Source organism: Polypterus senegalus, chromosome 4, assembly GCF_016835505.1.
Source record: "Polypterus senegalus isolate Bchr_013 chromosome 4, ASM1683550v1, whole genome shotgun sequence".
Taxonomy (NCBI): domain Eukaryota; kingdom Metazoa; phylum Chordata; class Cladistia; order Polypteriformes; family Polypteridae; genus Polypterus; species Polypterus senegalus.
Genome location: NC_053157.1, coordinates 40,019,009 through 40,091,097, shown reverse-complemented (window position 1 = coordinate 40,091,097; position 72,089 = coordinate 40,019,009). Strand labels below are relative to the sequence as shown.

At 37.3% G+C, this 72,089-nt stretch overlaps 2 protein-coding genes across 2 annotated transcripts in view; one reads left to right on the top strand and one right to left on the bottom strand.

The window, feature by feature from the left end:
• mrps30 (mitochondrial ribosomal protein S30) overlaps window positions 1-10,044 on the top strand; it is an 11,086-nt gene extending 1,042 nt beyond the window's left edge. Inside the window, exons 2-5 of the mRNA XM_039750501.1 lie at window positions 1,881-2,026; window positions 5,264-5,369; window positions 6,617-6,793; window positions 9,546-10,044. Coding sequence (XP_039606435.1) covers window positions 1,881-2,026; window positions 5,264-5,369; window positions 6,617-6,793; window positions 9,546-9,814 — 698 coding nt within the window. The 3' untranslated portion in view covers window positions 9,815-10,044. The remainder of the gene's footprint in view (window positions 1-1,880; window positions 2,027-5,263; window positions 5,370-6,616; window positions 6,794-9,545) is intronic.
• Window positions 10,045-23,086: 13,042 nt separating this feature from the next.
• On the bottom strand, window positions 23,087-64,737 carry LOC120528530 (meckelin-like). Its single transcript, XM_039752706.1, has 14 exons — window positions 64,732-64,737; window positions 64,515-64,613; window positions 64,251-64,349; window positions 59,627-59,713; window positions 59,437-59,536; window positions 58,832-58,971; window positions 57,832-57,963; window positions 43,552-43,632; window positions 41,997-42,113; window positions 32,627-32,743; window positions 32,445-32,549; window positions 31,970-32,072; window positions 26,195-26,337; window positions 23,087-23,167 (listed from the first exon to the last, which is right to left on the bottom strand). The coding sequence occupies exons 1-14, from the start codon at window positions 64,735-64,737 to the stop codon at window positions 23,087-23,089; spliced, it is 1,410 nt and encodes a 469-aa protein (XP_039608640.1).
• Window positions 64,738-72,089: the final 7,352 nt, after the last annotated feature.

Here is a 72,089-nt window from a genome sequence, read left to right as displayed (position 1 = left end):
TGTTATTTATCAGAGACATCTGCCTTTCTGTTAACGCTGAGTGACAGGTTTGCACAAGATATAGATGGTTGGAAGTGAATAAGGGGTTGTGAATAAGTTGCCAACTTAAGCTTTGTGTCAAATCGTTTATGTCTTAGTGCTGTCATTCTGCTTGGTTGGACATTTTTACTACTGTAGATTTTGCTTTTCTTGAAGAATCTTTGGAAGTGTTTTGAGCACCAAATGCAGTGGTTCATCTTTGTTTTACCATTTTATTCCTTTCCAAATTTTGAAGCTAGCGGTTTCTGACAAGCACAAACAAATTAAGTAGGGACCTGTGTATTCATTTTAACAGAATCACAGAGGAAACTATGGAATTTGTACATGAAAGCGGTATTTCCACATAAAAGTGGAATTGCAAGTTTTCTCCTATTTTACTGTATTAAATAATCAAACTATTTACCGCACATAAAAAAAGACATCTGGTTTATTGATATGGCCAATCACAAGTATACAATAGCTTGTCATTTCAGATGCAAATTTGTGGAAGATTTTATTACAGTCTGCACTGAATTCAAAATTAAGCTTGACAATATTAATTAAAAAATAATGGAGTTTAAATATTGCAGTATGCTGGTGCATTTTCAGAAAAAAAAAATCTTGCAGAAAATAGAGATTTCCTCAACAAAGTACTTCACTATCATGTATTTCAACGGATGAAAGGCAAAATAAGCAGCTTTATGTTCATGTTGTTTCCCTTCAGTTATACTTGTTTGGTCTTGCAAGTACACTTTAAATAATTTTTAATTTACAAAAAAGTTTATTCCATTTAATACTTCAGCTGTATCTAAAATATTTAGGATACTTAAGATTGAAGGTTTCAGCACGTTTTTGCACTAGTACTGCATTTTTCTAAGTGAAGCAGTTTAAAAAAATAAACTAAAAAGATAATAATGCAGTTTTTCTTTCTTTGAACATTTTATTATGCTGCAAATCTTGTGCAACACACAATAATGTAAAAATGTGAATCACAGAAAAATGAAAACCAAAAATCTGAAAGTGGAAAAAATGACAGTGGTATTTGTGGGGAAAAGAAAGATGGAATCCATAGGGCCCTAAATTAGCTGTTGCTTTGCTTGTTTAATGCATGTCACTACGTAAGTGAAGCTAGGAGGAGTATTAGGAAACTTTAGCATTAGTTGTTTATGGGTTAAAACCATACAGTTTATAAAACTTAATTTGAAATATAACTAAACCAAAACACTTGCTTCAGTTTATACCCACTATTCTCTGTTTGTTTGTTTCTGTTATATTTGGTGGGTGCCAAAACCACTCCTGGCAGCTGTGTGCACAAGTCGAGGACCATTCCCAGAATAGGTGACAATTTGGAAACACACCTACTGTCACCAAAATTGAGTCATTACTTACAGTATATTACATTGATTTATGTTTTTGAAGTCTCACATAAACTGCCTTGAACATGGGAGAAACATGTAAATTTCAGACAAGAAAGCACCTCAAGGCTGTTTCCATCAAATCTTTAATATTGTGTTGGCATGCTAAATATAAAGCAATATGAACACATTGGCAGTTTCAGGACTTGAAAGCAAAAGCACCACAGTGTTCTCGGCACTGCTTTGATATAGATGTTTTAAAAATGTGATTCTGGCACTTTGGGGTTTTAAATTGGATTAAAAGAGTAAGAAAGATGATTCTGAGGATGAATGGAAAAGTGTAGTTTCCAACTTGAGTGTTACTTTAGTTTTGTATAAAGACACATAACATTAAGGAGTGTTTGTTGCCTCGTGCTAACTCCCTGTGATACTGTATAGGGGTAGAGAAAAATTAATAGTTTTCTTTTTCACAAGCATTTTTATGTATTTGTGAATTTTTTTTAATAGATTTTGATCCACAAGTTAACTTCTATTGGATGCGTGGTGAGACAACTGTTCCACGTGGACACCGCAGAGGTCGCGTTGATCCAATTAGATTTCAAATAGATGATCAACCTCACAGTCAAATAAGGATTCCACAGCAGCTGGAGGAGGTAGTTGTCTATTCTTGAATTCTCCTGCTCAATTGTATTATCACAATTTTAATGTTTTTTGGCACATGCATGAATTACTAACACAATGTGTTTGCATAACATAAAATGCAGATCTTTTTCTAAAAGTGCCAATTTTGAACTTAAGAGTTTGGTTTGCCATGCCATATATGGGTATCATTTGAATGTAGTACTTTACAGTCAGTATTAAGGAATAGTTCACCCAAAATTGATATTTTTTGAACATGTTACTTAACCCATGTAGTTTGTAGTGATGGCTGATATTAAAATTTAATCCCATGTTTTCATGCAGAATGGTGATAAAAAATGCATTATATAATACAAGACAATGGTGACCAATACTGTACAGGGGCAACCGATGTAAAAAAAAATGTCCCTTTAAGAAAGGGAAAAAATTGTTACTCATGTCACATAATCCACATGTCAGTCATTCAGTCATATTCCCAAAAAGTGCAAAGCCCAGGCATTTTTTTTACTTAAGTATTGTTAAATAAAGACTGGAAAAATCTGTGTATATCATAAACAGGAAATAAAAATCACATGGTACAGAGCTTTTAAACTGAAGATAAGATTGTATACCAGTGAATGAGGAGGAGAGACAGAACTTCAGTTGAAAAAGTTAATCCCATGTGATTTGGCTCACCATATAATCAGAAGAAAGTTAGCTTATGGGTAAATACAAAGTGAGTCATGTGCAAAATTTTGTGAAATTGAAGATTCATTAAGTTTATTTAAACAGGTAAATTACACACCAATACCAAAATAATTGAATTTCAGGTCCACTAACCAAAGATCTGGTGTCCAGGACAAAGTCTGATAGAGCACCCTGGGTTGCAAAAATTGTTTAGATGAAAAATGCAAGGATTTGTAATACTGCACATACAGTGGGTACGGAAAGTATTCAGACCCCCTTCAATTTTTCACTCTTTGTTATATTGCAGCCATTTGCTAAAATCATTTGAATTATTTTTTTTCCTCATTAATGTACACACAGCACCCATATTGACAGACAAAAAAAAAGAATTTTTGAAATTGTTGCAGATTTATTAAAAAAGAAAAACTGAAATATCACATGGTCCTAAGTATTCAGACCCTTTGCTGTGACACTCAGGTGCTTTCCATTTCTTCTGATCATCCTTGAGATCACCTTCATTTGAGTCCAGCTGTGTTCATTTGAGTCCAGCTGTGTTTGATTATACTGATTGGACTTGATTAGGAAAGCCACACACCTGTCTATATAAGACTTTACAGCTCACAATGCATGTCGGAGCAAATGAGAATCATGAGGTCAAAGGAACTGCCTGAAGAGCTCAGAGACAGAATTTTTGGCAAGGCACAGATCTGGCCAAAGTTACAAAAAAATTTCGGCTGCACTTAAGGTTCCCAAGAGCACAGTGGTCTCCATAATCCTTAAATGGAAGACGTTTGGGACCACCAGAACCCTTCCTGGAGCTGGCCGTCTGGCCAAGCTGAGTTACCGGGGGTGAAGAGCCTTGGTGAGAGAGGTAAAGAAGAACCCAAAGATCACTTTGGCTGAGCTCCAGAGATGCAGTCAGGAGATGGGAGAAAGTTGTAGAAAGTCAACTATCACTGCAGCCCTCCACCAGTCAGGGCTTTATGGCAGAGTGGCCTGTCGGAAGCCTCTCCTCAGTGCAAGACACATGACAGCCCGCATGGAGTTTGACACCTGAAGGACTCCGAGATGGTGAGAAATAAGATTCTCTGGTCTGATGAGACCAAGATAGAACTTTTTGGCCTTAATTCTAAGCGGTATGTGTGGAGACAACCAGGCACTTCTCATCACTTGTCCAATACAGTCCCCACAGTGAAGCATGGCGGTGGCAGCATCATGCTGTGGGGGTGTTTTTCAGCTGCAGGGACAGGACGACTGGTTGCAATCGAGGGAAAGATGAATGCGGCCAAGTACAGGGATATCCTGGACAAAAACCTTCTCCAGAGCTCTAAGGACCTCAGACTGGGCTGAAGGTTTACGTTCCAACAAGACAATGACCCTAAGCACACAGCTAAAATAATGAAGGAGTGGCTTCACAACAACTCTGTGACTGTTCTTGAATGGCCCAGCCAGAGCCCTGACTTAAACCCAATTGAGCATCTCTGGAGAGACCTAAAAATGGCTGTCCACCAACGTTTACCATCCAACCTGACAGACCTGGAGAGGATCTGCAAGGAGGAATGGCAGAGGATCCCCAAATCCAGGTGTGAAAAACTTGTTGCATCTTTCCCAAGAAGACTCATGGCTGTATTAGCTCGAAAGGGTGCTTCTACTAAATACTGAGCAAAGGGTCTGAATACTTAGGACCATGTGATATTTCAGTTTTTCATTTTTAATAAATCTGCAACAATTTCAAAAATTCTTTTTTTTTGTCTGTCAATATGGGGTGCTGTGTGTACATTAATGAGGGAAAAAATAATTTAAATGATTTTAGCAAATGGCTGCAATATAACAAAGAGTGAGAAATTGAAGGGGGTCTGAATACTTTCCGTACCCACTGTATATTACTCAACAGATGTTTTATCTGTGAATTTCACATGCAGAAATGCCAGAGCTCTTTTCTGCTTTAATTTTTTTACTTGACTTCATATTTCTTTAATTGAAGATATTTGGAACAATGATCACTCTTTGTAGAACCTGCCACTTTTTCACAAATGTGAAGGGATTTGAATACTTTCTGAACCCACTGTACATACATTCCTTATGGTTTAATTATTACAAATAAGTAAAAACCTTGTTTAGATATCTGAAGGAGTGTTAGCCAGCTTGTGCCAAAAGGCTTGAAAGATTGCAACAGTTGTCCTAATCATGTTTGTTTCTCTCAAAAGTTAATAGTGCATAATACCTAACTGAATATTTTTTATATGGGTGCTTTCATGTTAGTGGGGAAGAGTTAGGTTATTGAATACTGTTTTTATGTAGTCCTTAGGCATTCTGGCCTTACTGGTTTTGCAAAAACCTTACCTCTTTATGTCTGTTAATAATGTTTTTTTACTAAGTAAGTGTTCACATATCCATTTAATTAATATTCAGTTGTGCTGATGTGGTAAAGTGTTGAAAGTGTATCTTCTTAGAAGTGAGAGCTGTTAAAAGCAAAACAGTCTAGATTAAAAGAGGTTTTATACGCAGCAAGTAAAAGGTTATACAAGTTGAAATGTTTAATGAAACTTAAAGATAAATGTTTAACTCTGTTGATTTCTTTTAAGTTTTGTCCCCTAGAGAGTCATGCTTCTGATGAAGTTCCAGTCATCACTCTTGGACCTGACAGGCTTCCTCTTTTTACGAGACAATATGATAACAGAATTTTTACAGGTAATATTTATTTGTAAAAGCTAATGTATTCAATGAATACATGTTTTTGATTTAATTCAATTCTTGCTCATACTTTCTAAGCCTCAGATCTTGTGGGAAAACTATTCTAAGTCTGGCATTTTTTGGATGAAACTGCTCTGTGTCAGTTTTTGTCAGGAAAGAATCAACATATTGAAAGAAAACATAATCAGTAAAGCCACATTATGTTTTTTTATGACAGTTACATGTTCTTTTTTGTAGTTTTGGTTTGCTAACAAATACATTCATGAAAAAGACAGTTCTGCTAAAGAATTGTAAAAGGAAGATGAAATGCTGGATGTTATACTACAACCAAATTTGGAGAGAAACATTAGAAATTACACAAGAATGTATTGAAGCTGGTTTCAGCAGGAAACCTTTGTGTTAAATTTAAATAATGGAATTAAATATCTTTTAGAAATGTGCCAACATTACTGGTGAGGATAGGTTACAAATTCAAATTAATAGTTTGTGGATGTTCTCCTTCCTGAGTATCATAAGCAGTTTTGGCCAAGAATATTGGAACTGCTGCAGTTTTTTCAGATAATACACCAGTCATCCTACAAAATGTGTGACATTACAAAATGATTGGTATTAACATATGTATTTAATTAATTTTCATTTGAAGAACAAAAAAATAAAACGGGAAAAAGCCAAATCTAATCTTATTTCGCACAAAACCCCCATTACCTTCAACTGAGACAAAGCTTTACGGAACTGGGTCAAACATTGCACTATAAAATTCCTTGGTAATCTTCAGATTTCATGATACTGTGCACCCAGTGCCAGTGGGAGCAAACTCAGTGAAATATTTATCCATAGAGATAATGTGGATATTGTCATTTTGGGCACATAGAAGCTAGATTATGAATTGGTGGAAATACAATATTCAGAAGTTTAACAATTCATGTGTTCTAGTTAAAAGGCATTTTTTTCCCCAAAATTGTTGGATGGGAAAGGTGCTCTATAAATAAATGCATTATTATTATTATTATTATTATTATTATTATTATTATTATTATTGCAATACTTTATTTTGGTTAAATCTTGAAAAAGACTGCTCTAATCTCTTACAGGTTTCTAAAGTGATTTGTTAATTTTAATATGTGAACTGTTTATTTAGAGAAAATTACAAATTATTTAAAATTAAAAAAAAAAACAGTGCTTTAGAATTTCATTTAATTGTTCAAGTACAAAACAAGATATAACCAGATTATATGTTTTGACAGGCTCAAAGGTGATGGATCCTTGCTGTTATGGTCATACACAGTTTCACATAACTGGTGGCAGGTTTAAAAGATCTGAGTTTAAACAGGCTAACGCTGAGGACCAGATAGAAGTCCACTTGAGAGCAAATGCTATTTCAAGTCTTTTTGCCTGGACAGGGGCACAAGCAATGTTCCAGGGTAGGTATTCTCCTTTTTATTCTCTCAATTTCTGTACTTTTTTTGTAGAAGATTGATTAGAGAAATTTATCTAGAATGTTCCTAGCTAAATTAAATCAAGTAAAGTTATCTACAAGTGGCACCACTAAACATAGCTGTACAAATAAAAAGAGAAGTTTACAGTTATTTATATTTTTAAAAAGCAATTCAAAAACATGTGTACTTGCCTTCAAGTTACAACTATTGATAAATTCAATTTTTAACAGGAGGTGCTATTTACTGTACGCAGATATGTTTAGAATGAATGTATTAAAACCTATATCAATTATAGTGATAGTTGACTTTCTAGGTACAATAATAGAAAGATTAAAGCTATTTTTTTTTTAGAAGTATAGTGCTAAGTGTGTGGAAAAAATATGTGACTTAAAGATATGAAGTGCTGCAGTGCTGTGTTTAATATGGTGGAATAAGAAACTTGTTCGGTTTTAGGTATTTTGTTCATTGGGAATTCAGCATACAACTTTGCTGTTTTAATGTAATGCAAGTACTGAGTAAAAATTTACTCTGTGTGTATTGGCTTACATGCTACAGGGTACTTCATTCATATCTAGATAACTTTGTGTTTTCCTTGCTTACATTTTTATACTTATCCTGTTAGGGAGATTGTTTGTCTTACATGTTACAAATTAAAGCTTCAGAAGGAGTGAGATGCTAATGTAGTGATCTACTTCCACTTGTGCTTAAGTAGTTGTGAAGATGTCATAAAGCAGAACCAATCTCCTTATCAGATGTTTCTGTATGCAGCCAGCTTGACTTGCCGATAGTGGATTGACTGCCTGCAAGCAGCTCATAATAGCGACTTCCTAAACTTGCATGTAGCCAGCTGCTGTTTCATTAACTGCTGGATTATGTGAATTTCCCCTTGGGATTAATAAAGTATCTATCTATCTATCTATCTATCTATCTATCTATCTATCTATCTATCTATCTATCTATCTATCTATCTATCTATCTATCTATCTATCTATCTAAGTTGTATTGGGGATCTGTTTGCCATCAGTAGTGGCCATGGGAGGTTAAAAAGAGGAAAATATTCAAATGCACAGGTTAGTGTAACCACTGTTGGGGTAAAATTGAAACAGCAATCTAATTTGAAGTTAAGGTTGAACATAATGTCGTTCTGTTTTAAGATAGACGAGTTTGCAGGTTCACCTATGCTTTTTAATGAGAAATTTTGAAATTTCAAAACTTTGTACAGTGTGACATGTTTGAGATATCTTAATGAACTAGGCTCACCCACCTTTTAAGGCGACCGATTTTTAAGTTGACCACTTCTTAAGGCAATTCAATATGTAGATCAATTTGATATTTTATACAAACTCATTAATTTGGTTATATTGCATTTGAGCGGTATTACTTTAATACTCGTAGTTTCTGTTATTTTTGTGATGAAATTTTAACTTTTTTTCTATATTGAGGTTGTCCTTTTGAACCCCCCTGATATTTACTATGTGGTGAGGAATTTGTACTCCATCAACATTAATTAGTTCCAGAGACATAATTTTGTCTATTTTTCCAGTGCATCGCGCACAAAAGCAAGGGAATGATGGGAGCACCAGAACTCTGCTCACATCATGTCGCTTCGTACTGCAAGCTGCAAATATTAAGTCTGTGATAAGTGGAATACCGCTACGCTTTCCACTCACGGGACGGAAGGACAATCCAGACCGCTTTTATATAGTAAGAAAGAAGAAGAAGATATCGCACAGTCTGGAGTAGAAAATCATCTTTTACCTGGAAAAACGAAACTACAAATCCCATCGTGCATTGCAAAATGGACGGGGCATGTGTGAAACTCCATGCTACTCGCACAGTCTGGAGTAGAAAATCATCTTTTACCTGGAAAAATGAAACTACAAATCCCATCATGCATTGCAAAATGGACGGGGCGTGTGTGAAACTCCTAGCCTGCGTAGCACTCACGGGACGGAAGGACACCCGACCGCTTTTATATAGAAGGAAACCACAGGATTGTTTGGTTGTTTCATGTTGAATGACAAACTGCAATCACAGTAGGTGCTTCTCGCATTATATGTGAACACACCTAAAAAGGGAAACAAATTAGGTATACTTACTTTTTCACATGACTGTATATGTGTTTAGTTAGGCAGGTTTTTGGAGCCAGCGTTTGGCTACCTGAAAGTCATTGTGTGGGCTGTAAGTTTTTTGAACTTACACCATTGAGGTGGACCTTCTGTAAAGGCTAGCTTGGACGCAGAAAAATATTAAGTTACTATTGGACCAAATGTTTTTCCGTGTTGTGTTGTAAAGAAACAATGTAACTAAAGTGAATTTTCATTTTCTCTTAAAATCATTTGGTTAGGGATAAGGGTAGCCTGTCTGTTCATACATTGTCTGTGAAAGTACATCCCAGTGCCCCATGCAGGTGCTGGTTTTAAATTCAATATGTTTCTTGCGTAGTGTTGTTTCTCGATAAAGTGTTAGGTTTAACTGGTGTACATTTAATAGTCGCAAAGATAGAGCTAACCTACAAAAGACACAGATGAATTAGTAGAATATGCAAAAAAGTTGATTCACTTTGCAAGTTTACATATTTTTGTGGAGTTTGTGTAAGTAGTAAAGTACACACCTCACGAGATTCTAATATAATCTCCCCACCATATCTCCAGTGGGGAAAAAAAAGAAAAAAATAATTTAGTTTCTCAAAAGTTATAATATTTTAATTTTTTTTTGTTTGTGTTTTTGTTTTAAGGGTTCTGGAGCAAAGAAGATGTGACACGGCCATTTGTATCTCAAGCTGTCATAACAGATGGACAACATTTTTCTTTTTTTTGTTACCAGTTAAACACTCTTGCATTAACTGTTGAAACAGACAAGAATAATCCTAGAAAAAACATTTGTTGGGGGACAGAAAGCATGTGCTTATATGAAGAGCTGAGAGATGGAGAACTTGTTGGTTTAAATGAAAATGTTTTAGCATTGCTAACTAATTTCCTTTTGAACAGATCAAATACACAGTAGTGTTATACGCTGTCCATCTCCTGTTATTCAAGGTTTTGTAAACATTAAGGTACCCTAAAGTAGTAAGTTGTGAAAAGATTAATATTATTGTGAATGTTTAATATTCTGGATTTGAAACATATCTGTAATTACTTAGTGGCCATTTCTCAAAATAGGATCTCTTAAAATATATTGCTCCTTGTATGAATTCAAATTTATTTAAATAAATAGCTTTTTTTATTTGTGCTTGACTTTGTTTCAATTTTAGGAGAGATTTGTTGTTTCCTTCAGGTAACTTTTAGGACTGTACCTGTTTACAGTGCTGTAAAAAATATTTGTTCTGTCTGGTTATTTGCATCTTGTAAATGTTTAGCATCAGAATGTATTAAATTGTCAACCAAAACGTATTTTTTTAGATAAAATGGACCTTAAGTGAAAAAATAACACCAATAGATAAAATTGAGCATGGTACTAGACTTAAAGTGAGGTAAGCAACAGTAATTTACCATGTGGAAAAATAAATTACTCACTTAAATTCAATATCCGTTTAGTCCAACATTTCCAGCAATAACTGTACCAGACGTTTTCTATAGTAATTGGTTGTTCTTTCACAGCCCTGTAGAGAAACGTTGGCTCCTCATTGGAAAACTGCTTCAGCTAAGTGACACCTGAAGTTTTGTGTATGAATTACTTCCTTTCGAGTACTGAAAATACATCTCAAAGGCATTTGGGATTGAAGTTTTGCTAGACCCTTTCAATACTAAATTCCCCATTTCTGCAACTATTCATATGTAAACATCTTTTTATACTTGAAACCACTGTTTTACCTTTTGAACAAGTTGCACATCTGCACAGTATCAGGTCATCCATCTTTCAGCAGAAGAATCCTGTTGAATGTTCAAAGGTCTCATCTCCATGATTGAACACTTTGGATGCATACTCAGGAATACAGTGTTAACTGCTGTCTGAATGTTACAGGATACACATTAACCAGCAAGTTGAAATTAAAATCAATCTGGCCATAGAATATTGTTTGAAAGTCTTGAATGATCTAGATACAAAATAGATGGCATTCTTCTGGGAGTCTTTCTTGTGGAATTATGAGCACCGACTGAACCAAGGTGGAAGATGCTAGATGTTTTTTGTCACTTAATGGAAATTTCATGACTTGCTAACTTCAGCCCTTTTGTAATATATGGTGTGCTTGTAGTTTGGTTGTAACCCAGATCCAAATAAATGGCATCTAAACCTCTGGTGAGTCACAGATGCCAACAGAATAGGTTTTCAGGAATTTAATGTAATCATGGTATCTTGATCCCCTGGAGCCTTTGGGCTAAAACTCAGTCTTATGGTGAATTTAGTGGTGAAGAGAGTGTAAGGAGGCACTCAAGTATTCCTTTAATTGGAGGTTTTTTTTTTTACTTTTTTACATGCCAAACCTTACACCTAACAAATATTTCTAAACTTTGTTTTTCTCTTAAACTCACTAAAATACATTATGAATTTGACATTGAAAATATCAGACATTTCCGGAAATAAGGAAAAGACAGATACATTTTCACCGTACTGATGACAATAACCTAATAATTGTCATCCCACTTAGTTCTTAAACTCTAGTGTTAGGTTGTACAAACTGTGCTTTAAACACGTACAATAATGACAGACTAGAACATAAACAGCATTAGGTTTTAATGGTTTATTCAATCTAGAGTTTTAATAAGGAAACATCTGTATTATTGGTGAATAATACAGATAATATTTATACAGATTTGATAGTAATGAATGCGAGACTTGTGCCAAAGATTTCTTGGATTAAATAGAAACGTTTCCGCTTGATACTCTGTACAGAGAGGAGATGGATGAACCAATGAGACTAACTTAAGCTCCAGATGCTGCAAATTCCTTACTTAGTGGGATTCAGATAATTACTAAGTGACATTTTATGATAATTTATTAAATTAACCCCATTAGTGTTTAAGGAAGCATATTACTAAAAACACAATGAAAGAAGTACATGTTTAAAGAAGAATAAGTACATTTTAGAAAGTACATCCTGCAGACCAATGAACAGCAATATAAATATCCTGGTGAAAGTGTTAGCCAAAATAAAAGTGTTTCCATCTATATACTATCACAAAGCCAAGCTGGATTTGTTAAAGAAAGACATTTATCACCAAACACCCAATAACTGCTCAATGTAACATATATCTCTACGGTTTCTGAGCTTGAAGCTGAGAGGTCTTGCCATCTGTGGATGAAAAAAGAGCTGGATGGACACATCTGTTCATTTTGCTATGCAAAGCTGAATTTGGACACAACATAATGTATGTGCATGGATTAAGTCTTTACACTTCAGCCCAGACGCTTAGGAGCTGTTTGGTGAAGTTGAAAGAATATGCAAAAAATGTTAATTTATTTTGATGTTCAAGAAATTATCAACTGAATCATAACAAATGTTGTAGAGATCAGTCGCTTAGCCAGTGTTGTGTTCTTCTAGCATCAGCACTTTCAAGTAGTAGGAGAATCTGTTGAAGACAATAACTTAACTGGTCATTAAGTAAAGATACAGACTGAAGAGAACATCCTGATGGTACAACCAGTTGTGTGTGAAAGCTGCTCGCAAACCCTTGATAACACTAAGCAATTGAATATTTCTCATGGAAAGTGTCATTCAGTTGTCATGCCATATATATTAGATTAGTGTTTTGAACTACCATGAAAATGGCTTTCAATTACAGCAGCACAACTACAGCTTCCTGAATGGCCTAAAAACATTCAAGTTTAAAACATTTCCATTAAGAGTGGAAATGAGGAAGGAATAAAATACACAGCATTGCACTTTATCTACCGTAAAAGTGAATTAGTCTGCTTAGAGAGAACATTGTTCAACTCCAGAATGTCCCCATAGATTCTGAGTTTTTCTAAGAGTGTTATGTAAACATAAAACTGCTTTGAAAAGCTAAACGAAACTGGGCCATTCCAAGAATGTGTTGTCTTCTTGCATTTTTCTATTTTGGCACAAACATTCTTATTTAGAGGTGACAGCTGCTTTTTTCTGTTCCAACTGACCTGATTCCTTCAAGTTGAAAAGTAAAACATTTTCATGACATAGCAGATAGCAGGATGAATACAGCAGCAGCAAACCCCCTAACCCATTCCACCCTTAACCGCTCTCCTAGAGGGGACTGTTAAGAATTTAAAGTTAAAGATGCCAGTGCAGATTGAGGAGAGAGAGAGAGAGATGACAGACACTTCAAACTCTAAAGATGTGAGATTAGAGAAAAAACAGGTGAATTAAAGACTAAGATTAGAAACACAACATGGACAACCAATCAACCAGACTTTCAGCTTGACACTTCTCTAACATAGAGCCAAATGATCCACACTGCTGACAAGATCAAAGACAGATTTACAGAGAGAATCAAGAGATATCCAAGAAAGAAGTTAAGATTAGTTTTGTTGTGACTCTTATTTCAGAAATAGCATTGATCAGCGAAAATCAATAAAGCATTTTTCCTCGCAAATATTCTGTGCTTGGTGGTGACCTTGCAGTTTCCTGGAAATTCGCTGTGCAGCCAGTTTAGATGAACATTTTTTTTTTCACCAGCACTTTACCAGCATAATGCTTTGTGAGGCCAGTGTGATATCACTGATTTGTAACAACCATGCACAGATATTTCACACACTCATACTCTATAAGTGTACTCCACCTCACATTATATGTCGCTGCCCAATCCGTTTTGCACATAGGTGATGTCACTACTCCAGCCAGGAAATTTTTGGGTGGGGTGGGCAATCAGGGAGGAGGAATATTGTTACAGTTTGTGTTATGCCATTTAATGATAATGCAAAATGTCCTAAAACATCTTTAGCTTTTCCTTAAACCTGCCTCCCTGAGTTGACTACTGGTACTGTGTATTAAAAAATGCAGCTAGGATATTATTATATTACTGAACCAGGAAATGTGCTTTCTTTCAGTTAAAACACAAAAACGTTCTTCCTTGAGAACATGGGACAAAATTGAAAACCAAAAGTAAATTATTTTGAGGACAATCTGTTTTCCTAAACCTTAATTGTTGCCCGGAAAGTATTGAAAGGAACTGTTGAAAATTCTACAACAAATACAGCCAAAATGCTGAGCTGAAGACTAAAAACGAACAAATAAAGGTCAACACCAGAATCCGTATATCCGTATATCAGAACTGAAAGCAAAATGCTGCCTGACAAAAACTCGAAAATGCACTGCAATTATGAGGCGAGCTGTCTCCATAAAGACAGCACTTGAAAGAACTCTGATGTCTATGTGCTCAACCATCACAAAAAACTAAAATTCTCTGTGACTAGAAAAAGAGCTTTCACCACTCGAAAAACCACTGAGGCTAGAGGATGAGATTTTGTCCAAAAAAAAATAAAAAAATGGACATTTTCTGTAACTGGAAGGGGAGTTTTCTCAAAGCAGTGTGACTGGAAGGAGAGCTGTTGCCACTAAATCCAAACTTTAAAATGCACTTTACTATGAAGGCCCGCCTCCTCAAAACTGAAGACCCAAACATTTTTTTCTCTCAAACAATTTTGTCACAAATTATCAAGAATCAAAAATATTTTTTTATCTAAAGGCATTCGCCCTCAAAGCACATGAATCTAAAATCTCCAACAAAAGGGTTTCTGCTGCTGTACTGGCATTTATTACTGAGCCTTGTTGGCATAAGTCATTGCAATTGGCACGTACAGCCTAGCAACTCGTGAACGGAATACTCACAATTAAAAATGAAATTATGATGTACTTAAAAATGAAACAAAAAATATTGAAATCTTTGATCAAAAGCAAAAATGAAGCACAAGTTCAACAATTGTGAGGAAACTGGAATACCCGGAGGAAACTGACGCAGACACAGGGAGAACCCGGGTCTCCTAACTGCGAGGTAGCAGCACTACCCACTGCGCCACCATGCCACATCTGATTAACTAAGATTTTCTAAATCAGAAAAAAATGTAAAACCTCACCAAAATCACAATGCTTTGTTGTTATCATTGTTTCCTTTTATTTTATTGAAAACATGTTGCTTTTTTAGTTGGTAATTATTACTATTAAAATTCCAATAAACTAATGAATAGCTGCAAGTAAGGTTTATAATTAAGTCTGACATTTTTGTTTTATTCATTATATCGGGAATATCCAGCTTTTCACTCCATACTGTACTTTTGTTTTGATTGAAGGTATCTATATTAATAAAAGGCAAAGCCCTCACTGACTGACTCACTCACTGACTGACTCACTCACTCATCACTAATTCTCCAAGTTCCCGTGTAGGTAGAAGGCTGAAATTTGGCAGGCTCATTCCTTACAGCTTACTTACAAAAGTTGGGCAGGTTTCGTTTCGAAATTCTACGCGTAATGGTCATAACTGGAACCTATTTTTCTCCATATACTGTAATGGAGTTGAGCTCGATGGCCATGGGGGGGGAGTTTCGTATGACATCCTCACGCCTCCCACGTAATCACGTGAACTGACTGTCAACGCAGTACGTAGAAAACAAGGAAGAGCTCCAAAAAGCGCTGAAGAAAACATGCATTACACAATTGAGAAGGCAGCGAAACAATAAGAAGCGAGCGAGTGACATATACAACCACATTTATGAGTGCAGCTACTGCGGAAACAAAGCACGGTGTAAACCTAACGCTTAAATTAAGTTCATAGACAGGCTGCCGTTGGCGTTTGTCATGCCCACGGCTAATGCGGGATACAAGTTTAATGAGAGGACGCAGGATATAAACGAGAGTTTTGATCACTTTGTAACTAAGTTAAAATTGCTTGTGAAGGGCTGTGCTTATGCAAATTCCGAGAGACTGTGTTTGTGGGGGATTGACAGTTAAGGCGGGTGGGGACTCACGTCATCATCTCCCCTCCCATTCACCTCATTTCGCTCTGAACTGAGCTCCGCAGCTAACGCAGTCTTGCGGAAGAAACTTTGTGACGCTGCCACCAAATACTCACAGAAAAATCCAAAAGTTAATAAACACGCTGTCTCTAGAGTTTCTCCACACTCTGAATCCTCCAGGCACTACTTACAAAAGGTTACATTGACAATCGTGTTATCCATCCATCCATCCATTTTCAAACCCGCTGAATCCGAATACAGGGTCACGGGGGTCTGCTGGAGCCAATCCCAGCCAACACAGGGCACAAGGCAGGAACCAATCCTGGGCAGGGTGCCAACCCACCGCAGACAATCGTGTTATGTTATTTTTAAAATGTTTCCTTTTCTTAGCACAAGCACAGCTGAGAAGCTTCGATGCATGTGCTCCATAACGCGTTAAAAAATCACGTATTTAATCACACTTTGCATTCCAAGCAAAGGGGAACTTCTGTCAATGCATGATTTCCTGGTACACCAATTACATTGATGCACACATCAGAGCTACAAAAATATTAGAGTTGGAAGAAAGCGCGTTGCTATGGCTGATTGGAGGAAAATTTCGTTTCAAAAGACTACCCGACGGAAGCCTTGATAAAAGCGTGGTTTTGTGCAAACTGTGCAAAAAGGAATTTGATACCACCCAAGCACTTCAACCTTACGGTACCATCTAAATGCAAAACATGTTACAGCGAACACAGAAACTGTGTATGCTGTTAGCACTAGCAGTAGCAGTTCGAGTACCAACAAAATGTGTCGGCAGCCCAAACCTGATGAAATGACTGGCTTCAGGACCAAAATTAGTAAGTCAACATCGGTCAAACACATACAAGCATATTCATGAGTGCAGGTACTTTGAAAACAAAGCACGGTGTAAACCTAAAGTTTAAATTAAGTTCATAGACAGGCTGCTGCTGCCGTTTGTCATACCCACGGCTAATGCGGGATACAAGTTTAATGAGAGGACGCAGGGTATAAACGAGAGCTTTGATCACTTTGTAACTAAGTTAAAATTACCACGACGCTCATATCGTCAGCGAAGACCTCTCTCTACACTATATTAAAGAAAATGACAAGTTTCCTTTCTTTACACCTTTGTTCCTTTTATCCCCAACCAAACCCTTTCTCAACACTGCAGAGGACACAAAAATGATTTTCTTTTAATTGCTGGTAATGCCGGTAAGGCACATTACCACAGGCAGAAATTTGGACGTTCACATAGAAAATGTAATTTCTATATCACAGCCGTCGTGTAGCGCCTTTCAAAAAGGATCAACTACCATGAGATGATCCATATACATTTTAGCTGCTGTTAGTACTACGTATCTGTTATGTTATACCGGCTTTAAAATGTAGCTTACCCGAAACCACTCCACTGGTGCTCAGTGTATCTTTACTTCTTAAAACGTTAATGTTTTACTGTTTAATAACTTATAGACTACATTTTATTATTTTTCCCTTGCACTCAGTGACCAAAGCTATACACACACATATAGACACATACATATATATATTCACATATATATAATTTGTGTGTGTGTATGTATGTGTGTGTATATATGATGTAGATAGGTATGTATATATATACTGTATATATATGTGTATATATAGATATGTATATATGTATATATATGAAGATATGTATGTGTATATATATGTATATATGTATGTATATATTGTGGAGGATGGCCGGCCGTTTATCCCGGCCAATACCCCCAAGCCGCCAGGTGGAGCCCTCCTTGCAGCATGGTGGTCCCCAGAAGACCAGCAGGGCATCATGGACAATGTGGTTTTTATGCACAGCCCTGCTGGATGCCATGGGGGCCACAAGAGGGAGCTGCAGGGAGGACCGAGGACTTCTTTGTGCCCTATGACCCGGAAGTTCGTCATAGGAAGAGCGACGGGCTTCCGGGTTGAAGAGAAGAGCTTTTACCTGACCCGGAAGTGATTGAGAATCACATGGACTGGGAATTGGGAACACTTCCGGGTCAGGAGATATAAAAGGACTGTGGGAGCTCCCAGACGGCGAGCTGAGCTGGGTGGAAGGGTGGCAACGTGTCTGGGAGCTGGAGGATTGGTTTATTGTGTATTTGTGTTTATTATATGAGTATTGTGGAGGAGAGTGTGCTTTGTACACTGTGGAGATTAAATAAAATCAAAGATTGGACTTTTACCTGGTGTCTGGAGTCATGGACAGGGGTTCAAGGTAACGAGAGCTCCCCCTATCTACCACTATATATATATATATATATATATATATATATATATATATATATATATATATACATATACATATATGTAGACTCAAACCGATTATAACAGCAGCAATCCAAGCTGTGAGAAAACACTAAAAAGGAGGCGTGTCAGATGTGGTACATTTTCTGATGCAGCTAGACAAAAACAACTTCATGACACTGCGGCCAAATACACAAAACAATTACTTTGACAATCATGTTACGTTATTTTCAAAATGTTTCCTTTTCTTTTTCTTTACTTCTTTAACACACTACTTCTCCGCTGCGAAGTGCGGGTATTTTGCTAGTTATGTATATAAATATATTTGATTTTGCTTTTCCTTTTCTGATTTTGCACAATGGATTTTAATCTCCTTCTTGTAATAGATACAGCTCACAATTTTTCATCAGGAAAAAAAATTAGCAGACCATGTTTTTAGCGGGATGATTTAGCTGATAGTCAGTGGGGATTTACTTATGCTTATTACAGTATGTTCAAAATGTAACTAATGGATAACGGCTTTATTTCACTATCCTTCATTCCCTTATCAGCGGGATAAGTTAATGACCAATTTACGAGGCCAAAACAGTTTTTACTAAGGGGAATAACATTCACAGTCTATTTCAGAGGTGTAATCAGAATGAATAAATAGAATAAAAACACAGGATTTTAACCGATTTTTATACTGTTAACAGGTTCTCTTGCTGAGTTTATAACCTAATCAATGTCTGATATTATTTTTCATATTAGATAAGCCCTGGAAGTCCATATGCTGCAAGCAGAGCCCATCCAGAACAATAAACAAGTACTCCAGTGTCCAGTGACCCAACTGGAGACCACACACACAAAGTCATCAGATGGCAAACTGTGAATATACATTTTTTTTTACAGTTTTCCTTGAGTTTTTTTAACTTGCTTTATGGATCCATTTTAATTTTAGTTATAAAGCTGTATTGATATATTTTTTGTATAAAACCACATACTTAAAAAAAGCTCAAGCTGCTTTCACTCCCAATTGAAACTCCTTTCTTGTTAAAGCCAATCTTAACATACCGTGTCTCATAAATCCTCCTTGAACAGGGGTGTCCAACTCCAGTCCGGGTGGGCTGCAGTGTGCTGCAGGTTTTCATTTTTACGATCTTCTTAATTAGCGAGCTGTTTTTGCTGCTGATTAACTTCCATTCATCCATCCATTATCCAACCCGCTATATCCTAACTACAGGGTCACGGAGGTCTGCTGGAGTTAATCCCAGCCAACACAGGGCGCAAGGCAGGAGACAAACTCTGGGCAGGGCGCCAGCCCACCTCAGGCTGATTAACTTGTTTTACCTTAGTTTTAATTGACGTGACTCAGACCCCTTAGTTGTTTCTTTTTCTTTAATGAGCAGCTATACAATAATGAGACACAAAACAAGCCGCCACATGACCAGTTAACCTGAAAATAAAGAATGGTGAAGGTCTCAGTCATGTTGGTCTGCTCAGGCCACCAAAACATCTTGACGGTGGTCCTAGAAATAATAGAAAATCAACAGTCTGCTGTGGCAAAATGAGAGCAGCAACAAGTCATGATATTCAGTAATGGCTTTAATTAACAGCAAGAACTGGCTTCTCATTAAGAAATTGGTTGAAGTGAAATAGGCTGGAGTCTGATGTTCCAGTTTAGCTGGTCATCTGTTGACTCGTTTCACATCTCATTTCTGTTTGGCTGCCATTTAATGAAGAAATGAATCATTTCAGAGGACTGAATTCTTAAAAACAGGGCTATTAAAAGGAAGGGATAAAGAGTTACTTAGCAGAGAAAACTGCTCGCTGAATAGGAAAAGGGTTAAAATGAAAACCTGCAGCTCTGCGGCCCACCCCTGTCCTTGAACCCTTCACATGACTACAGACGTTCTTGTAAATCAAGTGTCTGCATTATTTTAGTACAAAATGAAGCCATTTTTGTGTTGCTTAAATTCTGAAATATAGGAAGTAAAGGTATATTAATGTGGCATCTATCAAAGTGGATGTGGCATTTGAAAGTAACAGGCCTCTCTGGTTGACTTCTCTGTTTTACATTCATGCATTGAAGACAAGTGGTACATTATGTGGCTTTTTGTTTCCATCTGTGAATAAGTAGGAGATCACCTAAAGATGATTTGATTGAAATGTTGTGAAAGAAGTTAATTTTTTTTGAAAATGTTTTATGATGGCTACATTCAATGGACTGTCAGCAGTCCAATACATCAATGGGATTTTCAAATAATTTTAAGTCACTTTAAAAAAAAAGGAAAGAAAAATGTAAATTACTGAAAGTTGTATTGACATAAGCCTCATCTATTCTTCAGTTAAGGTTCCACAAGACAGAGTCTGGCCCAGAAGCTTTCAGCACAACCCTGGTGAGATCTCCAACCCATTTCATGCCACTCTCACATATTCACCCACTCTTATTCAAACTTACTCTAAGTAGCTGTAGCAGTAGCAGAAGTAGTAGTAGTAGTATGAGGTAAAGGGAAATTCTGACTTGCTTGTCCAACTGTGCAAGACATCACTGCTCTACAGTGCTAGAACATATAAATTTATTAAAATACTTGTTCTTTTCCCATTTTATATGGGATCTTCTTCTTCTTCTGTAGGTATTCCTATTTTTACATGGCATCTTTTTTCTCTGTAGCTATTCATATTTTTATATGGGGTTACAAAGTATTTGACTAGTCTTCTCACATAGATGTTTCACTGTGATGCCTTTCCTGATGCCAACCCTTCGTAATTAATCAAAAATACAAATCAGTTCATCTGATGTCCTCTTAATTCTTGTCTTTTATGCTCTTATTGCCTGAAACTCTAAAAGCAAAGAAAAAAAACAAAAATCTATTCCTAGTTACATATTAAAAATTACCCGATAAAAATATAAATAAAAAGCTGACTACATTTGCAGATACTACTAAAATAGATGAAATAGTGGAGATTATAGGTGTACAGTATCTTTATTACTTAAAATGATTAGATTTACTATTGCTGAGGACTTCAGCAAAACTTCATTAGCAAATCACCTGTAAAATCATGGGTGCAAACACACTGGATCACTATCACACCACTTTCAAAAATGCACACTACCTACACTGTTTATAAGTAAAGACAGTGAAGGCATGAGGAACCAGTAACAAATGTAGTGTAATGCGGGACTAAATGACCAGGGTGATGGTATCTATAGATTGGAAAATGTTTCCTCTTAAGATCTGAGTAAATAGGTAAAAATCATCACAAAATCCATAAAAATGCATTGATGGCTGTGTGAATATTAAAATAATCCACTCATGTCTGAATAAGACACACTCGATTATCAGTAACCTCCAAAAATTTACTGAATGCTCACACATATTCATTTGACACAAGAAATATGGAAACATAAAAGAAATTAAGGCATTAGCTGAGGAAAACAAAGTTGCGAAAAGTTAATCTTGGAATAAGTTGTAAATGGAAAAGAGCAGCACATGTAACACTTATAAAATGTGACAAATTGTATAGACGCTTGAATATTACCAAATAAAATCTCCCACATTTTCAGCACTTTGTTTCTTCTCGTGTTTTCTGTGTTAAATGACTTTGTGAAGAAGCTTCAGCTACTCTGTGTAGCTGAACTCCTCTCCGGTATAAAGTCCGAACTTTAAGTTCATTATATTTGATCCATCACTCCCAAACTCCAAATATATAATAGTTTCATTGTTGACAGAAAACAGCTAAACGCAAGATGATCGCGGACATTCCCGAGGTACAACTGATTGTATCAAACTGTTCCTTTAGGGGGGGGGCACGGTGGCGCAGTGGTAGCGCTGCTGCCTCGCAGTTAGAAGACCCGGGTTCGCTTCCCGGGTCCTCCCTGTGTGGAGTTTGCATGTTCTCCCCGTGTCTGCGTGGGTTTCCTCCGGGCGCTCCGGTTTCCTCCCACAATCCAAAGACATGCAGGTTAGGTGGATTGGCGATTCTAAATTGTCCCTAGTGTGTGCTTGGTGTGTGGGTGTGTGTTTGTGTGTGTCCTGCGGTGGGTTGGCACCCTGCCCAGGATTGGTTCCTGCCTTGTGCCCTGTGTTGGCTGGGATTGGCTCCAGCAGACCCCCGTGACCCTGTCTTCGGATTCAGCGGGTTAGAAAATGAATGAATGAATGAATGAATGAATGAATGTTCCTTTAGGAGCAACAAAAGCCACACCTAAAGGTGAATTGTGAATCGTTGTACTGCAGGCACAACAACACCCAAAGCCAAAAGTGTATGTTCCATAACACACTTTATTGTTTCATTGTTCCACTTATTCTACACACATTTAAAAAATCACAGCTATGTCAATTGCATACACTGGGGAAACAGATACAATGGAAAATAAATAAATAAATATTACATATATTAAAAATACAAGTTCACATTTAACACTGAATGTGAAATACTATAATGTTTTGTAAAAATGTAATCCAAAGAACCCAATAAGCTCTCCAAATCTTTGTATACCTCCAGCTTTTTTAAGCCTTATAAGGTACAGCTGTACTAACTAAAATTTAAACATTTATATGTATATTTTAAAATTATGAATATTTTTACATACCTAAAATCAATGAAGTGACACTATTCCAAAGAACAATTACTTTCCATCCCCAACACAGATTCTTTCTAATCAGATTACAATTTCAGCAAGGATATTAACAGTTACAGGAAATTTTCAGTATATTTAAAAAAAATGTTTAGGTTGAGCTTGTCATTGTTTTCTCCTCCAATTCATTTACTTTTTTGTTGTTATTTCACTCAAGGTCTCACAATAACACATTGTTTTTAAATGTCATACACAGTGGTACAGTTTTTTCAACATTTAACTTTTAGCTGGTCATTACAGTAACGAACCATTACTGTTATTCTATCGATCAGTTTTTTTTTTTCATGCAGTTTAGTACAGTAAGATGGCTGAGCCAATGCCACTAGCAGCTCACTTCTACTGGAATAAACACCAGCTTATTATTATTTACTCTTCTATGTAATTTAACCCCATTTGTTTTATAGTTTACTATTCTTTTAATAATTAAAATATTTAGACAACATTCCCCAAAAAACAAACCCAGCTAAGTAATAGCAGAAAAGTAAATGCTGTTGCAGCTGTATGTAGAATTTTTAGAAGAGTTATAGAAGGAATCTATCATCCACCATGGTTTTTGCAACCAAGTTTTTTCTTCCAGCGATGCTGCGAATCATCTTAAAGAACTGTCAAAACAAAAAAAATGTATATTATTAAAAGGTTACAACTTCCAATAGTTACTTGAATAGTGTTTATAGTATAATCAAAAGTACATATTTGAACAGTATAGTCAATAATCAAGAAGGAAGCAGAGGGCAGGAGCAGTCTCAAGCATGAGTTGACTAAGTGTTTAGCCGTAGCAGCAGAGGAGATTCTCTGGTGATTTACCAAGAATGGAAAACTAATCTCAAACAAGCGAAACAGAATCCAGTTAGAGTAAAAAGTCAATACCCAACTAGGAAAGAAGTCGGCAAAGTCAAGCCAGACATCCAGTCCATGAGTGTCTAACAGCCCACCCGCAGCATTTCTGAAGTTACAGAGAACACAAAGAGGTAATGATGTGAGTTTCATCTTTTCCCTGCCTTTAGGGGATGCGCTTATAAGTTGCATTTTCTGCATAATATACATTATCAGTCAAAAGTTTTAGAACACCTCAGTTTTCCCAGTTTTTCCCAAGTGTGATCATTTGAAATGCAACAAATGACCTAAAATGGTAAAAAGGTAAGCAGTAAACTGTCAGAGGTTTAAAATTAAGGTTTAGGTTAGCAAAAACTGAAAAGAAGGAAATATCCGATTATTTCTTCAGGGAACAACTAATAGGTATAAAGGCCAAAATCAGAGGCACCAATTTAGGCCCAGGATGGATTCCAATGAGACATGGGTCTAAAAGCACCAAAATTTAGTCCCTTGGAAGCAAGGTCACCAGTTTAGATCCAGAAACAGTACTAAACACTCAACAGCATGTCTGTCTAACTGAGGACAAAAGAAAAGTGTTACAATTCCACAGTAAATCAACCCACCTGTTAAAAAAGGTAAATTCAATTTCGATTCTAAGCATATCATTTTGCAGAAGTCTGATATATATATATATATATATATCTTGCTTGGCCAGTCCAGCACCTTTACCCTGAGTTTCTTTAGCAAGGTAGTGGTTGTCTTGGATTGCATTTGGAGTCGTTATCATGTTGGAATACTGCTCTGTGGCACAGTTTCCGAAGGGAGGGGATCATGCTCAGCTTCAGTATGTCACAGTACATGTTGGCATTCATGGTTCCCTCAATGATCTGTAGCTCCCCAGTGCCAGCAGCACTTTTGCAGCCCCAAACCATGACACTCCCACCACCATGCTTGACTGTAGGCAAGACACACTTGTCTTTGTACTCCTCACCTGGTTGACGCCACACATGCTTGACATCATCTGAACCAAATAGGTTTATCTTGGTCTCATCAGACCACATGACATGGTTCCAGTAATCCATGTCCTTAGTCTGCTTGTCTTCAGCAAACTGCATGCGGGCTTTCTTGTGCATCATCTTTAGAAGAGACTTCCTTCTGGGATGACAGCCACGCAGACCAATTTGATGCAGTGTGCTTCGTATGGTCTGAGCACTGACAGGCTGACCCCCCACCCCTTCAACCGCTGCAGCAATGGTGGCAGCACTCATATGTCTATTTTCAAAAGACAACTTCTGGATATGACGCGGAGCATGTACACTCAAGTTCTTTGGTGAGGCCTGTTCTGAGTGGAACCTGTCCTTTTAAACTGCTGTATGGTCTTGGCCACCATGCTGCAGCTAAGTTTCAAGGTGTTGGCAATCTTCTTATAGCCTAGGCCATCTTTATGTAGAGCAACAATTCTTTTTTTCAGATCCTCAGAGAGGTCTTTGCCATGAGGTGCCATGTTGAACTTCCAGTGACCAGTATGAGAGAGTGTGAGAGCGATAACATCAAATTTAACACACCTGCTCCCCATTCACACCTGAGACCTTGTAACACTAACGAGTCACATGACACTGGGGAGGGAAAATTTGTTGCCAGTGGTGTAGGCATTAATGGCTGTGTGTTGAGTTATTTTGAGGGGACAGCAAATTTCAGTTATTCAGGCTGTACACTGACTACTTTACATTGTATCAAAGTGTCATATCTTCAGTGTTGTCCCATGAAAAGATATAATAAAATATTTACAAAAATGTGAGGGGTGTACTCACTTTTGTGAGATACTGTATATGCATATTTGTACTAAAAGAAAATGTGTTTCATTTTGTCTGGCCCCTTACCAAGATTACAAAGGGGATGAGGTCTATAGCAGATTGCATTCCTTCACTGCTGGTTGGACACCTGGTGTGCAAATAAAAGTATGCCATTTGCTAATAAAAGGGACATGCAGTACAGTATATTGAGAAAGGCCTGGATTTTTCAAGAGACATGCTTTTCAGCCAAATAAAATATGGCAAAATATGGTTTATTTTCTTCAAGGATTATTTTCCTCAACTCCACTTCCATCTAACCATAGTTCAGCAGTAATGTTAATGTACATATATTGTTAGGTTCAGTTTATGTTATGTGTTTGCTTTACTGTGTGTTTGAACAAATTTGAATCTTCATGTGTATGAATTATGTTATTAGCAATTTGTAAAGATTGTAATTGTGGACTCAATATGGCAAATTGAGCCTGAATGCTTTGCAAAAATAAAGTGAACTGAATTTAATCAAGTGATTATAACACTGGTAGGATAGTTTTTGGGCCATTATTCCCCTCACACAGACAATACTTTATAAGAAAATTATAATTTTAATTCATAATTTAAACAAATTAGGAATTTAGACTCTTTTGAGGAAAGACTGGTAAATAAACAGTTCTGAAGCAGAAATAACTATTATTTAGTTAGAAGAAGTGTTTACAAAAAACACACACTGCCATGATTTAAGGAAGTTGGTAAAAGGTGTTAAAAGTAATGAGCTGTTGTTGATTGTAATATTTAGTTTTCTCTTCCTTTATTTTTAAGATATCTGGAACTAGTCAAATATATGTAATAGTAAAATAAATGTAACATACAGTATAAAGCTTTAACACATATCAGTGCTTATGGCTTGCACATTTTAAGGCACACTCACTTTATCCTAACAAGAATGCATTGTGAAGTCTTCACAGTAAAAGATTAAACCTCCACAGTATAATGAAATGTGTTTTGTTTTATATTACAAGCACATACCCTTTGCTGGAAGTAAGTTAGAACTGCAGCCAAAACATAACTTTCACTGGCAATATCCACAATGCAGAAAAACAGTGTGTCAAATATAAGTAGTGAAGCTTCATTGCCATAGTACAGCACGTCAGTAAAGGAGTAAGCATCATCTAGGGAAATACATAATAAAGATATTAATAAGCATTTACTGTATATAAATTGGAATTATCTTTTCTCTGTCTAGAGTTTAACTCCGTTTTCCTTTCAACGCCAGTAAGCTGTCACTGTCAATTGGCCCCTTTAATTTTCACTACAGGATGAAAAACCACAAATGTGTTGTCATCTCTGACATTCTTATTTTGTCAGTCAGTCATTTTCAAACCCACTTAATCGTAAACAGGGTTATGAGGGGTGCTGGAGCCTAGCCTACATCAGGATGCTCTTTGTTGACTACAGCTCAGTTTTTAACACGGTTATCCCCCATAAACTCACCCATAAACTGTCTGCACTTGGCCTGCAACCCACCCTCTTTGACTGGCTCCTAGACTTTCTGACTGGTACGCCCCAGTCTGTCAGGATTGGTAATAGGACTTCAGCCACCATTATCACAAACACAGGCACCCCGCAGAGATGCGTCCTCAGCCCCATTCTCTACACCCTGTTCACCCACGACTGTGCCGCCTCCCACAAAGATAACATCATCCTAAAGTTCACAGATGACACTGCAGTGATTGGATGCATCACTGGTGGGGATGAGGTGTCCTACAGGAGGTAGGTGGACAGTCTGCCATTGTGGTGTGAGGACAACAAGATCACCCTCAACACAGACAAGACGAAGGAGATGATAGTGGACATGAGGAAGGAGAGGAAATCTCACTGGCCACTGTTCATCTGAGGGCTTGAAGTGGAGAGGGTGAGCAGCATTAAATACCTGGGCATCTACATCAGTGAGGACTTCACTTGGACACTTAACACCACATAGCTGGTCAAGTGGGCCCAGCAGCGGCTGTACTTTCTGAGGAGGCTGAGAAAGTTTGGTATGTCCACTAATCCTCGGCAACTTTTACATCTGCATTGTTGAGAGCATCTTTACCAGCTGCATCACCATGTGGTACGGCAACACTACTGCTATGGACTGCAAACGCCTGCAGAGAGTGGTAAAGACTGCTGAGAAGATTACCAGGACCCCACTGCCCTCTCTGCAGAGATTCTACAACTGCAGAGTCCGAAGGAGAACTGCCTTGATCCTCAGGGACCCCACCCACCCACCCCCAGCACGAACCGTTCACACTTCTACCATCAGACAGGAGGTATAGAAGTATGAAATGCAGGACTTCCAGGCTAAAGAACTCTTTCTTTCCCAAAGCCATTAGACTCCTAAATAACTGACTGGAGTTTATAACCATGGTTCACCTCATTCAATCTACCTCACACAACTGTTTTTGACTTGTCCATCACACACCTGCCTATCTTTATATGTTGGTTTTGGCATTTGGTGTGGATAGCAAAGAAAGAATTTTACTGTACAGGGAAACATATTTCCGTACTGTGCACATGACAATAAACTTTGAACTTGAACTTAGAAGTGTAATATTTAGAATGTGGTTGCTTGGTCTCCGAGATGCTTTGCCATATATTGAACCAACTCCAAAGACAGATTTGACAATCTAAGATGCTTTACACTTTTCTCTTGATGAACTCTTTGGCTCTTTTGCAATTTATTTTGCTCAGTTGACTTGCTATATGACAAAATGGTAACCAATGAGTCTGGGGTGTAGTTAGACAGACAAGTTGTTTCTTTATGGTTCAGAAGTCATTCTACTGCTCCAGTAATTACTTACATCATCAATAAAGATAAACAATCTAATTTTAGATGGCACCATCAACGTCCAAGCCATGAATGACATTATGTACACCATATTTCAAAACAATCTCAGTTTGTTCCTCTTGCCACATTTAACGCTTTTCCATCGTTTTCCAGTTTATCTTTGCCTCTGTTGCCTATAAAATGTTTTAAAGATGAAATGCTCATTGTTGTACTTTTAAAAAAACTCTATTCTGACCTTAAGTTTAGCCGTGGACCTTCTATAGGTTTATAATTGTTCTCTTTCTCTGAGAATAGTAGATTCTGGCTTCTCATCTTAATGACAGAATCTTTTCAATTAAAAAAATATGTGATTTTATAAAATTCTACTTTCTTCAAGGGTTCACTGCACCAATGTGCCTCAGCTGCCCACCTAAATCCAACCTGTCTTGTACACTTGGCCCAGCACTGCATTGCACATCTTTGATGGCATCACACAAAGTGATTTATCCACACAATAGGAGTCCACTTTGAAGCATCGTTATGTGCAATTGACATGGATTAAATGTTTGGTTGGACTTCACAAGCGTGGCAATTTGATTTCTCATTTATGGCTCAGATTGAATTATTTCTTATACCATCCACATTTTCTTGAAGAAGGTGTGCTAACTTCAAAAGCTGATGCCAAAAAAATGGGCAAAGACAAAATCCAATGCCTCACATTTACAGATTTTCAGCATGTTCAACAATATTATTTTTGGTATGAACACAAGAGGGAAAATATGGCCAAGAAGAAACACCTGGTAGCTAATGATCCCAACACTAATACTCAGCTGTAATGAAAGAATACTGTATAACACAAAAAGTGCTATTATTTTAAAACATGAGAAACTATACGCACAGAAAAAGGTATAGGTCTGTATGCTTACCTCTTATTTGCCTATTCATCTCAAATTTGCATGTATAGAAGAAGTATTTTTACTTTTCTGTTTCAATATTTATATCTTACATTGTCTGAACCTATTCTCAATGTTTTATTCCTTAACAGGTGAAAAGTCCATGGCAAGACACACCCAATCATGCAAATTTAGAGTCACCAAAAGTCACACAGGCTGTGAGAGAATGTTTATGAGTCACACAGGTAATGCCTGGACCAGGATATCAACCCAGGGCTTTGAAGCTGTAAGGCAGCATGGCTAACCTTTTCTACACTGAAATGGAACGTAGACCATACACACTCCTCTACATCAGAGAGACGGTGAGCAGCTTTAAATTACTTGGAGTGACTGTCACTATTGAATTAAAGTAGTCACAACATATTTCAGCTGTCAGGAAGGCTCCCAAATGCTCAGACACTGCTCTCACTAACATCCGCAGGTGCACAATGGTGGCCCATCCTTACTGCCTGTATAATATTCTAATACAATTCATGCTTGTTTCAAGATTGTAAAGCACTATAGTAGCAGCTGGTGAAGGTGGCACTGAATATTACTGGAACTCAGCTCTTCTATTTGGTACACATTGTCTATAACATACACAACTTTAGAAAGACAAACTGTATTATTAACACCCTCAACCATTCAACACATTTGCTTCATCACTCTATCCTTCTAGATAACCAATTTTCAGAAAGCGGCACAAATGAGGGTGCAGGGAGGCTGGTCTAACACTCTTTAGTAGAGGGAGAAGCTCAATGATTCAGGACAGTATCAGAGTAAAGCTGCTGCTCCTCCAGATCAAGAGGAGTCAAGTTGAGGTGGTTTTAGCATGTCGTAAGAATGCCTTGGGCAACGTCCCCTGGAGCTCCTCTGGGTATATTCCAATGGGCGGAGAGCCTGTGATTAAATCAATACATGCTGCAGGGATTATTACAACATTTATTACAATTATTACCATAACCTTCATTAGTAAAAGGGGTTTCAGAAGATGAGATGGAACGAGATATATATACAGTGATCCCTCGCTATATCGCGCTTCAACCTTCGCTGTTTCACTCCATCGCGGATTTTAAATGTAAGCATATCTAAATATATATCACAGATTTTTCACTGGTTCGCGGATTTCTGCGGACAATGGGTCTTTTAATTTATGGTACATGCTTCCTCAGTTTGTTTGCCCAGTTGATTTCATACAAGGGACGCTATTGGCAGATGGCTGAGAAGCTATCCAATCATTGCACGTATTACATATTAAATAAAACTCCTCAATGATATACAATATGCTTCCCGCGTGGTGCTTCGCACACTTCAAAGCTCTAACAGCCCGTATTGATTTTTGATTGTTTGCTTTTCTCTGTCTCTCTCACTCTCTCTGACATTCTCTGCTCCTGACAGAGGGGGTGTGAGCAGAGGGGCTGTTTGCACAGAGGCTGTTTGCTTAGAAGATACAGACGCTCCTGTAAAAAATGCTGAAAGGCTACCTTCACATTGATCCCTTCATTGTGGCCACTTTATTGCGGGTGCTTCGTATACTTAAAAGCCCAACAGACCTATTGATTTTTGATTGTTTACATTTCTCTCTCTCTCTCTGACATTCTCTGCTCCTGACGGCACTCTTTTGAAGAGGAAGGTATGTTTGCATTCTTTTAATTGTGAGAAAGAACTGTCATCTCTGTCTTGTCATGGAGCACAGTTTAAACTTTTGACTAAAGGGTGTTATTTCATGTCTAGAGGGCTCTAATAATGTTAAAAAACGTATTTAGAAGGTCGTAAACAGGTTTTCTATGCTCTAACTGCGAAAATATTAGATTTATAAATAAAGAATACTACTTCGTGGAAATTCATGTATCTGTCTGGAGCGGATTAACCGCTATAAACGAGGGTTTACTGTATAACAGTGCGGAGAATATTTATAAACAGTGTGGGAGAGTTTCTAAGGGCTTAAAATATATAAAAATAACCATACAAACATATGGTTTCTACTTCGCAGATTTTCACCTATCGCGGGGGGTTCTGGAACGCGATCGAGGAGGGATTACTGTACTAGCTGTGTTAGCCTATGCTGTAAAAGCCTGGGGTCCTAGAAACTATTGAAATCGTCAGAAAAAAAATTGAAATGTAGAGAAGTCAGGTAATTGAAAGGAAATACTCAGGGCATCTCTCTCCTAGGAGGTTTCATTTTGCTGACGTCCTCGCATCGCTTGTGCATTAGCAGTTAAGCAACTTTGTCTTTCTTCTGAGGTTTTGTTTTGCCAAAATGCTTGCTTCACTTCTGTATTAGCGGCGGGAGGAAAAGTAAAAGGGATACTGTTTTGCTGATTATTATTCTGTATTAGCAGTAAGCGAGTGACTCTTTCTTCGGAGGTTGCGGCTAAGCGAATGACTCTTTCTTTGGAGGTTTCGTTTTGCTGACATGCTGGCCTTGCTTGTGTTATTAGCGGCTAAGCGAGTTTCTGCTTCCTCAGATGTGGAGCCCGTACCCTGACTCCACCTCTCACTTCCGGGCCGGACAGACAGACACACACACTTCCACGTGTAGACGTTTATATATAAGATATAAATAATGTTATGTGCTTATCTTATGTGTGTTTAATATGACTAGTTTGACAATACTTGCATTAATAAATATTCAAATCTAGATATATTCAAAAGGTTTCGTTTTGACAGTGGTAGAAAGTAAAGGCTTAAAAGTATATCAGTCGATGAATAGCTCTTCCAGATTGTTAAAAACCTCTGTAAAGATTTTTACTTTTTAATTTTAAGTGTAAAATAATTTCTGAAAATGAAAAAGGTCTGATAAACAGCTTGACATTTACAAAATCAGTTTACTTCCATAATTGCTCTTAATTTAAAAATCCATTCTCATTTCTGGGCAAAAAAAATTTTTAAACATTACCATTCTAAAAGGAGAGGCCCTACTGTGACCCTGAATTGGATTAAGTGGGTTTGAGAATGGTATTCTCTTATCATTTTAGTACCTACATTACCTAATCCTGTAATTAACACATACTGGTAAGAAAAAGACTGAAGCTTATGGAATTCAATTAAAAAATACAGTACCGTTATAAAAGATGCTTTTTTCCATTGGCTCCAGAAACTCCATACTAATGATTTTTTCCACCAACAGTTTATCCTTTATAATGTAATCTGTTTCTCGGTTAGCCTGTTGACAATCATTGGTAATACTGTATATAATTATATTAAAACAAGATGATCAAAAATGCACAAACACGTTCAATCATATTGAAAGCTGATCTCACCAGCTGAGATCATCCGAAATTACCCATCAGAATACACTACACATGTCTGCCTATCAGACTTAGAGCAAAACATGTGAAAGACAGAATACTGGAGCTGTAGGATTTTTGGTATTTCATTCCAGATTAGAATAATTCCTTGGGATGTCCCTTTTAAATTTGGAAAAAGTATTGGAAAATACATTAACATATCAGTGGACCAATGAAGTGTAGTAAATTGAAAAATCCTTAATAAATAGAAAAAGTCTAATAACTTGGTATGCTCTGGTAAAACTTACATGGTCAATGAAGGCACTCAGAAACTTGTTCATAGTGTGATAGGCTTTGATGCTTTGCTCAACTGGATTGACTGATGAATCCAGTAAGTGAGATGGTACTTTCTTCTAAAAAAATGAATGCATAAAGAAAAATTATTAAAAAAATCATCCAGATTCACAACAACAGAAAATGTAAAACATACTTTAATCAGTGGTTCATGTATTCTATCATATTGCTGCCTCATTTTATTTGTTATCAAAATCTGGAAAGTCTGAGTATCAGTGTTTGGTTGCAGTCCTCTCTGGCCACAAAGATTTTCCTGAAAGTAAGAGAAGACAAACAGCGGATTGAGATACAACACTCATCATATATAATATCTGATTTATATTAGCAAAACTTTTTTGAATTAGTTCTGTAATCATCACCACTGCAGTTAAGTAAATAAAAAAAACAGCCAAAAATATTCATAACTTCTGTTTTAATGTTTGTGAGTAAAGATAAAATGTGAAGCTCTCCAAACAGGACTTTTCTGTGCAACCAAACACGAAGATTGGGATGGATAGATAGTTCTTTCATCAATCGGAACACTAGTCATTATTTTTTCAATTAGAAATGCTTGCGTAAAACAGTCAGCATCCACACCATCACCTGTATAAAGACTGGCGGCATCATATTTCACAGTACCCATAATGATCCACCTAGGTGGTAGTAGTTGAAGGACATTTCTAAAGCCTAAAATAAACCTTTTCCTGTAAAACAATTCTTATAAAACCAACTCATGGGCTGAGAAGATTCTCCTGTCTACTGTGACACCCACTAAGCTAAAATAATACAAGTGCTTTAACAATTTCTCTCTGGTGCCAGTAGGTTTGTTGCGTGCCCCCAGTGTGGTTACTATGTATAACTTGGAGCAATGAGTGTCAAAAATAAATCCCTTACCAAAAATAACTGATTTGTTCCATGAGTTGGTAATGAGGGCTAGATAATTGGAAACATGAAATAAATAAAACCCTTGTGAGATGCACAAGAGTGGCCTTTACTTCTGTCCAATGGGAAATGCTCACATGAAGGAGTTGAATGTTGCATAGCAGATTAACTGTTGCCCACTTACACATTCAGTCAAGAAGACACTGACCAATTGGAAGGCCTGTGACAATCCCTTGTCCACCTGTTCCAGTGCATCTACCACTGGAATCACTTCAACCAAGCACAGGAAATAGACACACACATGCTGATCCTGCAAAGGCTGTAACTTTGCAGGACTACAATTTTTAATGTTAAAATTAAGCAATAGTAGCCCATGCCACCTCAATGTTTTTTGCAAACTGCTGTATGTCTTTATTTTCAAATGACACCCTTCTGCCACTTAGAGACTCTCCATTTAATTGAATTCCTTTATTCTTTTTATTGTCATTGTATACAATGAGATTCCTCCATAAAATAATTTTCCTATAAAATGATAAAAATAATATGATGAAACAATAGAAATATACAATACTAGCTGTCCCCCGTGGCTCTACCCATGTAGTAGTGAAACAGGACAGTGAGGAGGGCCCTGCCCGGCTCCCTACTCCTGACGTCCAGCTTCCCCCTCCCCTCGGCCCACAGCCTCTGTCTCGGATCAGCGCGAATATATCGCTGCTGCAAGCGAACTATGATTCTTATTCCGATGAGAAAAGTTGCAAAATCAACTGGAATGTTCAATCAAATTATAGAAAAAAAATCAATCTAAATCCGTTAAGTAGTTCTCTCGTTTGCTAGCTAAGCGGAAGTAAGATACGCCCCAAGACGGGCGCGTGAGTGAGGAGGACCCCGCCCCCCTCCCGTCGGCCCACTGCATGTCTCTCAGATTTGCACATATAAATCGGTACCGCAAGCGAACTATGATACATAGCACAATGAGAGAAGTCGCAAAATCAACTGGAATGTTCAAGCAAATTATAAAAAAAAACCTGATCTAAATCCATTAAGTAGTTCTCTCGTGAAAAGCGGACAGACAGACAGACAGACTTTGGATTTTATATCCAGTATATAGAGATGTCTTTTTGGACGTCCCCCATGACCATTCATAAAAGTAGTAATTATGGAGTACTTACTTCCAGAGTAAGCTTTTAGAGCCCACTGTCTACCCGCATAAATGAATTCCTGCACTTGAGTACTTAAGAGTGAGGCAGCCCATCAGCCACTGCAGACGTACATTACATAAATATATGTACTGTATGCACAAACTCAAAACAATTTCTTTGGTGTTTTAAGTTTTATTGAGGATTATATTATGTGTAACTTTAACTATATCCTGTAGTGGTATAAAGAAGGGTTTATTCACCTTTCAACTGGCATAAGCATTGAATATGCAGCATTTCTTGCATCATCAAAAGCTGACTTCAGATTTGAAACATCATTGATTATTGACAGCTGTCTACAGACTTGAAACACAAGACTGTGTCTGCAGCCGTTTCTCTAAATGTATGTATATTCATTCATCCTTCTCTGATGGTCAAATCTGGTTTTATTTATATACACTTCCTCATTCTCTTATTGTTTATTCCAAAAAATGAACTGGAGTTGCAGTATAGGAATGTGAAATGACGTTCAGCCATGCTGGAAAAAATGTCTTCACAAAATGTTTAAACCCACTTTTATTGCTAGCCTAAGGGGACTCTTCCACGACTTGTACAACAGTATTCTTTAGAATAGAGAAATATCTTTAGTTAAAGCAGATAGGACCACCTCTGTGAAAGAGAGCTGCATCACCTCCACGCCACTGCACATTATTTAAAAAATTCTGCAGAAAAAAAACATGGAGCTGTATTGCATATTAGCTGCCGAGATGTACTAGGAAAGCTAATGTCACTGCCACTGTCAGAAGAATAGTGTGTTCTTGACATCCCTTGTATAGTTCATTCATTCTTAAAGATCATGCCCTATTTTTATGCACTCAGAGATCCATGATGGCATGATTTTGGCCAGTGATATGAACAGTTTCTGAGATGAACAAGCTTGTTTGATGGTGGATATCTGGCTTGCCAATTCATTTACATCTAGCATTGATTTCCTCCTATACCTGTGGTGTGAGGTTTTCAATGAAACAGTGAAGTATCAGTGTGACCTGACAGATGTGGTGGGACAAATTTCCTGATATTTCAGCACCCAATATGTTTCCCATAATGTGAAGTGTCCTAGGGAACGTTTGGCATGGGTTCAGATGCTTGACTAATCTATGTAGTATCAATCATAGAAACATTGCAGAATGAACCTCAGTTATACAGACTGATATTTATAGAATGTCAGGCTCTGACAGGAACCATTTGATGGTCATTTATCATCGCTGTGCCTCATTTTTCTTCAGGGACCAGTTTCTGCTGTTAATTGACTTCTATTCCTTTCATTTTAATTGCTGTGTTTTTAAAGAGCCCATCCTCTGAACTGATGTTTTTTCCTTAAATGGTAACCTATGAAAGCTCTAAACTGCAAGTGAAAAAAAATTATGGAATAACCCTTATCTCGTACGTACGTGAAAATATCTCGTACGTATGGGATACTTTCACGTACATACAAGATGTTTTCACTTTCGTACGAGATAGTTTCACATAAATACAAGATAATGTTAGATTAAAATATTACAAAAGTGCGCTTCGGGGATACCTAATTTGCCTTTACCAAGGCTTCGGCGCTTCAGTTTGACATCACTTCCAGCTCCTGTAGCGCAGTGATATAAAAAAAGCAGATGGCTAGGCTTTTATTTATTAAAGGAGTGTGGGATGGTTGGAGATGGGTTTAAAAGCAGCTTTCAATATCTATGCCCATCGCCTACCCCGTTACACTACAGTTAAGATTAGGCTTGTGGGAGGGTAAGGGTTTGGGTACGTGCTTTATGTTTACAGGTATTTATCCGCACTCATACGGAGCACCTGAAGAGATAAGGTGTTTTTTTTACTTCCTAGGGAACAATTTGGTGCGCACAACTTACTATCTCATACCCACCATTTATATATCTTGTGCCCACCACTTACCATAGCCTGCTCACCAGGTACTTTAAGGTTGCAGCGTCCAATACTGCGTGTGCACCTCATACATTCAGATGATCACCAAATGCCATCGATTTCTACTGTACATCACTTTCTGGAAACAGGACATATCACTGAACACTGATGTTTTCCTCACACAGTTACGGTCTACAGAAATGGATATTGGCAAGTTTATAAAAGCAGGCTATGCATTCAAGCCCAGATTGTTAAATCTGTGAAGCAGCACCGCTAACCACTGCACAAATTTATAGTAAAAATGAAAGCCTGCAGCCTCTGTGGACCTCCAGGATCAGAGTGGGACACTCCTGTGCTACAGGAATGACAACTGGTGAACTGGTTGTTCAGCTTGCAGTTACAGATAATTTGCTGAGTACAGCTTTCTAAAATGTGTACTTTGTATTCTGTTTCATTTTTATGTTGAAAGTTTCCCAGAAACTCAGATATTGTCTAGGGCTGTATATGTGTATCAGTTTCTTACAACATTGTTACTGTTGAACAGTTTGATTTGTCTTTGGTAGGATGTATTGTTGCCAGCTTTGCCTGAATTCTTTGCATTGCTTCTCAGAACTTGGGTTCATGGATTTGGAGAAAGTATTTCCTGCACATACGAATGTGTTTTATGTTATGCAGGAGGAAACAGGTACTTTTACATTTTTTGGTGTATGTGGTACAGCTCACTCCTGACTTATTACTTTTGCAGAGTTTTGATTTTGTATCCATGTTATTGTGAAAATGCCTTCTTTCAGAACATCTGCAAGTTGGTTTTGCATTGTTGTTTTGCCACCCGACAATGTCCATATAACAGTTTTGCTTCTTCTAGCTATCACATTACTGTGGTGTTGTCCATTTGTATTTATACTCTTTTGCAATGTAGCTCACTAAAATGATGTAGCATTCTACAATTTCATTAATGCCTGTCAAGTACAGAAACCAGCAATATGAGGTTTCACAGCTGGAAAAATGTGTTATTTGTATAATGCTAGTGAACTAGCAAAAAGATTTTTATGATAGTAATTTGGAGAAGAGACATTGTCAAAACCAGAAGAAAGTCCTTGTAAGCTTTTAATAGTCATTGCTGCATCTTGTTTGACACCTGTACAATTGTGGAAAATATCTGCAGTTTGCACTGTATTAGAATCCATGTCTTTACAATAACTTAGAAAGGCACATCATTCTTATCACAGATCTCTGATAGACATCACTGATGACCTCACCCCATGTGAAACATTCTTTTTATCTGTACTCTTCATCTGTACTTATTAACCAGCTTAAAAAGCAATTCTTTTAAATACTTCTAATGTCAAAGGTGTCTGGCTTTTTTGTAAATTATCTTGTTAGTGTTTCTTCTACTACTATGCCATATGCCTATTTTGATTTGACTTTCTTTTTCTTCCAAGATTATTATGTAGTCTTTTTTTCTTTATTATGGAGGTTATAATATATGCAGAACCCACTCCCACCCCTTAAATTTTTGTTTTAAATTATTTTCGTCTTTGCCAACGCCATCTTTGCTTAGCATAGGGTGTCACCATTTTGTGCATGTTTCTACAATTTCGATAGGTTTGGATGCTTGGAAAAGAGTGGCATTTGACACCATCTGCACAACTATATGCATAAAGGTCAACCTCAGGCACTTCCTGGTCATTCAAAATTATGTATAAAAAGGAAAACAATTCTGCTCATTAGTGCATGCTTTCTTCATGCAATTGTTCTGATATTTCAGCTGTGGTTTCTCATTATGGTTATAGGCTCAAAAGATGGGCCTGGCTTTGGTTATAGATTCTGGCTTAGTTTTAAACATTGTTTCATCTTCTGGTCACTTTTATCTCAAGTGTCTTTCTTTTCAGACATCACAATGCTTACCACACACCAGCATGGGGAGAAATCTGATCTCAGTGATTTTAACCATGAATGATTTCTGGTGCTAAATGTGTGGTTTCTGTAAGTGATGATCTCCTTTGATTTCACATACAAGAGACTTTTAAAATTTACTTAGAATGGTGTGAAAAGCAAAAAAACATCCAGTGAGTGGCAATTTTGAGTATAGAAATGCCTTGTTGATGACAAAGGTCAAAGGCAATCGCCAAGTTAGTTCAAGTTGAGAGAAAGGTTATGGTAACTCAGATAATCACTCTGTATAACTGTGGTGAACAGAAAGGCGCCAGCAGCATATCAAACCGTGAGGTGGATGGGTTACAATAGCAGAAATGTGAGGTTCCACTCCTATCAGCCAAGAACAGAAAGCTGAGGCTGTAGTTGGCAGAGGCTGACCAAAATTAAACAGTTAAAGGCTAGAGAAACATAGCCTGATCTGATGAATCTTGAATAGTTCTGAGGAACAGAGAGGGTACAGTCAGAGTTTGGCGCCAACAGCTTGAATTCATCGCACCAAACCTGCCTCATGTCAACAGTCCAGGGATGTGGTGGTGTAATGACGTGCGGAATGTTTTCCTGTCACACTTTGGGTCCATTAATACCAATCAATCATGGCCTGAATGCAACAGTCTATTTGGGTATAGTTGCTGACCATGTGTATCCCTTCTTGGCCACAATTTACCCATCTTCAGTAGCCTTCTCAGTCACTGGTTTTGAATCCAAGAGAACATTTCTGGGATTTGGTAACGTACAGCTGACACATCTGTCGAAGCAGTTATGCAATCATGTCAACATGGTCCAGAATCTCAAAGGAATGTTTCCAATATTTTGTGGAATCTATGCTGTGAAGAATTGAGGCTGGTTTGAGAGCAAAAGGAGTCCCTACCCAAGATTAATGAATTTGTTCAGTGAACATATGTCCTTCATTATTGTGTATACCCAGTTTTAACCTTTTCTTGCCCTTGACTCCAAGTTCTGGCTGTTCCTTTGAATCATAATTGCCAGTTTCCGTGACTTTGTTTAAAAAAATGTGTGTCCCATTGCTTATAAAAAAATAAATAACTGTCCAGTGGGCATAAAAAAGTATGTCTATGTCCTGTTACATCCAACTTACTGGAGCACAATAATCTATTGATTATTTTAAATGTGATCAAGCATGTGTGAATAACATGATTTTTAAATAAATGAAAGGCACTTCTTCTTTTTAAAATTCAAGTGTTGCTGCAGTGTTGGATTTTACAGCAGTAGTGCTGCGGAAGTAACATGCCCCAGGATGTAACAGGATATTCTATTGAAGCTGATTCAGTTGTGCTGATATTACCAACCCTTTGAGTACTGCATTGGTACTAGTGTTTTTCCACACTAAAGGGGATGTGATACATTGTCAGAGGATGATCTGGGACTTTTCCAAACCTATATTTAGTCATAGTGATTTTAAACTCTTCATCATCATTTTCATTTGCTTTCAAATGTCTTCTTGCAGCTAGTCATCTACACATGGGAATAAATGTAGCTCCCTTATTTGTTGAGTGTGCAGTAGCTGTCAACAGTTGCCAGAATCAAATGAAAGCACTTTTTAGTCAAAATGTATTTCCATACATTACTAATTTGAGTAACCATCGGCTTCCCTGACACATTGGCATATGGAAATGTGCTTCTTTCAAGCCTAAAAATATGAACCAGTCTCATCTTTTCAAACAGTTCTTATAATGTCTTTCAGAGATGCCATTTTGATGCTCGAGTGCTGAGATGATTGATTTCAATATTTCAGCTCTGCTTTTGCTCTCAGTTTTAATTTTTTTCAGCAACTTAAAGTATAAGCAAAATATGCCTTTGTTTTACTGTTATGCTGAAATGATTCTGTTGTGTCAAATCTTTAGTGTTTACCTCATTTAGAGCAGTAGCTCTTTGTGCTAAAATTAAGTTCTTCCTGCTTTCAGTAAGCTTGTGTATGGGGTTCCCATTTTATACTGTAGATACCTGCTTAGTAGCTAATATGAAATGTATAGTCAGTTATCCACTTTGCATATCTAGGTTTGGAGACATTTTCTGTGCAAACCTGGGCAGGACTACAAGAGCATTTTAAGTAGGAGCTGGGACAAGACAGGTATCAGTGATGTCTTCCTTCCATTGGGTATGTGATCCAGATACAATCTGTTAACAGTTTTATTTGTAATACAGTATGTAAAGAACATAAGAATGAAAGATGTTTAATAAATGCAAGCTCAACTGGTAGCTAAATTGTCCCCATATCTAATCGAGATGATTGCAAAAGTTCAAGGTTTCTATTTCAACTCTTCAGTCTTGAATGTGTTATGGGTAGCCATTGAGCCCTTTCTTATGGAATATTATGGATTTTTTTTATTAATATATTATCATCTTTTACAATTTACTACACAAATACACACACACATATACATATACCTATATATAATCTGGTCTGTTTTTGTTGGTTTTCTATGAGTTGGAGATGTTGAATGCTTCTAGCTTTAACACTATTCTTGGTCTCACCAATATAGATGAGGCCACAGATTTTACATTGAATAGCGTAGATGCAGTCAATCATGGTCAAAGATAATATCTGAAAAATAATATAAATAATGCCTGTTATATATGTATGTTAATTGAATTATTAAACACAAGGAAAAGGATTGATTGTAAGGTTGAAAGCATCGCTCTCTGCCTCATCTTAGAAAAGCTACCAACATAATTTTCCGATGGTAGATTGAGTTAAATGAGTAACAAACACCCCTCCATAAAGCAGGAATAACTGATTGGAAAGCCCTTACACCCTTCCTATGAAGCAGTACTAAGATAAATAGGACAATCCGCAAAACACCTCTCTTAACAAAGTGGTGTTCAGAATAATGGGAGAATCGATACGAGTCAGAAATTATTGGTGGCGTTAGTTGATTGGAGGAAGTAATAAAGTTCTTCATATTAAGAGTCATATGACATAATGTATTAGATGAGGTAATTAGCAACATGTATAAAAGTACATCATTTGATTAATTGGGGGTTCACTTCATTTGTGCATAACTCTGTGCAAATAAAGAAATGTTCTGCATTTTTATATGAGCTCACTGATTGCATTTTTTGAAGATGAAGAAAACATTTTTCCATGACATTATGCAAAAAACAAGGCATGACCCCTGCGCAAGAGTAAGGACAGATATCATTTGCAATAGTGTGGAACAATTAGCAAAGGTCACCTGCCCAGATGTAAAAGATTTTTTGATGTAAGAGATTTTTTGGAACAGGCAATGACAGAATGAAACAAGCAAATTAGAGGAGGATAGTGAGAATAGAATGCACATACTATTTTAAGTATCATTCCAATAACATATAAACAGGATTTTGATCTGGATTTTCATTTTACCACTCGAGTACTGACATTTTTATCTCTTTGAACTGTTCTGTTAAGGTATTTGGTTTTAAAGTTTCTGCAAGGTCTGTTTTCTTTTTGGCATGAAAATGGATTAAACAAACCTGCATAGATTTATTTAATCCATTTTCAAAGGATCATCATGTTACAGTACTGAGGTTTAAATAACTGAATATAATGTTTTATTCCCTTGTCAGAGCAATGAACTGACCCCGAATGTACCATTTAAAACATTGTGCTTTTCGCAGTGCTTATATGAACGCTATAAGAATAAATAAACCTACCGCCTCTCTTTTCAGGTTTAAGCTCATTTCTTCCATGTTGGTGTCTGCATAGCCATGAACTGATCGCCCATGAATATAATATCCAAAGCATCGGCTGGATAAAATTAACACGGATATCTGTAAATGAATATAGAATAGTTAGAATGCTGTATGAATATTTTTTGATTACACTTTACATTGAAAAAACATTTAATAGCAGGAGCCTGGATGTACAAGAATGAGCTCTTATAGTGAATGTCTATTTTACCTCTAAATGATATACTAGACAGAAACTGCCACTTTTCACGTCTATCATGATATGTCTGAAAAAATAACCAATGTGAAACTGTAAGCTGCCTTTCACAGTTAGTTACTAATGCAATTGATATAAAGTAGGTTTATTTTAATAATAAGCCTTATACGGAGTTCTTAATGCTTTATCAGAAGACAGTTTTAAAAGTGTATTTTCTTTAAATTATTGTTAAAATTGTTCATCTTAACTCAGGTTTAATTTTATTTTCTTGTGCATTCAGTGCAAAACAATTCTATACAACACAGACAATGAATATCCCACAGTACATGGTACTCTATTTGATGTGTGTGAACAGCTCTGAGGAGTCATGCAAGTAAGAATTTTATTGTTCTATGTACATGACAATAAACCTGTAAAAGTGCAGGTTTACTCAAATACTATTATGTAACAAGATATGTTAAAGGCTTTTTTGGTGTTAATCACATTTAAAAAGTACCAGTGAACTGTTTATTCCTCGGTTTAAATTGGCCTAAGTACCATCAATTTGGAATGGTTGCAAGTGGTTTAAAGTGCAACATATATCTTTTGATATTGCATACTTCAGTACAAGACCTGTAAATCCTTCCTAATTTTACCAGACTCTTAATATGTCATGTTGCACAGAGATGATTAACTGCTTTACTGATGCTTCAATAATTAACACCAAAATAAGCCAGTGTTAAGGTCTTGTTACATAAGAGTAAAGGAGTAATAGATGCATTTTTGCAGTACCTAAACTAAAGTGTTACGAACTTGACATAAGCTTACATAAGAACCACATATTAGCTTTGCTCATGCAGTTGTCAGTATGAGCATCTGATCAATAGCCTTATGACTTCGTGGTAAAAGCTGTCACTGGACCCAATGGTGTGAGTGCCAATGGTCTCATACTTTTTTTCAAAATGTAACTAGAAGATGTGAATACAGTATATAACAACTTTAATTGTAATTGTAATCTGTTTGCAATCAAAGACAGTAGTATACTCACTAATCATGGCAATAGAGAGTGTTGACGTGTTTCATGTTGATTACCTCATGCAGGTTAAGGGTTTCACATTACTCTGTACATGTGACAATAATGGCACTATAAACCTATGTACCTATATGTCCTGAACAGAAGGACACAATGTACTAGTGATGTTCTTAACTGACTTGGATCAGTCTTTTGCAGTGGTCTGTTGTCCTGAATTGAGTGGGTTCAGTACTAGGATGGTATGGAGCCAATTGGGATAAAACCAGTCTGTTCAGTGTAATGTCTTATTCTTTAAAAATAACCACACTTACATTGCTCACAGAGCACAGGTCCACAAACTGTTTTATTTTATCCTTAACAAATCTTTCGTAGAGTGAGGCAAAAAAGAATATCTGTAATTAAAAAAAAACACTTGTGAATTAAAACTCAAATTCTGCTTTACTGTGTACACAATTACAAGACAACACTCTTTTCATGCCTGTTTGAAATCTGTACTACACATCCATAGTTAATTTGTCCATTGGCAAAATATGCTCATCTTTGTTCTTACATTTCATATAATCCTTTCTGATTTTTGATGTGGAACACTATTAATTTGACCAACTGTAAAATGTCAGCTTTTGGGTCTGAGTATTTACAACAACATAATCAAGTATGCTGATCACACACAAAGGTAATGGGGACAATGTACAGAATGGAAGTGGAGCAGCTGTTAGACTGATGCAAGAGCAGCAACCTGTCTCGTCAAAGTTGATAAAAATAATTCGTTGATTGTGTATTTCAGGAAGACCCATGCTTCCCACACTCCACTTTATATCAAGAGACAGAGACAGCGAAAAGCACCAAAATCCCTGGTGTGCACCTGATGGAGGACCTGGCATGGTCTATCAATACCTCCTCTTTGACCAAGAAAGCACAGCAGTGACTCCACTTTTTGCACTGGCTAAAAAGGTCAAACTTCCCAATGCCATCTCCTCACTAATTTTGCCACTGGTGCTAACTACCAATTTTGTTTTGGCAATGCAAGACACAGTTAAGACAAATATAACAGGCATTTCAACTGTGGAATACCTAGAACGTCAAGGCTGTAAGGGTGGCTGCTTAGCTGCCAGCTGGAAAGCTAATAGGCTGTGCGTGAAAGTGATTTGAAGCATGTTAATATGTCTTGATCCTTTTCAGTAAATGTTGAGGGACTTTATTGACACAGTTTCACTAAGGAGGGAAATAAATTCATACACACACACACACATTCTCTTAACAACCCTTTTCTGGGAACTGTATCCTTACTTTACTTTCTTTAATATTAGGCATGGTATTCCCTTTTCAATGATTAATGGCTATCAACCAAAACGGTTGACTTTCAATCAAGAGATGATTTCAAAATTGCGAATATTTTTGTGCATTTCTAATTGTCTGTTTATCACTCTCTCATTTTCCTTCTTCTTGCCTAATGTAGAGGATTCTGTCAGGTTGCTTTCCTTCATTGTGATGCATATTACAAATCTGTCCAAACTGAATTATTTCTGAGGAGTTAAATATGTGTTTGGAGCAATAGTAAATTACAAAAATGAACATTGTCAAGTCTCTGTTTATAAAGAATGGCATTGTAGAATAGCGAGTCTGCGACAGGGAAATTAGTGGCTCTATTATAAAAAAAAATCTTGGATGGGAATCTAGGGAGATAAGACGTGATCATCTTGGAAGACACTTTAACGTCACGTGAGACAAGGCAGTGAGACAACATTTAAAACAAGTTCACGAACATCTAACCTAGCAGTTGTTGGAATGCTTTTGGCAGACACGCTTCATGTGCTCCCAGCTCTTAAAACAATGTCAAGCAACAAGCAGAACACGCAGCTCGCCAGCAGCAGCAAGCCAGCAGATGATCTGACCGCTTCTCCTTAGCGTGCATTCTGCCCCCCACCCCTTCACAACGCAAGCAGCGTTATAAGTCCTAGAAGAAAGAGATTTAACCACGCCCAGAGCTGAAAAAAAGGACAAGTACATTATTGTTTTTACAAAAGTTTTAAAGTAAATGTCAAAATAATTCATATGTAACAATTCCTATGAAAATAACAATCTCTTAAATTGTATTTCTGGTAAACCAAACGTGGGGGTGTACTTGCTGGCTCGATCTCCATTAGTGTGCATAGTTGTGCAGCTGCAAGAGGTTGGTGAGGTAATTACGGGGAGACACACCTACACATGAGGATGCAGTCTGTCTCAAATACTTCATTGAGGCGCTGCACCCTCAGAGGCATATAAGAGGGAGCTGGCATCAGCTCCATCTTTCATCACTACACCAACTTCAATGTCTCAACATTTCAGATAAATCTGATTTTCATTGTCTGCTTCTCTGCTATCCCTTGCAATCCTATTGTATGCTATTCTTATTTTTTGTGTCTGATATTTCTTCTTATTCCAGACTGATCATTGTTCCTTGGATTGTCGATATACCCACTTTCTTCAGTCTTGATGTTACACCATTCATTCCCATATTATTTAATGTTTGTAATTTGACTACATTCCTTTTTTAACACATTCACGTCTGCAAATGTTTCCCCATTTCGTTTTTGCAAGATCCAGGGAACAATGATCAGCTGCAAATATGTGAGATCTGGACTCTTGCCTTGGCCACTCCAAGTTGTTGTCTTGCTGGAATGTAAAATCTTCTCATGAGGTGCTGGTTTCTTGCTGACTGCATCTAGTTTTTATCCAAGATTCCCAAGTATTTTCCTGCATTCATTTATCCCTCAAGCCTTCAAGAATGGTGCATACAGACTGCCTTACAGCATGATGCTGCCATCACCATGCTTCACAGTGGGTATGGTGTTTTTTGACATTGTGCAGTGTTTGGCTTTAATGTTTGGCATTTAATCTGATAGCCAAAGTTTTGGTCTCATCAGACCATAGAAACGTCTTTCAGCTGCCTTCAGTTTCCAATTTGCCTTCTAGTAAACTCAAGTGCATTTTTTTTTCAATACTTGCTTTCTCTTTGTCACTCTCCGATAAATCTGAAACTGGTGAAGTATTGGGGGAAGAGCTGCACTTGTTGTAGTTGTCTCTCCAATCTCAGCCACTGCAGCTTGTAACATCTCTAGAGTTATCATAGGTCTCTTAGTGGCCCCATCTCACTAGTCTTCTTTTTGCAAGATCATTTAGTTTTTATGTTACAAAAGATGTTAAAGTTTCTAATTTCTGTGTCTGCTACACAGTCTCGAGAATTTAGTTAAACTATGTCATACTATTTTACTTGGTTTAATTCACAAGTCTGAAGACAGCATTCCCTCATTCCTGTCCATAGTTAGACATGGTGATCCTTGGGGATTGATGCTTTGACCAATTTATTGCAGATTCTTCACATTCTTCCTTGCGGATCCACTCAGACACTTTCAGACTGGATGAGAAGCATCTGAAAATAACCATCTTCAGATCTCTACACAGATATTGTGTTTAAGCTCTGACTTTTGCTGGGCCAGTCAAAGATAGTTAAAGATTTATCCTGAAGCCATTCCGACTTTGTCTTGAAAGTATGCTGTGAGTCATTGTCATGCTAAAAGGTGAACCATCTCCTCAGTTTGAGGACACTCTGGACAAGGTTTTTTCAAGGACCCCTCTGTATTTGGCTACATACATACTTCCACTGCTGATAAGCACACACATAGCATGGTGCTACCCACCACAGTGATTCACCATAGGGATGGCATTAGGCAGGTGATAAGCAGTACCTGGCCTTTGCAAGATATAGTGCTTGGAGTTCTGCTCAAAGAGATACTCTCAGAGTCCTTTAAACTGTCATATGCCTTTTACTTGAGAGGCTTCTGTCTAGCCACTATACCATAAGTGCCTGATTGACTGGATGCTGCTGAGATAGTACCATCCTCCCAACAGGTTCTCCAATCTCAGTAAAGGACATCTGAAGCTTGTTGGAGTAACTATTATGTTTTTGATCACGTACATGACTTGGGCCCTTCTGGTTACTCAGTTTGGCTCAGTAAAATGTAGGAAGAGTCGGTTGGTTCCAAACTTCTTCAGTTTCACAATTATTGAGGTCGCTGTGCTCCTAGGAACAGTCAAAGCTTTAGAAATGGTTTTATCCCCTTGCTCTGATCTATGCCTCACCACAATTGTATCATGGAAGTCTACAGAGTTCCTTAAAATGAATGGCTTGGTTTTTGACCTGACAGGCAGTGTGGGATATTATATACACAGGTGTGTGCCTTTCTACGTGATGTCTAATCAATTCAGTTTGCCACAAATATAATTTTGTTCTAGACACATCTCAAGGAGAACTAAAGTAAACAGGATGCACCTAACTGCAATGTGGAATGCCACAGCAAAGGGTCTAAATACTTGCATGACTAAGAGATTTCAGTTTTTTAATTTTGAATACATTTACAAACTTTTTTGAAAAAAATGTTTTTACCTTTTTCTTTATGGGGTGAATTATGCATTTAAAATTAAATATACAACACTGTGAAGTGTGCAGAAAGTGAAGGGACTGAATACGAAATCCACTGTATGCACTTATAATAAGGAAGTGCAAGTGATTTCAAAGACATTAAAAACACTCTTTTGTTAATTCATCCGCGTGCCTTGAGGTGCACAAAGTACATGGATTTCATATCTTTAAATTTTGTTCTCTATTTATGTAAGCAGCCCCTGTGTTCTGCCTTTGAATTACACAGTGTCTTATAAAAAGATATCCAGTGTGACAGACGGCTGGGGCGTCTGTGCAGTTGGGAGGCCTGGAAGCTGGAAGGACTGGGAGAGACCAATACCTTCCCTGGGACATGAGAGGGCAACCCCTCTGGTTCGCAGGTGGGCCACACATTTGGAGCTGGGAAGCTCCACCCAGTTGGGGCACAATGGCCACTACCAGGGTCCACCCAAATATTCCCAGAGTCATGGACGGCAGCACTTGCACCACAACAGGGAGTGCTGCTAGGCTAGGAGGCAAATACACGTGGTGTGCTTCCAGGTGCTCAGGCAGCACTTCCACCACACCCAGAAGTTCTGCAGTAAGATCATCAAGAAGCACATGGAGTACATCTGGGTACTGCATAAAAGGAGCTGACTCACTCCAGTCGAGGAGCCGGAGTTGAGAGGGAGCGAGACGAAGCTTACGAGAGAGGAGTGGAGGCGGCAAGAAAATAATAAAAGAAAAGATTAAAAGAGCGAAGGACTGTGAGTGATTGGTGCACTGTACGTATTTTGGAAAATAAACGTGTGTATTTTGGACTGCTGTCTTGGTGTCTGTCCCTGTCGAGGCTGATTCTCACACCAGATTTGCAAAGCTGATAGAGACCTGTCCTCAAAGACTTATGACTGCCATGGTTGCCAATGGTTCATCTATTAAAGACTAAATAGTAGGAGGTTGACTACTTATGGAATGAAGTATTTTGTCTTTTATATTTGTAATTAATTTAGATTTGTATTTTTTAAATGTATAATTGTATTTGTAATTGTATCGATTTGTATTTATTTATAATTTATATTTCTTTATAAACAAAATCTTGGAAGGTAGATGACAAAGTAGAATGTCGTAAAGAATTCAAATACGTTGGCATGGTACACATGCAGCACAAGTCAGAGATAATGGAAGTACAAAAATTGGAAAGTCTCAAAAAAAGGATAGTAAAGATCGCAATAATGCAAATAAATGGAAATTATTACTCTGTGAAATAATGGAACATCGAAAAGAGATCGAATATATTGTTTGGATTTAAGCTTTAAGTCGGAGACTTGTAGATCATTTAATTCGTGTTGCCATCAGGGAAAAAAAAAACAGTAGTGTTTCTTCATAATGAAAGAATTAAAAGATTTGTTATTTGGTGAAAGTGAAATCCCACAAGAGAAAATTTCAAGCCCCACGGGACAAGAGCTTTTGTAAAGAGATTTAAAAAAGCCATGCCCACATAACCACGCACACAGTTCAATCATTTCTCATTTGTGTGAATGTTATTGTCAGACACATTTCTTGTAGAAAGAAAAACGATATTCATTCACTGGCAGTTATATGTTGCATTGTCACAATGTAATTCCAAACATGGAATCAAAATTCAATGTACTATTGATGAAAAGGTAAAAGCGAAAAGAGATTGAATATATGGACATAGAGCTAGAGCTTTAACTAACAAAACGTTTTTTATCAACGATCTTATTAGTGATAAAAAAATAGATTTTATTGCACTAAGTGAAACGTGGCTTAACTCAGACGGCGCTGTTTTAATCAATCTGCCTCCCGGATTACAGTTTTACTCGTGCAGACCGCCAGGGAAAAAGGGGGGGCGGCTTGGCAAACATTTACTCGAGCCAGTTAAAATGTAAAGATGTCAGTTTTGGTAAGTTCAAGTCCTTTGAGTATCTCGCCGTTGTTATCCATGGAGATTCTCAAGTTCTAGTATTATCCGTGTATAGACCTCCAAAATTCAACGCGTCTTTTTTTGAGGAATTCTTTGACTTAATGTCAATTTTAATTACTAACTATGACACACTCCTAATAGTTGGCGACTTTAATTTTCATATAGATAATCAGTGTGATCTAAAAGTAAAAGAATTTATGAACCTCCTGGATTCTTTTGATTTGAGACAACTCATAAATCAGCCTACACATAAAGCAGGTCATACGTTAGACTTAGTGATTACTAAAGGACTGAAAGTTGATATAAAACAGATCATTGATATCGGTCTATCAGACCATTTTCTTCTACTTTTTAATATAGAAATAATGATAAAAAACACTCATGAGAAGCATATTGTTAAAAAACGCTTCTTTGACTCATCAGCAGCTTTAAAACTTACAAACATTCTAAGCAATCAGTCCGTTTATAGTGCCAACTATAATAGTGAGGATAATGTAAATAGTAAGGTGGAAAGATTTAATACTAAAGTGAGAGCTGCTGTTGACATAGTTGCACCTGAAAAGACAGTAAAAATATTCTAGCATTGTTATACCATGGAAGACCCAAAGAGTGTCTGATTTAAAGAGAACATGCCGTAGAGCTGAGCGTCAATGGAGGAAGACTAAACTTACTATCCACTATGAAATATTAAAAGTTAAAATAACAGAATACAATAACACTGTCCGTCTTGAGAGGTACAGCTATATAATATTATAAATTGATTTATATATACAATTGATCGCCTGCTAAACCCAGGTAACTCAAAGGAATGCCTCCTAAGTACTTCCAGTAAAACCTGTGAGGCTATCGCTGTATTTTCAATCAAAAATTAATGATATTAGAAATAACATAGTATATCCCTCCAACACTAAGGATCCTCCTAAACCCCAGCATCCTGTTATAAACAAATTAAACTCTTTCACTAGGATAGATTTACCTGATTTACAAAAATAATATCTCAATTAAAACCCTCCACCTCGTCCTTGACCCGATACCAACAAGGTTTTTCAAAGAAGTATCGGGCGTGCTAATTGATAATGTTCTTGACATAGTAAATTCGTCATTAGATACAGGGGTCTACCCAGACTGCTGTAGTTAAATCCCTTCTTAAGAAACATAATCTTGACCCTCGCTCTTGAAAATTTTAGACCCATCTCTAACCTGCCTTTCTTAAGTAAAGTTCTGGAGAAGGCAGTCATTATGCAGTTAAATGACCACCTAAATAAACATGCTATTCTTGATAAATTTCAGTCGGGTTTTAGAACAAATCACAGCACAGAAACTGCACTCGTTAAAGTAGTAAATGATTTGCGGTGAATGCAGACAGAGGCCATTTATCTGTTCTCATCCTCTTAGATCTGAGTGCTGCATTTGACACCATTGATCATAATATTCTTAGAAATCGCCTTAGTCAATGGGTGGGCCTCTCTGGCAGTGTCTTAAATTGGTTTGAATCCTACCTGACAGGGAGAAAATTTTTGTTAGTTGTGGTAATTACAACTCAAGACACATGATATCCATATGGTGTTCCACAAGGCTCTATCCTGGGTCCGCTGTTATTCTCAATCTACATGCTTCCGTTAGGTCAGATTATCTCAGGGCACAACGTGAGCTACCACAGCTATGCTGATGACACACAGCTGTACTTATCAATAGCACCTGATGACCCGATTCTCTTGATTCACTAACACAATGTCTGACTTGTATCTCAGAATGGATGAATAGTAATTTTCTCAAGTTAAATAAAGAGAAAACTGAAATCTTAGTGATTAGCAATAATGGATACAATGAGGCTATTAGAAATAAACTGGATACATTAGGATTAAAAGTCAAGACGGAGGTAAAAAGCTTAGGGGTAATTGTTGACTGTAATCTGAATTTTAAATCGCATATTAATCAGATCACTAGGACAGCATTTTTCTCTTAAGAAACATAGTAAAGTTAGACCTCTTATATCTGAAAGATGCTGAGAAATTAGTTCACGCTTTGTTTTCAGTCGACTAGATTACTGTAACGCACTCCTCTCAGGACTACCCAAAAAAGACATAAATCGTTTGCAACTAGTGCAGAATGCAGCTGCTAGAATCCTAACTAGGAAAAGAAAATCCGAACACATTTCTCCAGTTTTAATGTCACTACACTGGTTACCTGTGTCATTCAGGATTGACTTTAAAATTCTGCTTATGGTTTATAAAGCCTTAAATAATCTCCCCATCTTATATATCGGAATGTCTGACACCTTATATTCCAAATCGTAACCTCAGATCCTCAAATGAGTGTCTCCTTAGAATTCCAAGAACAAAGCTTAAAAGAAGTGGTGAGGCAGCCTTCTGCTGCTATGCACCTAAAATCTGGAATAGCCTGCCAATAGGAATTCGCCAGGCTGATACAGTAGAGCACTTTAAAACACTGCTGAAAACACATTACTTTAACATGGCCTTTTATAACTTCATTTAACTTAATTTAACTTAATCCTGATACTCTATATGTTCAATTCATCATAATAACTATTCATGGTGGCTCTAAAATCGTACTGACCCCTACTCTCTTTCTGTTTCTTTTTCCGGTTTCTTTGTGGTGGTGGCCTGCGCCACCTCCACCTACTCAAAGCTTCATGATGCTCCAACAATGATGGATGGATTAAAAGGCAGAAGTCTACGTGACCATCATCATCAAGTCCTTCCGTGAGAACCCTAAATCCAAAGAGGACTGTTTCATTTATGTTAGGTAGAATGCCCAGAGGGACTGGGCAGTCTATGGTCTGGAATCCCTACAGATTTTATTTTTCTCCAGCCGTCTGGAGTTTTTTTTTTTTTCTGTCTCCCCTGGCCATTGGACCTTACTCTAATTCTATGTTAATTAATGTTGACTTATTTTGTTTTCTTATTGTGTCTTTTATTTTTCTATTCTTTATTATGTAAAGCACTTTGAGCTACTGTTTATATGAAAATGTACTATATAAATAAATGTTGTTGTTGTTGTAGGTGATATGACAGAAGTATGTAGATATTGTTTGGCTTTAAACTTTAAGTCGGAGACTTGTAGATCGTCTAAATCATGTTGCCATCAGGGAAAAGTAGTGTTTCTTCCCAATGAAGAGGCCTATCCGCGAGAATTAAAAGTTTTGTTGTTTAGTGAAAGTGAAATCCACATACATGAGCAAGAGAGATGTGAATTTGCTGGCGGGAATCACAAGCGGTTGGCGAGCGAAGTGAGCAGGGGGTGAAGCCACCTAGTTTTCACATAATTTAGAGGTTTCTAGTCACTCTAGACATTAAAGAGCCTTTTTCTGTTGATCAGTGTCAAAAAAACTATCTATCTATACTAATAAATGGCAAAGCCCTCACTGATTGATTGACTGACTGACTGACTGACTCACTAACTGACTCATCACTAATTCTCCAACTTCCCGTGTAGGTGGAAGGCTGAAATTTGGCAAGCTCATTCCTTACAGCTTACTTACAAAAGTTAAGCAGGTTTTATATCGAAATTCTACGCGTAATGGTCATAACTGGAACCTATTTACGTTCATATATACGGCCATAGCCTGCAGCTCGGTCGCCGTGTGAGGCGGAGTTGCGTTCTGCATCATCACGCCTCCCACGTAATTGAGTGCCTGCCCATATAAGGCAGTCCATCAGCAGCAATCCAATAGACATGCTGCTGCTAAATATTCGCGAGTGAAGGACTGTGCTTATGCAAATGAAGACGCTGCCCCTGGCATTTGTCATGCCTACGACGAATACGATATTCGCGAGATACAAGTTTAATGAGAAGACGCAGGGTATAAACGAGACTTTTGATCACTTTGTAACTGAGTTAAAATTGCTGTAATGGAGTTAAAATTGTTGGTGAAGGACTGTGCTTATGCAGACGAATAGGAAAGCAAGGTGTAAAGCTTAACTTTAAATTAAGTTCATAGACACGCTGCCACTGGCGTTTGTCATGCCGAGAGACTGTGTTTGTGGAAGGATAGACAGTTAAGGCGGGTGGGGGAGTCATGTCATTATCTCCCCTCCCATTCACGTCATTTCATTAACTTCATTTCGCTCCGAGCTCAGCTCCACAGCTGGCGTGGTCTTGCCGTTCGTTTTCTTTAGTGTTTAGTTCTCTCTCCTTTACTGATTTATATAAAGGAGAGTTGAGATCTGAGAGACTGTGTTTGTGGAGGGATTGACAGTTAAGGCGGGTGGGGTGTCATGTCATCATCTCCCCTCCCATTCACCTCATTTCATTCACTTCATTTCGCTCCGAGCTGAGCTCCGCAGCTAACACAGTCTTGCGGAAACAACTTTGTGACGCTGCCGCCAAATACTCACAGGAAAATTCACCACTTAATAGACACGCTGTCGCTAGAGTTTCTCCACACTCTGAATCCTCCAGGCACTCCTGAGTATTATCTAATTTTGAGGTTTGGGACACCAATAATGTTACTGAAAAACTGATAACCACCGAAACTTTGTAACGGCACAAGACTTCAGGTCACGTGTCTGCAAAAGAACCTAATTGAGGCATCTATTTTTACTGGCAGTTGCTCGGGGAGAGAGTTATTATTCCTTGCATCCCCGTTATACCCTCTGATCTCTGATCTCCCTTTTCAATTCAAATGCCTCCAATTTCCAGTAAGACTCTGCTTCGCGATGACAATTAATAAGTCTCAGGGAAGGACCCTACAAAAGGTTGCCATTGATTTGAGGCAAGATTGCTTTTCACATGGCCAATACATTGCATGCTCGAGAGTAAGCTCGCACAGCTTGGTCATATTACAACCGGAGTGCCGAACTGACAACAAAGAGATCCTTAACAAATAATTATTGGTATATTTTTCCTCAGTTTAAAAAGGTTTACTTTTCTTCTTAATAAAAATTTAAAAGCAATACTTTGCCGCTGCAAAGCACGGGTATTTTGCTAGTTATTATATATAACGTATCACTTTTCTTTTTTTTAATGGTTAAGGCTAAATTTATAAATAGGTTTATGAGCTTTGTTTTGTGTTTGACACTTTCTTTCTTTCTTTCTACTTTCTTTCTACTTCACTTTAACAGCACAGTACTAAAAAGAACAAACATATAGCCCAGTTTTTGGACTGGGAAATAAAAGCTACATTTATGAAAGTATGTCAATATAGGAAAAAATACTGAAAGTAGATTAGAAACCAGGCTGAAACATCTCCTCACTACTTTACAGCATAAAGATAGAAAGTAAATAACAGGTTTATCTTTCCCAATGTCAATATATCTTTCCCTAGAAATGTACTATTTTCCACAGTCAGTTGTGAAGTATAATTCTTCCTACATGTTTTGTGTCTGCATTCGGTTTTCTGCTATTTAAACAGATGCCCAAAACCCCTTATTATGTTTTTCTGAATTTTCTATAAATTACTGCACTTTGTCTCACTTTGTCTGTTGGATTATTTTTACAATATTTTTGTTGTAGCTACTGTAGGCACTGTGGTACAGAGGTATGATATCAAGCCTAGTCTCTGTGTGGATCTTCCTTCCATATCCCAAAGATGTGTGTTAAATTAATTGTTCACCATAAACTGTTCCAGTACTTAGTAAATGTGTATGCACATTTTTGTATATGAAGCTTTGTCTTTGTCAGTCTGTACATGTGACCACCTATTTAGGGTGACCTGGCTTTTACATGTCATTAGTATAGGATCAGTGCACTTATGAACCCAACAAGGGGGGCACTGGGTGATATACAGTATGAAGTATTATACTAAAGACAGGACAGATATATAGCTGATATAAAATTTTTCTTGACATCTCACTGCCTGCAGTAGATCATTTCATTCTGTTTCCAATGCTGATAAATTAGCTTAGTTTTTCAATAATTTGTGGGGTTAAGGCCTATCACAGCTTGCTTCTTTTGTCCTGTCACTTTCAGTCTAAAGTTAAAAGGGGGTGAGTGCTTCAAGTTTGAGGTTACAAGCTAATCCACTCCACTGCAGAACTGAGCAGGTATAAGGGTGTCATAAAAGGAAAGACCCGACTTCTCTCTGTCCACCAGAACAAGTAATAGTTAATGCTAACAGTACAGGGGCTTGCAAAAGTATTCGGCCTCCTTGAACTTTTCCACATTTTGTCACATTACAGCCGCAAACATGAATCAATTTTATTGGAATTCCACGTGAAAGACCAATACAAAGTGGTGTACACATGAGAAGTGGAACGAAAATCATACATGATTCCAAACATTTTTTACAAATAAATAACTGAAAAGTGGGGTGTGCGTAATTATTCAGCCCCATGAGTCAATACTTTGTAGAACCACCTTTTGCTGCAATTACAGCTGCCAGTCTTTTAGGGTATGTCTCTACCAGCTTTGCACATCTAGAGACTGAAATCCTTGTCCATTCTTCTTTGCAAAACAGCTCCAGCTCAGTCAGATTAGATGGACAGCGTTTGTGAACAGAAGTTTTCAGATCTTGCCACAGATTCTCAATTGGATTTAGATCTGGACTTTGACTGGGCCATTCTAACACATGGATATGTTTTGTTTTAAACCATTCCATTGTTGCCCTGGCTTTATGTTTAGGGTCGTTGTCCTGCTGGAAGGTGAACCTCCACCCCAGTCTCAAGTCTTTTGCAGACTCCAAGAGGTTTTCTTCCAAGATTGCCCTGTATTTGGCTCCATCCATCTTCCCATCAACTCTGACCAGCTTCCCTGTCCCTGCTGAAGAGAAGCATCCCCAGAGCATGATGCTGCCACCACCATATTTGACAGTGGGGATGGTGTGTTCAGAGCGATGTGCAGTGTTATTTTTCCGCCACACATAGCATTTTGCATTTTGGCCAAAAAGTTCCATTTTGGTCTCACCTGACCAGAGCACCTTCTTCCACATGTTTGCTGTGTCCCCCACATGGCTTGTGGCAAACTGCAAATGGGACTTCCTATGGTTTTTTGTTAACAATGGTTTTCTTCTTGCCACTCTTCCATAAAGGCCAACTTGCAGTGCACGACTAATAGTTGTCCTATGGACAGATTCCCCCACCTGAGCTGTAGATCTCTGCAGCTCGTTCAGAGTCACCATGGGCCTCTTAGCTGCTTTTCTGATCAGCGCTTTCCTTGTTCGGCCTGTGAGTTTAGGTAAACGGCCTTGTCTTAGTAGGTTTACAGTTGTGCCATACTCCTTCCATTTCTGAATGATCGCTTGAACAGTGCTCCGTGGGATGTTCAAGGCTTTGGAAATCTTTTTGTAGCCTAAGCCTGCTTTGAATTTCTCAATAACTTTATCCCTGACCTGTCTGGTGTGTTCTTTGGACTTCATGGTGTTGTTGCTCCCAATATTCTCTTAGACAACCTCTGAGGCCGTCACAGAGCAGCTGTATTTGTACTGACATTAGATTACACACAGGTGCACTCTATTTAGTCATTAGCACTCATCAGGCAATGTCTATGGGCAACTTGCTGCACTCAGACCAAAGGGGGCTGAATGATTACGCACACCCCACTTTGCAGTTATTTATTTGTAAAAAATGTATTGGTCTTTCACGTGGAATTCTAATGAAATTGATTCATGTTTGTGGCTGTAATGTGACAAAATGTGGAAAAGTTCAAAGGGGCTGCATACTTTTGCAAGCCACTGTATGTCAGGTCACATAGTAAATACATCAAAAAGTAGCAAAGCATTAACAACAGCAAATATTAATACACAAAATGACCTGTAATTTTCATTTGTAAGGGAAAAACAAGACTGAAAAACAAAAATGATATTTATTAACTGCATTATCAAAACTCACTTTGTGCAGCATAATTGCCAAGAAACATTCGGGCTACAAAGGTGACTGGCCAAAAGAGAACAGGTATGAAACACACAAGAAAATACACAACCAGAATCCCTTTATGTCCCCAGTTGCTCATCCATATCACTTTGCTAATTATACATGGCAATTATGAGTTAGAACAAAATTGTCATATTGCTATAACCCAGGACCAGGAGTTCACATTACAATATAAAATATGTCAACTGAATCCTTTCAGGGTGAGGTTTTAAAATTTTCTCTTTTCTTTCGTAAATTGCAAATTTGGCTAGAAATGTTTTAGACACAAAGCCTAGTGGTGGATTTTAAAACTTTTATAAATATTTTTCAGATTTCATGCCTTTAATGAACCACATGATGTATTTTCTCATATATTTTTTTTTAAATAAAGGATATTGATGGAAAAAATAGATCCTACCTGTAAAAAGCCAATAGTTAGCCATGTCGTGCAGGCAATACTATATCGGAGAATCTGATGCCATGGAATTTCACGTTTCACAATAGGAACATGAGATGCATTAACTGTGGCCAAATCTTCAAAATGAACCACCTGAAACAGAAGATTTATGAGTATATTTGCACAAGGAAGTATATTTTATGTAAGTAGATCTTACGTAATATACAAAATATAGTTCAAAAGTTTAAGCTCTGACCAAATTTAACAGTACTTTTGAGAAAAATACCTTGGCAAAAACTTGAAGACTTTAGGAACTTTATGTCAAGACTGTGTAAGTGTTTAATACCTGGAACGTTTGCAGAGTAGTTCAAATTTTAAGAAGGTGAAATATTTGCTCTTTCCTAGTTTCATTGAGTTCCTTTCTTGCAAAGAGGTGTGGATCAGAAGCAAATATCACCATTTTTAACCTGCTCTTACATCTACTTATGTTTGAAACACCAATAATAGTGGACTTCCAATAAAAAATGTAAGAGAGTTCTGGCTGAATTTCTTTACACTACGCATAAAACATCTTAATAAAGCAAATGGCAACCCCAGGCACCCTAAAGTCTACTTTTGAAATACTGTATTAGGGTTAACCAAACATGACGAGGTATGTAGGCAGAACGATCATTTACATTTTTCAGTTAATATCGAGTGTTCATCGTCTCTTCTTTTGTTGACCCAAAAAATGAGATATTTCAAAGAATGGACGTGGCTTGTAGATTGCATCTAGCTAGGAATGGTGGTTCATTTGTTCACTGCCAAAGAGCTTTTCCCTTTCCTTTATTCATGTAATAGATGGACTAAGTATGTTATTACTTGCCAAAAGTTTTTTATTTTCACAAATTAACACAATTAACAGATAATATTCTTCATATAGCAAACTTGGAAGATGAAGTATATAGCATAAAAAAATGTTTTCCTGTTACCTGTGACATATTGTGCATTATTTATTAGCCTTGAAGTAAGTTATACTTACTTCAAGAAAAAAAAGCACTGCCATGATCTGAAACGCTGGACATGTCTTCCGTAAGGTCTGGATTTCATTCCACTCATTTGCAACAAAGTAGGTTCTCCAAATGCTAACAGGGGACATTGTACTTTTAGGTTCAGTTCCAACTGCAAAAGTCACAAATCAGTATAGGAGTAATAAAAGAGTACTAGTTTATTTACTTTTGTACAGCCAGGAATACACAATGTTATACAGTACATCAGTCATACATAGAGGTTACAGCAGAAGAAACAGAAGCTCATTATTATGAACGTTCTTTGCCTTGAACAAACTTAAAAGCATGTTTATTGTATTCAGATGATGAACTCAAAAGTTAAGAGACATCTTCAGTAGATTAGATGACAGGAGCTTATTCTGAAGGGGACATGTGTAAATGACACCCACATTCATTCACAGCAGATCTAATTAGATTACCAGGTAACTTACTGCACCATGCATGTGTTTAGGAATGGGCAGAATGCACACAGCATGGCGAGAGCTCAGGCAGAAAGTATAACTAAGGTCCACGGAGCTGTGACAAAGTCAGACATCCATCTCCCAAATGGGAAAATATACAATTCAAGCTGTCTTACCTTGTAAAGTTCTATAGCCTCTTCCTCTGGGCCTTTCCCAGTCAATAAAAAAAATATCTATGGATAACTGTGACGCAAGTTTGTGCAGAAGATGGATTACCTAAAAAAAGAAGGAACAGTGAAAACAAATCTAAGCTTCTAAACAAAACTGAAATAATCTTAACGTCTAGTACTTTAAAGAGTACAATACCTTTAGTGCAAAGGCACATGAAACATATGTAATAAAATTATATTCTTTCTCAGGAGTAGGTAAACGAATGGTAACAGCTGATGGGGCCTGAAACAAATGCAAGACAGTAATGAAACAAAATAAACTATATACAGTTATATTATGTTAATTAAATTAGCAAGGTAAAATAAGAGGAAACAAAACAAAAATAGACATTTAGGCTATTTATTTATTTAATAAGTTTATTTATTTATTTAATAGGCTGAAAATCCTATGTTAGAGATGACCTCTATGGATCTAATGGCTCATTCGTTGCCTCTTTCTTTGATCAAATTAGAAATACACAAGAATCCAAGCAAATGTATAGGAAACAAGAGTCAAAATACAGACAAAATTTTAAAAAAAGCAGCAGACACATAAAATCTTAGCTGCAGGACTATAGGACTTGACATCTAAATGGCGAGCACATTGAATTAAAGGACTGTTACTGAATCTCTTGACCTCCGAGGGTCAGACTATACAAGTAAGAATCATAGTAGGTGTGTTTGATTAAACAACTTTTCATCACAGTTCCAAAAGTTGCATTGCACAATTGTATGAGCACAACATGCTTACTTCATGCTGGCAGCCAATCAACACTGAAGAGAAATAAGAAAAGTAGCACTGCACAAAAGTAAATGTAAAACACTGAACAGATTATTTGTGCTGGCTCCAAAGTTCCACAAGCCTCTCCTCCATTTGCACAGTCCAAAACACTTCCTCTCCTTTTTTTCTTGCAGGATGCTGTTGTTCTTCATTGCTGCATTATGTACGCATCGTATTCCTGGTTGAGAGCTGATTGGCTGTCAATTCTCACCAGCACAAGACCACCTCTCTGCAAGACAATCAAACCACCTCTAGATTCCAAATACAACAATGTTTTTTGTTTTAATTACCTGTCCAGCTTTGTTTAGCTCAATTCAAAATTTTTTTTGCTTTGACAAAAACTGAACTAGACCTGAAAGGATAGAATAACATCAAATTCAATCAGAAATATTTGGAAGGTAGTTTTCACTGTGTTTGATTAAATTGTCTTCTATTATTTTAAAGTGATTTATCAGTTCACTAAAATTTTTTAAATGTGTATCATGCTCAGGTTTGAACTTAACAAGGCTGTTTGTAAAGTTTGCACATTTGCCTTGTAGTCGTACAGGTATCACTCTAGTGGCCAAAGACGGGCAATGATCATTACCACTCGATAGGATATTGTTTTACTTTGTGACCACATATATATATATATATATATATCTTTTGGAAACTGGAATAACTCAAATTGAGTTATGCATGATTTTTATGAAATTAGTTTGTTAAATACATTCTGCTCCCTACCTGCTAAGAAAAAATAAAATTCAATCAGGCTCTAAAGCCAATCACTGAGATTTCTGTATTCTTTTTATAAAAATGCCCAGCGGTCATTAAAGCCTATCTGGTTAGGAACCTCAAGGTCCTTAGGCAGACTTGCTTTGCAAACATAACACTACTCAGAACTCTATGACAAATTACAATCAAGCTTCTCATTTCTGCTGTGATGCCATATTTCAAGGCCAAGATCATTTTCACTTTACCTGGCAAATCCTAAAAATATAGTCAATAGATATAGTGCCCATGTAAAATATTTACACATGCTGACACCAAGGCATCATATTCACACCAAATTATTTATTCTGTGCCCTGTGATGGATTGGCGCCCTGTCCGGGCTTTGTTCCTGCTTTTTGCACTATGACAGCTGGGAGAGGCACAAGCAGACCCCTTACCCAATGACCCTGTTAAGGACTAAGATTGGACTAAGCGGGTTTGAAAACGACTTACTATTTATTCTAAGTCTTCAGCTCCTGTACATAAACACCATAATACTATTGAGTAATTACTCAATATTCTTTCTCACCGCAGTTGCCATGCTCAAGCAGAAACAATAATAAGACAAGCAATGTGAAGTACTGTAGTTAACCCATTCTGGCTTTCTAAAGCAGAAGGACTATTTTATAATTAGTAAACTTAAATGGAGGCAAAAGAAGACACTGATAGATAAAAGTTCTTTTCCTCAGGGCCCCCAAACTCTACAATCATTTATGAGAATATCACAAAAGATATATCATCGTTAGCCTGTGTTTACTATATTGTGGGATTCTCGTTTCCCAAAAGTCAAGATTTAAGCGTTTCCCAGTTAAGGACCAATGCTTTTAATGTCTTCCTTTCTTTCAACAGTTTACAACAGTCAAGTTTTAAGCAGTGCACTTAACTATTACCAAGGCTTTCCCTAAAGTGTGTCCCAATTGCATTTAACAGTCACCTTTGGACTCACCATATATACCTAATTAATAGTCCATATACTATTAAGAAACACATATCCACTCAGGTTTGCAGTTATAACATTGTGAATCTCTCAACTCAACTTTAGGGCTTAAAAACTATTCTGTGTCCAGATTGTTGTGATGGAAATCTAACTTTCCTTTCTATCTGATGTCAAGGAGTCACTCTGTGAAGAATTAGATCCTGCTAGTGTTGGCCTCTCACTAGTGTCAGTTTGGCATAACTGACAAAACTGAAAGAGCGAAAATAGTACTTAAAATAACCTTCTGTAATTGCCAAGTTACAGTATACAGTATTTCATTGTTAAAAACTATGAAAATAGTAATAATAATAAGATACATGTATATATTGCCTTTAATAATTCCAAAGTTCCTTTACAAAAAACAGACTAAGCAGTGGATGGAAATAATCATTGAAGAGAAAAGTCTTTACATGAGATTTGAAAGCAGAGAAGGAAAGAATTATCACAGACAGATATGGGAAGAGAATTCAAGGGTTTATGAGCCATGGTACTGAAGGACCTGTCCCCCAAGGTGAAAAGTCTGGTGCATGGGACAGCATATAAAATATCACTAGTATCCCTTATCTTTTTTCCATTACTCAAACTTGACAATAATTTAAATCAGTTACAACAGGCAAAATCTATTTATTTACCCCATTTTAAAGAAATGTGTTTAGACAGAAGGGTGGACTTTGCCAGATATACAACTCATGTTGCCATTGTTCATATTCAGTTTGAATCTCACTTTCAGGACTTTAGGTGCCATGAGACACGTCTTAAAACTGTTTTGTGTCCTTTTGCTATGAATATGGACAATGTTCCAGATTGCCCAAAAGTCTAACTAGTGGAAGTAATTTAACATCAGTGCAATAGTTAACTTAAAAATATGTCTGCCAAAGTTAATGTTCTTGATATTTATTTCTAATTGTTTACAAGCATGCTGTAAAGTTGCTAGGATATAGACACTTTTCTCCTTAACCTGTTTCTAAAGTCTGTACATATCCTCCATTTCTCTTTCTCTAGCTAACCTCACTATTCACTTTATCTTCCAACTTACTGCTCCTGTGCCCATTAAATGTCCAGTTCTTAAATGGCATTGCTCCTTGGTTCCTGCTCTTCATCCTCCCACCATCTGATTGCCCCAGCACTGTATGGGTTATTTCTATGACAAAGTTTTTTCATTTCTCTCCAAGCACCCACACCCTCTAGTCCCTTGGGAAATCCCCTACTTCTTCTACTCCTTACTTGTATATTCTCCAACTCCTTCTCTCTTTTCACCAATCATAGAGTCCTTCTTAAACCTCACATTTTCACATCTTCCTTGGTTTTCTTCCATTCTTGTTCATGACCAGAAAGCTGGTGCTACCTCAGATGGATCTCCCTTGATTTTACTATACAATTCCCTACAAAGTTTCTGTCAGTGCTTTTCACCAGAGTGTAGCCATAGTCTTTGAACTCCACCACTCTCAAGAGCTCACACACACCAGCCCAAAGCTTCATTTCCAAAATAAATTCACTTTCTTTGTTTCATCTTCTAAATCCACATCCATTATGCCCATATTCATATTCTTCAGTTTCTTCTCCTCTTGGGCGTAAATGCTGGTGAACAGTTTTAGGTATGATTAGCACAACAATAATAAGATCCCATCAAAACCCAGAAGATGCCCACTGAATTTTCCAAAAGGCTTTCTTGATCATTGAGTCAGTTATGCTAGTACATCTACTTCCACGTCCTCATTTCTGAGCCCCCTAGCATTTCCAAATTATACAGGGTAAAGGCAAGCCTTTGGTACCTTAAGAAACAGAACATCCAAGCTAAGAGAAGGTAGACGCTTATAGAAAACCATGTGTGCTCATGTAATCCAGGTATGGTATAAAAAGAGTCTTGAAGGGAACCAGTTGCCTCGTTAACTTGGACTCTTTATTCAAAGACAAGACTCACAGCTGAAAGTTGCTGGCTTGTAGTTAAACTGTCTAGTCATAAGGTGGACCCACTAATGAAATCTGGGGTTGATATCAGCAAGTACATGCAGTTGTAAACCATGTCTGCAAAATCTCAATCAGTGCACATCTGCAAAAATACTCTTGCTATCCGATTCATTTATATCTAAGAGGAAGTAAATAATAATTCTGTTTAGACATTTAACATACTTATTGATACAGTGATGACATTCGACATACTTGGCGTAAATTGTTTTGATAAAATAAAATAAAAAATTGAAAGAACCACAAAAAATTGAATATGTTTAATTTCCATATGTATATAATGAATAGATTAATAAAATGGTACTCACTTTGAAAAAAATAAGCCAGTAAACTCCAATTCCAACAGTCACAGCAAAAAAAACATTTGCTAAGTCTCCAGCATAGAAGAGCAAAAATTTTACAATAGTCTGCAGGAAAAAACAGAAAATTTTATCGTAAAAAAAAAAAAGATTTTCTTTTTCTTGTTGCTGTGTAATGCATTCCAATGTATTTTTGTTTATTTCCATCACCTTCAGTTTAAATTACTTTCTTTTATTCTATTAGAATACTTGAATTTGACCCTCAGTACCAACCTGCAGGTCAATCCCAGGAGATCCTTCTCGTCTTTTCCAACCAGCAGTCTTAACCAGGGAGTACAAAAGAGCGAGGCTTCCCAGAACTCCCAGGGCAATCTACAAAAGGGCAAAGAGCTTTGTAGAAGAACCAACATTACAGTATTTTTGAGTGACTGTCTTTCAAGGTTTTTCAATTCTACGCAATCTTTCACATATTTTGGAGGGAGTTTATTACCTTCATTACATTTTGTCTTTGTTAAAAACATGGCTAGATTTCATTTTTCAGGAACAGAGATACCAAATATTAATTCATGTCTGACTGAAATTATTTGCACATCCTTTACATATTTTAAGAGAACGCAGCACAGCATCTGAGAACGGTACACCTCCAACATCCGGAATCGATCTTGTAAAAAGATCAGTGTTAGTGACACACAAACCCAACCAATGTCATGCATGTCCATACAATATGAAAACGATAATGAATTACATGTTTCAAAAATATGCTTGGATGCCTGAGTAGATGTTAGTGTAAAAAAATTTTCTGTGTACAAAACTGAATGATGAGAAAAGCAATTTTCTTGTAGTTGTGATAACCAATTCTGTTCCCTTTTGTATAGCACTCTTCACTCAGTGTAGGCGGAGAGCAATGAGACAAGTTCTCAGGTGATTTTAAAAGCATCTCCATTTTTCTCTGTGTACCTAGAGTTTGTCTGATTCAGAAGGTTCATCATCTAATAGAAGTTGCAAGATAATTTCAACTTAATATTTGCTTTAACTATACAAGATATCTCATCGTCTCAGGATGTTTAAGCATGATTTTACTGTATTTTGACATTCTTCGAGTCTAGCTGAGTCATCTTGATTTGACAACATAATTTGTGATTGGGGATTAATGAGATCACTTAGCACCACACAGCCTACATGTTGCTAAAATGTAGGTATGGCTCCTTCATTCATGCACATGCAAATAAACATCCAATGTTACTAAGGTCATTATGCATAAAAGCAAATCTTGTAATTAGGTTTTTGTTTAATGCAAGAGCTGACACTTCCTGTCTGTGACAGAAACAGCATAGGGACAGAGAAAGATAGCAAGACAAATAAAACAAAAATGTCAAAAAAGAATTTAAAAGCAATACCTGTCAGCTAAGAGAAGCTCTTGTCTGCTGGGATGATTAGCTTGGAACTTTTGTTTTTCGATTTTGACCTTAAGCTTGGTTCTGTTTCTGTCGAAATGCCTTGTTTTGGTTAAGACAGATGTATTTGTGATTATGACTTTCTTTTGAAATTCTTCAATTAAGAGTCTGATTTTGCAGACCATAAATGTCATACTAAAAGAAAAATGTTTGTTTTCTGATCTACTATATTGCGACACAAATTATTGTCTAACCAGTAACGGTGCACTGCACTTTATACACTTAACTTGAGCATTCATAGTTTTCAGACTCTTTCTCTGTACGTTTAGCATTAATTTGCTCAGAGGTTGATGTGCTTGTAGCTTCCTAAGCAGCTCTTTTTTTCTCCACCCTAGTGGCTCGCTTCTTCTCATCTTTTGTCGGCATCTTTTCACGTTAAGATATTATGATATGTGGGAATTGCATAACTAACATACCCTTCACAAAAAAAAACCCTTGCCTAAATTTCAAGATCCCTTTGTTTCAATATAGTAGATTATAAAGTGAAATTTACTGCACTTTTTAGAGCTGAGAGTGCAATGGGGTATGCCTAAATGTAGAGACAGCTAAGGGCAACTAATTCACTTCACAAGAATTACTTATATTGAAACTAATATTGTTTAGTGGAATTCAGTAGAATTCAATTTCTGAACAGTCAATTGAGTAACAGTAAATTGACAAAGCTGGACTTGAAGTTGGAGGACAAAGGCTTATAGACAACCATGGATTTGTCCTTTGCATTATTGTAGCACAAGGAAAAGTACATGGTACACATCTTTAGGTTTAAGTGGAGTAGGGTTTTATTCTTGTATATATTGATTTTGCACTTGGAAAAAAGAGCATAATATACTCTATATCCTTAGCACTACACACTGCCATTTTATATGTGTCCTTTCTAAACTGTTACTTTATTGATTCATATTCTTAGAGGAAGTCAAACATTTAAATAAAGAGATAATGTATCTGACTGATAATAAGGCTGTGTCAGTGTAACTCCTTCATCATTTTACAAATGTTCACGCACTTATTACCTCCGCCACCCCATCATTGAACAGCCAAGAATTCAGTTTAAGATTTTTTTGATATATTTGTTCATTTATGTTATTTTATTAAACAAAAAAAAAACATTTGTGTGACATTACTTGTTACAGTGTGAAAAGGTTGAAACCATAGTTAAGGAAAGATGGTATTGCTGTGTAGAACACAAGCAACACTTTATTGCTATAAGAACTCTCACACAAACTAATACACTAAAAAGCTTAAGGACAGCAGAATTCATACCACCCTCAGCCATTCAATAAACTTTGTAAGAGAAAGACATCCTTCTTCATTGTGGTTTATTGGCTCACAGAACCATTAATTTTCCTTGATGATTGTTAACTAAAAGTGGTAAGACTGAGCCATAGGTAAAATTAAAATGTTGTACCTCATAACCCTGTATGTATCTTTGAAACATTCCGTCATGGCCAATAACCTGCCTTTTGTCTCACATTTTATGAAAATACCCATGTACCTGTGTTAACTTACATCACTTTTGGCTTCATTTTCTCTCTGTCTCATTTTACATTTGAAACGGAGTGATACCTAAGAAATAGAAAAGGGAAGGAAGACAAACAAGTGTGAGTTTATACAAATAGATGAATTGCCATAGCATAAACAATCAATAAATTAAAACACATGTGACAATTTTAAAACAAAAACATTGTTCCTTCATTGATATTTGCTGTAAATAATTATATGCAGCTTTAAATATAAGTATGCAAACATTTAAGATAAACTAAGCAGGTTTTCTCCAGAAATATATTCAAGCATTCCATATTCCAAAAAACTGGATGATAATGTGTAATCTTATGCTTGTCCTAATCTTCACACTTTGTATCAATGCCAAAATTTGGCATACAATCTTTTTCAACTTGGTTTGTGGGTCTCCTACATGCTTTGTGGAAGAGTACATCAAATTTTACATGTGCCTTTGAACTACGCCCATTTACTACTCTTGTAGGATACAAAGCTTTGTCACATGTATAGCTTATTTTATTTAATTCCTGTAGAGTGATCATAATCCTATTGATTGCTTAAATAGATAGATATCTAGCATCCCGGCCAGGAGAGGGAGCAGACTTGGAAGGAAGGACCGGAAAGGGTGGACGGACAGCCCATTTAAAAGAGAAGAAGTTGCTGGAGGTTTATATTCCCCCAACACGCTAGATGGCAGCAGCCCTGGAGGTCAGTGCACAGTATGAAGCAAGCACGGCATGCCGGAATATGTAGTCTGGCAGAGCAGACCTGCTAGGGTCACTGGGTACCATGAGAGGGTGCTGTTGGCAGACAGGCTCCCTATTATGGACTTCCGCCCTGGCACCAGAAGTATTCCTGGGTTTGTTATAAAAGGGACCACACTCCTTTATTCAAGCGAGTCGGAGGTGGAAGGTAGTGGAGCAACGCTTGAGTGGAGGAGGGTAGTGTGGTAGGTAGAAAGGAGATATTGTGAGGGGAAGACCTGTATTTGCTTGTGCTTGTGTCACATTTGGAGGTATTTAAAATAAAAACCTTTGATTATTTGAACCCGGGACTGTACAAGTGTGTTCATGTTGGGGTTTGGGACTCAGTGACGCCCTGGGTTTATCACGACAGACAGACAGACAGACAGACAGACAGACAGACAGACAGATAGACAGACAGATAGATAGATAGATAGATAGATAGATAGATAGATAGATAGATAGATAGATAGATAGATAGATAGACCTTTATTTGTCCCTAGGGGGAAATAAAATAAATAAATAAATATATATATTGATAAATATACACACTTTGGTCTGAACACACAGCAAGAAAATTCAAAACAAAGAAAAGTTCTGACTTGGCTGTCATAGTCACCGTGAGACATTAATGCAGATACATTGCTGCTGGTATAAAGGAGCACCCATTGCATTTCTTGACACACTTCTGCTGAATAATTCATTGGCTGAAAGATCTCAGAACTCAGATTCAGATGTGCAGCATTATTCAAAATGACACTCAGTTTTGTTTTCATTCTCCTCTTTGCTACGACCTCCCGGAGGTCCAAAGAGCGTCCTATAACTGAGCCTGCCCTTTTAATTAGCCTGTTGATTCAGTGGGCCCCTCTTGAAGTGATGTTACTAGCCTAGCACACCACAGCATGGAAAATCACACCAGCCATCATAGAGTTGTTGAAGCTGTGAAGGACACATTAAAAGAATGCAGTCTCCTAAGGAAAAAGAGCCTGCTCTGCCCTTTCTCATATAGTTCCTCTGTGTTACGAGACCTGTCCGACCTGTTGTTAATGTGGACCCCCAAGAACTTATAGGAGTTGACCACCTCTACATCCACTTCTGGACAAAGAGGCTGTTTGATGTGGTGAAAGTCAAAAACCAGCTCCTTGGTTTTGCTGATGTTAAGATGCAGACAAATTCTGTTTGCACCAAGAAACAAACTGTTCCACTTATTCCCTCTCCTCTGTCTCATCCCCTTTATCAGTACACCCCATAAGTGCAGAACTATCTAAGAATTTCTGCAAGTGACATGACTTGGTGTTATATTTGTAGTTGGAAGTGTACAGAGTGAAGAGAAAAGGAGACAGGACTGTTCGTTGTACAGCTCCAGTGTTGCTTATTTCAATTACAGAGACACATTCTCTTGAGTGTTACAAACTCTGGTCTGCCTAACAAAGAGTCCATTATCTAGGACACCGTAGGCTTATCCACATGTATATCAGTAAGTTTACCCCTTAACAAGGATGGCTGGATGGTACTGAAGACCCTGGAGAAATAAAAAAATATAATCCTCACAGTGCTACCAGCTTTGTCCAGGTGAGAATAAACCTTGTGGAGTAGACAGATAATTGCATCCTCGATTCCAATCTCTGTCTTGATAGGCAAACTGCAGTGGGTACAGGTGGTCTACCACAAGAGGACTCATATAGTTCAAGACTATTCTCTCAAAGGACTTCATAATGTGAGATGTAAGTGCCACTGGTCTGTAGTCAATAGGTGTAGAGGCGCCTGCCTTCTTTGGAACAATGCAGGATGTTTTCCATAGCAGTGGCCCTTTCTGAAGCCTTAGAGACAGATTGAACAGGTGACTGAGGACACCACAAAGTTGCTCAGCACAGGCATTAAGAACTTGAGGACTGACTCCATCTGGTTTTACAGCTTTTCCTGTGTGTAACTTCCTCAGTTGTCTCCTTACTTGGTCTACAGTTATGGACAGTCCACACTGAGGATCAGAGGTAGAGCTATCACTAGACATTCCAGCTGATGTGGTAAATTTGTAATTTTAACAATGAAATAACCATTTACCTTAAACTTACTGCATGTTAAAGTAAGAATTGACAACGGAGCATATTATGCATTTGCTTCTTACATTTATGGATTATGCTGAAAGCCTTCAAGCATCACAATATCATGAAACTATTTAGATTTCTGTCACAGACAGTAAAATTGTACACTTCATGCATTCTTATATCATGTTGACCGGTATACAAGATAAATGATATACAGTTTGCTTACCATATACAAAACTGTATATTTAGACTTAATTTCAGGACAATGTGTTTGTTGATATTTTTTTTGCGAGAAAAAACACACTAATGTTACAAAAACTTAATTGCGGAAAAAGTAAAACTAAATAAAAAATAAAAAAAGAATGAGAAACTAAAAAAAGTCAAACTAGAAAATGCTGAAAAACTAAAGCTAAATAAAAGCTAGAAAACAAAATGAAAACCTTAATGAAAACTAAAACTAGAAAATGTCTTAAAACTGGAAAAGCACTGCTGACTTTTTGACCACTCCTCATTATGTATTTATTCTCTGTGTTAAACAAAGACTGTTTTTAAATGTATTTGCCTCACCCCGTACACTCAACCAGATAGAAGTGCTGAAAAACATGATACATAAACTTAAAAAAACAAAAAACACCTTAGTGTTTTGCAGGCCTCACTAAGTAACTGCACCCATCTGTTTTACTATCCCCATGAGGGTCTGACCAACATTTACTTATTCTCTCTGAAACTCTTCAAATATTCTTTTATGATTGTTGTGAGCATTTATTCTTTACAAATTTGTACCCAAGGTGAATGTAACGGGGCTCAACAAATAAAACTATTACTGAAGTTGATTTCCATAAGAATCCTTCCATGTTCATCACATAAACTACACAGCATGAAGACAATTCTAAAAATGAAAACTGTTCTGATCCCCCCTACCAGTGGAATTTTCACCTTTGAAAGCCAGCACTAATAAAATCATCATAATTCCAAAATGCTGTGCCTAAAATGTACACTTACAAGTTGAGAATAAACCAATAAGCGTGATACAGTTTCGCCAAGCTCTGCAGCTCTATCACCTCTATAATGCAAGATGGATGGTTGAATGATGTTACACTTGAGGCTTCAGTAGTTAGCTCAGAATATATCAGGGGTGGCCAACTCTGATCCTGGAGAGCTGCAGTGAAAGGAAATTTTTGTTCCAACCCAGTTGATTAATTAAAAGTCAATCCTCACCAATAACAGATCTTATTTAATTCCATGGCTTGTTAATGTTTTAACTCTGCCTTGTCAGTTCATTCTTAAATTATAGAATTTTTCTTTTCTTTTCTAATGATACATGTATCACACAAGTGATTTGAAGCCTAAAATGGATGAGTAATTTTCATTTCTTCACGTTCTCTTCAGTTTCCTTCTGAGTAGTTAATTAAACCAAACAGCGAATGATGAATACACACAAGTGTAAACGGAGACAAGTTAGATGTAGGACTGCTAGTTCCTTTGTCATTTGCATCTTATTGCTAATAACTAGCAGTTAAAACAATGAATACAGCTGTTTAAGACTTAAACAAGCAATTAAGGTTTTAAAAATCTTAACAAGTGGGAAAACTAAAATTAACCAGAAAAATGTCACTTGGGCAATAAGTGCTTCATCAGCAATGAATGATTTCTCATGAACTAATTGGGTTGGAACAAAAGCCCGAAGCCACTGTGCCTCACCAGGACTGACATTGCTCAGCCCTTATTTAAAGGGTCTGAGTCTTAAGTAGCAAATAAATTAAAGTTAATTAGGATTAGGAATGGGTACATTAGAGGGTCAGCTCAAGTTGGACGGTTGGGAGACAAAGTCAGAGAGGCGAGATTGCGTTGGTTTGGACATGTGCAGAGGAGAGATGCTGGGTATATTGGAAGAAGGATGCTAAGGATAGAGCTGCCAGGGAAGAGGAAAAGAGGAAGGCCTAAGTGAAGGTTTATGGACGTGGTGAGAGAGGACATGCAGGTGATGGGTGTGACAGAGCAAGATGTAGAGGACAGGAAGATATGGAAGAAGATGATCCACTGTGACAACCCCTAATGGGCGAAGGCAAAAGAAGAAAAAGAAGTAGCAAAAAATAGTCACTAATTAAG

Bases quoted from the DNA above. Each gene is read 5' to 3' on its own strand.
- LOC120528530 (XM_039752706.1), bottom strand. The intron at 64,350-64,514 runs GTTGGTACTGAG...TTTTTCCTGCAG, and splicing joins CTCCTGGGATTGACCTGCAG to ACTATTGTAAAATTTTTGCT. The intron at 42,114-43,551 runs GTAAGTGTGGTT...ATTCATTTACAG, and splicing joins ACCTGTGCTCTGTGAGCAAT to ATATCCGTGTTAATTTTATC.